The sequence below is a fragment of the Papaver somniferum genome, chromosome 4 (assembly GCF_003573695.1).
Source record: "Papaver somniferum cultivar HN1 chromosome 4, ASM357369v1, whole genome shotgun sequence".
In the NCBI taxonomy this organism is placed as follows: Eukaryota; Viridiplantae; Streptophyta; class Magnoliopsida; order Ranunculales; family Papaveraceae; genus Papaver; species Papaver somniferum.
In genome coordinates, this window is record NC_039361.1 from 97,128,260 (window position 1) to 97,200,348 (window position 72,089).

The following is a 72,089-nucleotide window of genomic DNA, read 5'->3' on the forward strand; positions in this document are numbered from 1 at the left end:
CGAAGAAAGCTTGGAACGACCATTTCTTGGTTTAGTCCATGGTTGTACAGATTGATCTCTCGAATCAAAAGTACTCCCGTGCAGTACATTTTTTAGAGTCTAGACTCGTTTCTCATGCACACACATGAATTTATTAAAACCAGCAAAAACTGTTTTCACCCTCAAACACATGGATATACCAATAAGAAACGCGTAACAAAAATGGTAACAATCCAACTCTTACCTATTTACAATTTCACTAGCTGTAATGATTATAACGTCAAAATTTCGAAAACTTGCTCGTTCCTTCAAACCTTCAAAGACGAGCAAAAATTCGTTATTCAAAATCATGACTTGATTTTCATAAAACCGTGAACAACCCAAGTGAATTTTAAGATCCACTGGTTTTTCAAAAATTGGACAGATGTCCATTCTACAATTGTGAAAACTCACATACAAACATTGTTTCACCATGTATAATTGTCTACTTTCAACAGTTGTTCAAAATAAAAACATTGGTTTTACAAAAATATATACATTTAACGTGAAACTCACGTAAGTTTGAAAAATAACATATATATATATATATATATATATTCTCCCTCGCACGAGCATCTGTCTTTGAAGCGAGAGTATATTTTCAAAGATTTCTGAAAGCTCGAAAATAAAAAATTTCATGAAAGCTCATAAATAAAATTTTATTACTAACAGACGCACGAAAATTCTCTCGTACGAGCATCCACCTTTGAAACGAGAGTTTATTCCACTTTGTGAAATTTCACGTATTTAAAAAATAAAATAAAAATTCGTGAAAGCTCATAGACAAAATTTTTATCATTAGACTCGGGTCTATTTTGTTTGTTTCTTAAACTAACGAACGAACGAACGTCCGCGCTAAAACGGATTCCTTTCTTGGGCCTGGATCCGTGAATCCTAAACTGACCAAGGTTCCATCACCAAATCACCGGTGCTACACCACTTTACGCTCGTTAAACAATGCTGATAGACGCATTTATGTGTCTAATATGTCTCTATTGTATGTATTGTTAGTGCTCAATTTTGTATTAATTGTGTTTTTTTATGTCTTTGTAGGAATTATTAGAGAAATAATCCCTTGCGGGGAAATGGGCTCAAAAATGTGGCATTTGGACCTCCGTTGATAGTATACCGGAAGCGCCCCAGAAGTACCCCAGAAATACCCCGGAGGAACCTCGAAAAAGTGCGGAAATCATCCCAGAAAAATTACTAAAGGCACCCATGTTTTGGTTATTTCCACCCCAAGAAGTCTATTTCAACCCCACTTGCTATTTGCACCCCTGAACTGGATAGGGGAAGGTCTTCAACAAAATTCAAATTCTTTTTTTTTGGCGGGAAATTTTTCTTCTTCCTTGGCAGAATTTCGTTCGAGATTTTGATGGATCTGTTGGGAGATTAAAGAGCTGAAACTTAATGGGTATATGTGATATGAGTATAAGAAGATATTATGGTGGTTGGTATCGATCAAATTTGGCCAGAAAATCAATTCCCGATCAAAACAGGAGAGAAGAATATCGGTTTCATTTTTGGAAAGAAAATCACGTAAAAGATGCTGCATGGTTGTGGAGTTAAGACCAGATACTTTCCTAGGTTGCGTATCAATCAGTTTCTGAAGATTTTCAAGGAAATTAACGTACACAGAGAAAGAAATAAGAAATTATTCTCAAAAATAATTTTCTTCACTGTGAAGATTTTTGAGGAGTTATGGCGAGATTAAATGAGGCTTAGGAGTATAAATAGGTTACTATTATCACAGAGAAGGGTGTCGAGAGTTGGTAGGAGATAAGGAACGCTGCATAATCGAGAACCATGATTTCTCTCTGCTGCTGCTGCCGCCATTGATGAAGATGAAGAACACGAAGAACGGACTCGCAGCAGCAGTCGTTTATCAACAGTGTCTAAGACGCACACACGTGGGTCGTAGTTAGTCGTACAACAACAGTTATCATTTATCGTTCTTCTTGTAACAGCTGAACAGCGCCTTTGTAACAGTTATTTCTGTTTCGATTTTTCTGTTCAATTGTTTTACACCTTTTCATCATTTGTAAACCACTTTTTGAGAAATAAATAATTATTTTGAGAGCATTTTTACTATGATGAGCTAAAACCCAACACTGGGACGACGGAGGAGGCCAAACTTCATACTTGGGGTAATTTCATTAATTCTTTTTAAGACTTTTGCATTAATTTAAAATTGAAATATGATTTGAATTAATTGGTTGTTATTTAATTTGATGATGTATGCTTGGCTTAGGTGTTTTGATACATCATGCTTAGGACTTACAATCAATGTTTTGAAAATCTACTTTGGCAAAATAAGAGTCCATATAATTTATGTTTTGAGCGATTATTGTTGAGAATAAATCATTGAGCCCTATGTTATGAAAATTGGCCGAATCATTAGTCCCAGTACCTCTCGCCCATTGTGACAAATATTGTGTATATATTTTTATTTTTAAATCTTTACAAGTCCGAGCAACGAACTTTTACTACCACTTTCAATATTATAACAAAATGGCGCCGCCGACGTGGACTTGTATATAGATTGATTTTTTTTTTTTAAGTTTATTATTTTTTTTAGAATTGTTTGTTCCTTTTTACGTTTCTTTTTGTCTTTATTTTGCAGGTTCAAAGTGAAAACTAAGGACTTGGAGAGGAAAAATCTTAAAGCGAAAAGCAAAAAGAGAAGAAAAAAAGGACAATTTTAGGATTTAATTTTTAATTTTTAATTTTTTTAGAGTGTGTGAGGAAAACTGTAATTTTTTATTTATTTATTTTGGACTTTGGACTTTAAACAATTGGACTTTATTTTTTTAACCCTACGGAAGGGTATTATTATTAAAAAAAAAAAAATTATTATATAAACTGTGTGCAGGGAAGGACGACGATTACTATATCGTCTCGGCCCCTCGGGTTCACACACGGCATAGGAGTCGTGGCCCGAGTCGACGACAACGGTTCATCACCCGTCTGGTACGGGAGGTAAGTCCAATCGAAACACCCGCGAATCTCCTGCAAGCGGGTTACTGTCTGCCTTAAGGTGATAATTGTTTGAGGACGAACCCGACTGTCTTTATTTTCCTAGTAAAGGGAAAGGCCTGGCCTAAACAAGATAAGGGTTCGGATTTCATCACCGCTCCCTTCTTGCCCGCCTTAGGAAAACGAAACCTAACGCGAACCCAAGCTTAAAATTTGGAATAGAACGAGACCGATAGGGTAACGAACTTAATAGGAAACTCGTTCGAAAAATATTGGTTGCTCTTTAAGCACACTCCAAAGTTCATGATGGTTTCTGTGAGTTGAATGCGTGACTGCGCCGCCTTGTGATAGCGGTGAGGCCTTGGGTATCAAAGCTCCACTGAGCTTCCCTCGCCTCAATTCAACTTACTTTGACTCAGATTGATTCCAGAGGGGTTTGCTCAAATTGCAACGAATTCCCTTTCGAAAGATAGAAGCTGGTCTAGAAACAATCTAAGTGAAGCCATCATGATTTTTGTTTGCTAGAAATCTTTAGGTTTGTTTTGGTGGAGTCGAGTCGGCCTTGTTTGTGGTTGTGTAGAATTCCCTTGCAATTAAGAATGTCGAACTGGTATGATAGAAGCCAATACAATGAGTATCGACCTGAATTTGAATATGGACATCATCAGTTTTATGACCATGGTGGGAATAATAGTTGGGAACGCCAACCTTTTCAAGGTTATGGTTCATACCATAGTGAACCCAATTACTATCCACACACGAATTGGTCTTACGAGCAAGAAAATCAGGAATATTATAGTACTAGTCATGCGTTTTTGGAAAATTACTTAAAAACTAGTCCTGATTATGACATTTCTAAACCTGTTCAATCTCTAGAAGAAACCTACCAACAAATTCGAAGGGAGTATGAACGTGCAGTTAGTTCAAGAGAAGAGAGTACACAACGGTCTAAGATATTCAATGAGACTTGTGAAAGTATAAGTGTTACGCTCAGTGAAATTCAAGCACGTTTAGAGGAAGAAAATGAACAGTTATCTAATGCTGCTCGAAATAATCTAATTTTCCAAAATAGTGTTTCCAATTCTACCCTTGATATCAATAGAATATTTTCCCAATCTAGAGGACGAGGTTAGAATAAAAGACACTACTTATTTAGATAAGGTTCAATCATCTTTGTACTATTATGATGATGAGGATAGTACTAATGAAGAATCTGAAATATGTAGGCATAGTGATCAAGAATCTATTAATCCAATTGAGCTTTATAATGATTATATTATTTCTAGTTCAAATCCAAATAATTTTTATGATTATTCACCTATTCAAAAGGACGAGGATTTGATTAGGGATACCACCGTTTTAGACGATGTAGTTTTTCCTTTTGATTACGAAGCCGATAGTGGTTTAGAGGAACGGGTTTATTCCGAAAATGTTGTTTTAGAGTCTAGCGACTTAGAAACAATAGTATTAGATGAAGAAGATATACCCGTAGAGATGAATAAAGATGCACTACCTGATAATAACTTAGAAGAATCTCTTGAATATTTTAAGGACTCCGAAGATACGGAAATTCAAGAAATAATTAGAGGTCTATCTAGAGACACTGAAAACTCTAAGTTTGGGGGTGATTATCACTTTCTTAGTGCCTTACCTTTAACTCTCAGAAAGTACCCACACTTAGGACTTGATATCTGTGCCTCGACCATTTTACAGGATTACCTTCATACTCGTTTTCCCGAGCCTAATGATGTCCATGAAGGAGTTCAGTCGTTAGAAACCCATCCTCTGGTTGATGTGGTTTGCCCAGGCTATGATCCCCAGATTGACTTTGTTTTCCCACCAAATAGTTTTCTTCCAACTGTGGGAACGTTTATATTCCAAATGTGTCGAATATTAAGTTGTGAGACTAGACCTAAATGCTTTAGGAAATTAGAATCGACACATTTGCTTAAGGATGACCACTACTCTCATTGTGGTCAATTATGTAAGTCATATCTGATTGACTTAGAGGATCCGCAATTATTTAGGTTATTACTTCGTGATTCTAAGTTCGTATTTGAGTTTTTCCAGACTCTAGGACCTAGTAATTTAGATCCAATCTATGAGGAAATGCATCCAAGAAAAATATTTTATTTAGACCCTTTCATAGAACCTGAACCTGAACCACAATTAGATATAAATATCTTAATCAGGAAACTAAGTAAGGGCATGCTAGTCTTGTTCATTTCGTTGGTTCAATGCAGTTTCCTTTTGTCAGCTCTTTTTGGTTTTAAAGACCCACAGTTATTCCGGTTACTGTTATATGGTTCGAGTTGACTAAACCTTTCCTACGTCTGGCTGAAGACTTTAAACTTAGCACTTCTTGGGAGGTAACCCAATATTCTTGTGACACGGTAATATCCTTCCTTATTTCTTTTGCTTCAAGTGGTAACAGTTTCTCCTTGTTCATGCTTTTAGTTTCATCTTTAGAACATTGAGGACAATGTTAGATTTAAGTTTGGGGGTATGGGAGAAACTTTTTAGTTGCAATAAATAAACTCCAGAGCCTAGAAATTTACGCCTATTAAGGATAGCACTAACCAATCTAAGTGGATGGAAACATTTTTGTTTTAGGAGCTGAGGAACCAATCTGACTAGATGGAAACATCTATATAGTCTATTCATAAAATCACAGAGTTCAGGTGTTAGAATTAACATGATAGTTTCGCCATATCTCGTCGAGTCCTTTTCACTTTCTATTTTTAGTTTTCTTTTATTTCAAGTGATTTGGTGGGGCACACGATTCAAGTTGTTACCTTTGCTAGGGTGAAATAGAGTGACTGAGTTACCTTTTCAAAAAAAAAAAAAAAAAAAAAATATTAGACCGGACCAGTTAGACCAATCGGAATAAGTATTAACACTTGGATAGCAATATGCGTGTGTTCTCCCTGTTTCCGTCGCCTAAGCAAGCGTGGAATGCAGGACCCGTGGGAACTATCGTGTAATCTGCTGACAAGAAGCATGCGCTTGGATCCAAAAGATCTATTCATGCCGTTAAGTTAAAAAAAAATGGTTATTGTTATGTGTAGTCAACTGCTGGTTCCCTTGTATTTGCAAGTTTGTTGATCTAGATTTAAGTTATTGACCACTGGTTCCCTTGTATATGCCAGTGTGTTAATATTAGTCAGACCGGTATCTCAGTCATTTAGGTTAGGTTCATCTTGGCAGAGGCCTTCAGACAGATATGGGAAACACCGTTCGCTTTTCAACCATCTACATTTTTCTTTTTCCATCTTCTTAATCTTTTCATGTGATTAGTCTGACTCCGAGTTTGATGTCCATCGTGAAACTATCTTAGTAGAGCTCTGTCACTTATATGAATTTTAGTATGCTTGAGTGCAAACTCGTATACAGCAATTGGAATTTCGCGTCAGGGTACTTCCTCCTGTAATTAATAAGTATGCCAACCAAGGAGGTTCTTTAGTGCTTTCCAAGGTTCTGCGTAGATAGCTAGGGTCTGGAGTATTGGTTTTTGTGGGTACACCTCTGATAAACCCACCCGAGATTAACTCGGTCACTTTTCAAGAATAAATTTTGCTCGAGGACTAGCAAATAATAAGTTTGGGGGTGTTGATAGACGCATTTATGTGTCTAATATGTCTCTATTGTATGTATTGTTAGTGCTCAATTTTGTATTAATTGTGTTCTTTTATGTCTTTGTAGGAATTATTAGAGAAATAATCCCTTGCGGCGAAATGGGCTCAAAAATGTGGCATTTGGACCTCCGTTGATAGTATACCGGAAGCGCCCCAGAAGTACCCCAGAAATACCCCAGAGGAACCTCGAAAAAGTGCAGAAAACATCCCAGAAAAATTACTAAAGGCACCCATGTTTTGGTTATTTCCACCCCAAGAAGTCTATTTCAACCCCACTTGCTATTTGCACCCCTGAACTGGATAGGGGAAGGTCTTCAACAAAATTCAAATTCTTTTTTTTTGGCGGGAAATTTTTCTTCTTCCCTAGCAGAATTTCGTTCGAGATTTTGATGGATCTGTTGGGAGATTAAAGAGCTGAAACTTAATGGGTATATGTGATATGAGTATAAGAAGATATTATGGTGGTTGGTATCGATCAAATTTGGCCAGAAAATCAATTCCCGATCAAAACAGGAGAGAAGAATATCGGTTTCATTTTTGGAAAGAAAATCACGTAAAAGATGTTGCATGGTTGTGGAGTTAAGACCAGATACTTTCCTAGGTTGCGTATCAATCAGTTTCTGAAGATTTTCAAGGAAATTAACGTACACAGAGAAAGAAATAAGAAATTATTCTCAAAAATAATTTTCTTCACTGTGAAGATTTTTGAGGAGATATGGCGAGATTAAATGAGGCTTAGGAGTATAAATAGGTTACTATTATCACAGAGAAGGGTGTCGAGAGTTGGGAGGAGAGAAGGAACGCTGCAGAATCGAGAACCATGATTTCTCTCTGCTGCTGCTGCCGCCATTGATGAAGATGAAGAACACGAAGAACGGACTCGCAGCAGCAGTCGTTTATCAACAGTGTCTAAGACGCACACACGTAGGTCGTAGTTAGTCGTGCAACAGCAGTTATCATTTATCGTTCTTCTTGTAACAGCTGAACAGCACCTTTGCAACAGTTATTTCTGTTGCGATTTTTCTGTTCAATTGTTTTACACCTTTTCATCATTTGTAAACCACTTTTTGAGCAATAAATAATTATTTTGAGAGCATTTTTACTATGATGAGCTAAAACCCAACACTGGGACGACGGAGGAGGCCAAACTTCATACTTGGGGTAATTTCATTAATTCTTTTTAAGACTTTTGCATTAATTTAAAATTGAAATATGATTTGAATTAATTGGTTGTTATTTAATTTGATGATGTATGCTTGGCTTAGGTGTTTTGATACATCATGCTTAGGACTTACAATCAATGTTTTGAAAATCTACTTTGGCAAAATAAGAGTCCATATAATTTATGTTTTGAGCGATTATTGTTGAGAATAAATCATTGAGCCCTATGTTATGAAAATTGGCCGAATCATTAGTCCCAGTACCTCTCGCCCATTGTGACAAATATTGTGTATATATTTTTATTTTTAAATATTTACAAGTCCGAGCAACGAACTTTTACTACCACTTTCAATATTATAACAAATGCAAACCATGGTTCGCTCGTACAATCGAAAATCCGGTAACATCTTATCTTACGACTAAGTTCAATTACTTATTTCGTTTATGACTAGAAAATCACCATCCAGTGTTGACTGAGGAACATGAATGTCCCTCACTAAGCAGGGGACTTAATGTAGATGGTGGATTTTCAACAAAGGCTAAAATCGTAAAATTATAATTGTACATACTCCTGATCCAGCAATCAGATGAGTATTGAGGCTCATGTCTCTCATTGAAGCATAAAAGTTCATGCCGCAAGAACCTCTGACTGAGAACACTGTCTCTCAGAGCATATGCAGATGTGCAGTCTCTCAACTGAGACAACGACATATCTCATGAATATTGAGCATTTTCAGTAATCACTTTTATATAGAATCGAACGATAGACAGCTTTCCTGCTAGTATAGAGCGATAACGTCTTCAGGATGTAACAATGTTTTCCCTGACTATATAAAAGACATGTGTATTGTATCATTATGATTGAACGGTTCCTAGACAACTTTCCTACTAGTATAGAGCGATGACGTCTTTAGGATGCAACAACGTGTTTTCCTTGACTATACTATACATAATAAATATGACGCTTCAACAAGCTCATGTCGCTCAATCTTGAATAATTAATGCTCCTAGACAGCATGCCTGCAAGTATAGATCTATCAAATAATTATCTCTAATCCTTAAATTCATTAACTGAATATTCAGAAATACTCTACATTCTTCATAATATTTCATTACTTCAATTTGTGGTTCTTCCCAGCAGAATTCCATGGGTTAGTGATAAATATTCAACGCGCGGGCATCTAAGCCGCTATCGAGTAAGCCCCAACCAAAATGGTGCAAGTGTACTCAGCAATAATGCACTAACGAGCACCTGAATGCACGAACGAGCATTCCAAAATACGAAGGAACGATGAACCTATGCAAAATAGGAAGAAAATAATAAATAATAAAATATTAGCTAGGGCGCTAGGGGACTGGACCCACCGGCCGGTCAGTCATGTCATGGCCAGTCCCATGCCCAATTCTATATTTTATCCTGTTTTTTATTATTTTCATTGATCTCATGAAATTCCCTTCATTTGAACAAATATCCTTCATTTTAAGGAAACTCCTCAGTTTCATGGTGTTTCCTTCAGATCAAGGAAATAATACAAAATTAGGAAAGGTATCGTGGGACGGTGTCTAATAGCCGTCCGGTTATTCCCTAGTTGTGGTCGGTCCCACACGTCATGATTTCTTATTATTTTATTATTATTTCCTTCATCTCATGAAAACTCCTTAATTTCATGATATTTCCTTCAAATCATTAGAATAATATAAAATTAGGGAAGACTCACTGGACCGGGCCCTAACCGGCCGACCATGCCCTAGTCGTGGCCGGTCCCACATGCCCTTTATTTTATTATTAGTAATTATGATTGTTTCCTTCATCTCATGGAAACTCCTTCACTTCAAGGAAACAACTTGGTTTCAACAAACTCCTTGATTTCATGATATTTCCCTAAAATCATGAAAACAATATAAAATTAGAAAAAGTGCCATGGTACCAGGCTCATTGGATGGGCGGCCATGCTTTGGCCATATCCGGTCCCACACTTCATGATTCCTTAATTTTATTATCATTATTTCATTCATCTTATGAAGTTTTCTCAGTTTCAGCAAAATCCTTGATTTCTTCATATTTTCTCAAAATGTTGCTCAAACGCATATCAGAAAATATCAAAATTCTCAGGACTGAGACACGAACACTTTGATGACATGAGCATGTTACCTTGATCGACCAAGGTTGGTTCTTTGGCTTGCAAGGAGTCGGTCCCATATATTTTCATAATTGACCTAATTTGTTCACATTAGGTTCAAACTCTTCCAAAACAACTTGGAATTTCATCAAATGATCATCAGTCGAACCCGTGACCAACCAGGGCCGGTTTCATGACTCCTTGATCGGTCCTTCATCTCTTCATAATTTATTAGTTTTTATCACCTAAGGTTCAGATGAACATTATTTTAATGAAGGATTGAACCAGCATTTAATCATCTTTTCACCAACTGGTCTTCAAGAGACTTTCGTATTTTGCTCACTTGAGCATCTGGGCGTTACATGGTAGACTCATAATCCCATGTAGTCGGTACCTCCTTCACTCCGTGGTTGATTTTCAATAAATCATCAATTGATCAGCAATTGATCAAAATTAGTGTTTCGGATCCAAAGCTCTGCAAAACATAATTCTGAGCATATTCAAACACTAATACTTTTACGTTGATCCCATGATCAACATTCTAATTAATTATACTCGGTTCAGTTACCAGTATTTTAAATTAATATTTTATTTTGGTCCTGCTACCAATAATTCATCAAACGAGCAACATTTGCTCAGATGAGCAATATTTGCTCAAACTAAGGAATATTGGTTCAACTATAAATATTCAACAATCCATCGAATGAGCAATATTTGCTCACCTTAACTATCAACATTTACTCGAGAATTGTACCTTTGTCTCCGCACACGATGAGAATGTGAGAAAGTCGTGCAATCAGTTGAAGGAGTTAGCAAAGTAGTGGTAGAAAATCAACCAAGTCTCCGCACGATGAGCAACTGGTTTTAACACGATTTCCACTTCCCCACTCTTTGACTCCAGCAACTGTCACACTCCATGGGATCAAGTTATTTACAATTCTAGCAATATAAATAAGTATCTGAATCATGATTGAAAAACAGGACAATCTCTCTTCAACAGACAACAAGATATTAAGAACTCATCGTCTGAGCAATTACTCTCAACAGATCAAATTCAATGAATCAGAACTTATCTTATTTCTTCACGCAAAATACACAGCACACCTACAATCTTTGATCACTATTGATATCACACATTTCTTAGCTTCCTTCCTACATATCGACCCATCCTCTCTTGTGAACGAATTGACTCTGGAACGGCCATTGTCTTGGTTTAGACCGGAGTCTTACAGATTGATCTCTCGAATTCAAAGCACTCCCTCTTTGCAGTGCATCTATGTGAGGTTAAGCAGTTTTCTCGGTTCAAGGAGTTTCCTTCGCACGGTCTTCTCCTCAATCCGTTAAAAACTAGCAAATCATTTTTCCCTATCTACATATACATATAATAAAAATTTAGAGATATCGTTACGATTGAAGAATCGCTCTGAAACCCTAGCTTTCGCTCCGTGTGTTGTTTCCTCTCTCCAAGACTTACAATTTCGTGATCCCTTGATATATCTATATTCATGACCTAATACCTCTTTATATAGGTTTACATTTCTTGGCCTTCAAGTATCTAAGTAGGCTAAGGAATCCGACCCAAAGTTACGAAAGGAAGACCCTAAAAATAGTTCGGGAATTTTGGCCTTCATGGTTTGCGAACCCTGTTTGCGAACCATACCTTAAATAAAATATAGGGACTCTCGTTTGCGAACCATACCTTAAATAAAATACAGGGACTCTCGTCTGCGAACCCTGTTTGCGAACTGAAATTTCAGTTACCCCCGTTTGCAAACTGGATTGTCTTCAGTATTCGATAAACTCGTTTTGCCCATAACTTCTTCGTCCGAATTCGGAATGACCTCGTTATTTTTTTCATTATTTTTGTAATTGAATTATATTCAAGATGGTGATGAGAAATATTCAATTTGAATGACTTAATCTCGGTCTTTGTCTTGTCTCTTGATTTTGAGCGTTTTGCTCCTTTTCGTCGCACTTCTTCCACTTCTCTTGGACTTGGGCACTTGGATACTTGGAATACTTCTCTTATTAGATCTTTTTAGCACTTTGTAGCCCCTTTTTGGATGATTCACCTAATATATACAAATAAGATAAAACAAGAGTAATAATACGAAAATATGCAAGAATAACAGCTAAAACAAGTATGGAATTAATACTAAAATTATATGAATTATGGAATTATCAAATAACATCCTTTGTAGAATCTCCATCAAACATTCCAGAGGAAAATTGGTCGCTGAGATCCTTAGAATCACTTTCAATGATGATATGAGTCAGCTTTTGCTCCATAGCTTTCTTCAAAACTACCTAAATAGCTTTGGCTTCAGCTTCTTCAGCAGACTTAACTTCGAAAACCATAGAGGCACAAAAGGAAGATGTTCTTGAAAAATCTCTTATCACATTGCATGCACCATTGTTCCTACATAAGTCATCAAAGTCTCCATCAACATTACATTTTATCCAACCAGTGGGTGGAGGGGGATTCCATCTATCACAGTGCACAATGGTAATGGTAGGAGAAATATTTAAATTAGGTTTCCTAGTTAAAAGCATGACTCTAGCTCTATGCGGGATAACAAGATGATTTTCCTTAATGTTTTGAAAGACCACATAATTCCTACTAGTCCAGAGAGACCAATAATAGAAATAAAAATGCATTGAGTTTCATAAGGAAGTCTGGAGACAGGGTCAACAAGCCAAAACATCATTCAATCCAGAAAAGACTTATTATTAAAAGCCTGAGTATTGACACATATAGAAGATAGGAACCATACTCTACTAGCAAAGGGACAAAGGACCAAAGCATGCATAACAGACTCATATGGATCATTACATCTAGAGCAATTAACAGTATGCATAGGCATTCTAGTGTGCAAAATAGTTCTAGTAAGTATAGCATTTCTAATAGCTTTCCAAGTAAAAAACTGAATCTTATAAGGAAGTTTGATTTTCCAAATGCGCTTCCAAAGATTACTACAAGGGGAAGACCTAAGTCCTCTGAGTCCCAAGTAAGCAGATTTATAAGTAAATATACCATTCTTTGGAAGTTCCCAAGCCCTCCTGTCAGGCTCCTGTCAGGGGTGCATAATTGTCTTAATGGAATGATAATGATCTTCTTAACAGAAGTATCATCAAAGTGAGTATTAAGTTTAACAACATCCCAGGATCTAGTTCTAGCATCAATAAAGTAAAAGACTTTAACATTAGGATCAGGGGGCACAAGGGGATTGGGGGTGGCAGAACCAATAGCGGGAATCCATTTATCACACCATAGGTCAATAAATCTTCCATCACCCACAATCCAAGAAATAAAAGGTTTAATCAAATCTTTAATAGCATGTAAACACTTCCAAGTCCAAGAGAAATCATTAGCACATTTAGCAGTTAAAAAATCAGTTTCAATAAAATATCTAGCTTTAAGAGTAGTGTTTAACAGACACTCAGGGTTTTCAATAATCCTTCAAGCATTCCTTGCTAACATAGCCAAATTATTTAACTCGGCTTTCCTAAATCCCAGGCCACTTCCGGACTTGGGAGAGCAAAGGATATCCCAGCCTAGAAGGTGCAACTTCCTGTCTTTTGGGTTCAAGGTCTCTCCCCACCAAAATTTGCAAAGATGGGAACCCACATTTCTGCAAAAATATTTAGGGATAAGGAAAGTCCCTATCGGGTAAAGAGGGATAGCATGACCAACATGTTTGATCAGAGAAGTTTTAGTAGCCTGGGACAGGAGTTTATGAAACCAAATAGAAATCCTAGAATCAAGTGCTTAGAGGATACCCATATGGGTTTGAATTTTAGAAGCTTTAAAAACAGTGGGAGTGCCCAAATACTTTTCCCCCAAGTCCTTATTCCTGATATAAAGGATATAAGAGAGTTGGTTTTTGAGAGAGGCAGGGATTTTTTTACTAAAAAGAATGACAGACTTCTCAAAATTAACTTCTTGACCAGAGGCCAAGCAATACTTTTGAAGGTACTCTTTGATAGTCTAAAAATCCTTGATAGTATCTTTAGAAAATAGTAAGGAATCATCAGCAAATAAAAGGTGTGTCATAACAGGGGCATTTTTACACACTCTTATGCCATCAACCAGACCTTTCTTAGTAAGAGTATCAATATAAGAGGACAAGGCCTCAGAGAAAATAATGTACATGTACGGATACAAAGGGTCTCCTTGTCTAAGACTCCTTTCAGGTTTAATCATGCCAGTAGGGATACCATTAAGAAAGACATAATAAGAAACATAATAAACACACTGGTTTATCAACTTAACCCACTGATCAGACATGCCCATTTTTTGTAAAAACTTTTCATGAAAAGATCATTCAAGCTTGTCATAAGCTTTGTACATATCAAGTTTAATAGAAGAAATGCCTTCAGATTTATTATGATGGTTAACAACAAATATAGCCTCATTAGCTAGAAGAATATTATCAATTACCCCTCTTAGGAATAACGGCACTTTGATTTGGGGAAATAATGTCATTAATAAAAGATTTTATTCTGTTAGCTAGATTTTTAGAAAGGATTTTGTAGATAAATTTACAAAGACCTATAGGTCTATATTGGGAGACTAATTCAACAAGAGGGACTTTGGGAATTAGAGCAATATTAGTGTTGTTAAAGACTTAAGCAATATGCCCAGTTCTGAAGCAAGTTTGGGTCATATCAATAATACCCACAATGTCCCAATGCTTTTGATAGAAAAGATCAGTGAAACCATCAGGGCCAGGGGCCTTGTTCCCTGCCATTTACAAAAAAATTTATTTCCTTGGCAGTAAGAAGAGAGTTAAGATGAATATTATCAGCCTCTGAAAATTTAACAGGGAGGTCTTGAATAATTTCATCTTGGAATTGTTGAGGATGAGAGTAATAAAGGGTTTTAAAGTAATCAATAAAAGAATTTCCAATACGATCTCTATCAGTTAGAATAACACCAGAAGGATCCTTAATCCAACTTATGGCATTTCTCTTTCTTCTGAAAAGAGTGACTCTATGAAAAGAGGGAGAATTACGATGAACCAAACCTCTCTTGATTTGTCCTTCCAATACAGTTACTCCAAATTATAGAGATATTCCAATTTGGCTCTAGGTATGGAGATAGAGTTAGAGTCAGTAGGACTAGAAGTTTGTATTTCAGCTAATTCCTCTCTAATAGTAAATATATTAGTTTGTATGTTTCCAAAACAAGATTTATTCAAATCACGGAGGCATTTCTTAGTATTTAATAATTTAGCTTTAAGCTTATAGGCTGGAGATCCCACAACATAAACAGACCAAGAATTAACTATAATATCCATACAAGTAGGGTCTTCAATCTACATGGCCATAAAATGAAAAAGGTCTAGGCATATAAATATCATCAAAGTTAAAGCCTATATGCATTGGGCAATGGTCAGAGGAATCTCTATGTAAATTGTTAACACACAATTTAGGAAAGAACAGTTTAGCAATATTATTAATGAGACATCTATCCAGTCTTTCCAGAATAGGATCGGGACCCTGTTGCATATTATATCAAGTAAATCTATGGCCAGAAAAACTAAAAAGCAAAAACATTGCAAAAATTCTTAAGATTCAAGAAATCGGACTCATCTACTTCTAGACCACCATTTTTGTCTTCAGTCCTTAGAAGGGCATTGAAGTCACCCACAAAAAAGACAGGTTCACTGGATGGTATTTGTGGCATTTGACATTGGCTATCCCAGAAGGCCCGTCTGACCACTATTAGGTTCCCCATATATGAAGTGAATGTGATAGAATTTTGAATGGATAATGTCATTGTTTGTAACATGGATGCCCCTTAAACTGGAGGATAAAATGTTGAGTTAAATCTCTTTTTTCCAGGACAAAACTAAACCACCACTTCTTCCCACACTTGGCAACATTCTCAATTTTCTAGCAACAATATCGTTTTTCATTTTAGTCTCAGATAAAAAAGACTATATCAGGGTTAATATTCTTGCAAAGAATGTTTAATTCTTTGTTAGAATATTTTTTCCCTAGTCCCCTAATATTTCAGCATAGGAGGTTAACATTAAAGACATGACAAGCAATAGCAGGATTTGGAGTAGAATAAATAGCATTTAAAGGAGGGAAAGTAGATGCATTTACCTGATTGGTGGATAGAGAACCACCAATTAGCTGGGAATTAGTAGTACCACTAATTTGATTAGTTCCTTGAGCCGAATAAAGATCCAGATTGGCGGAATTGTGAGGAGAATTATTGCAGACAACATTGTTCTCTGAAGAAGTATCAGAAGGCACATTGTAGATATCATAGGGATTCACCAGAGAATGGGTATTTAGGTTACAGTTAGAAAGGTTTATAGCTGGAACATATATCCTAACTTAGTAATAGGAGGACAAAGATTGTTGAAGTCATGTTCAGATGTTTCAGCCGATTTCGGGACAACCACAATGCTAGCAAGATTAAAGGTGGTGGCTCTGTACATTTTCGAAGATCAGCTTTAGGATTAATATTCCTTTTGAGGTTAGAAAGGGAATCATGTTTAGAAACTAGGAAGATAACTCCATATATTGAAACAGTAGTCTTTTGTGGAGGAACAACTGAAGATTTGAATATTCTAGTTGAGTTTTAGGTATGAATCGGACCTGATTTCCCAAACTCAGGAGTTAGCTAATCAGCAATGTCTTCCATCTGATTCCAAGATTGAGTCAGAATAACCGGAAGACTGTTATTCAGTTGAACTGAATTATGATGAATTTAATCAACATAGAAGATCTTGAGAGCAGTTAAAGGGGCATGTGTGAAACTTTACTTGATTAACTGTGGCATTTTGGTTGTATAAATTAGCAACTTTTATTTTATCATTATTTTGAGATAAAGACTCTATATTTTAAGTCTCTGGAATAGTACCAAAAGGATACATGGTAGCATCGCTTGGAGTAGCAGGGTCTTCAAGGATCAGAGTTGTAATAGGCACTTTGGGTGGCATCATTAGTTTAGACAATCTAGGGAGAGTATACTTTGGTAATGAAGTACTTGCTTCTTTGATGGGTTTATGCTTAGCTATCCAAGCTGGACGTACTGCATCTTTATGATCAATAACTCGACAAGAGTTGCAGAAATTCCTAGGAACTTGTAACCAATTCTTTATGATCTGCATTCGATCATAAATGGTTCAATTCTTCCTCTTGTAACCAAAGGGATATCAGCAAGAAGAGCACGTTGAACGGATATGCACACACAAGCTAATTTAATTCTTCTTCAAGGAACGATTTCCGAAGGGTTCTTTTGCATCAATAAGGGTGCCCAGCTTAAAAGTAAGTTTCTTTAAATCTTCAAATTATGTACACTCCTTTGGGACATTGCATAGAATGAGCCACATGAGTTCTTCAGCAAATGAAACTTGGTAATTTGTTAGCCAACTAGAAGGTGGAACAACTCTTAAAACTATTAAGTAACCACAAGAAAACCAAGGTCATTGATCGTGAACTCTGTTGAAATCAGCTTCAGCTAGAAATCTTATAATAAATTTATTCCTCAAACCACTAAAGGTAGTGACATTGGGAGTTTTGGCTAGAGTCCAGTGAGAGCAAATATAGTTTCTAATGGAAGATGTTGGAAAAATTGTCTCACTACAAATGTAACTCACCATACACCATTTCTAGTTGATATCAGTTTCAGCAAGACCAACCTCCTTGTCAATGAAAACTGGTTCAGTAAAAGTTGAAGGTAGAGTTAACTTTTCTGCAATTTGGGTTGATAGGTTTTGAATGTCAAGAGAGGATGGTTGAATGATTTCTGAAAGGTGAGATTGATCCATAAAATATTGAAATATAATGGAAAAACTCAGATCAAGTTTAATTTTGAAATAAGAGTTATATATTCGAAATTATCTGAGTGTGACAAAGCAAAGTGATAAGAGAGCCTGTGAATAGACACTGACTTATCACAAAGATAAATAATAATGAACTAAGGTATCAGTTTGAGACTGATCCTTAAAATAGGTATAGTAAGTGGGTTGAAACTGGTCTTTATTTTGAGAAAAGGGAAAGAGGATGAAAGAATGAAAGAAGTGTTGGCATTTTTTGGTATCAAAGTACCATATGGTGGAGACAAAACAACTTTCTCATGATTTATCTGATGGATTCTGGCTAGCTGAGTACCATTGTTAACGTGAGATTGATGACGTAAAGCTAATAAAACAAATTTTCCTTGGATATGGTTATTGGGTTGGTAATTTGTATGAATAAAATACTAAGCATAAGGTAAAGGGTGGTAGTTGAGAAATGAATGCAGTTGTCTTTTGTGTTGTGGTGATAGTTCCTCCAACATATACTGCCAATTATAATTATGGTGATGAAATTTGATTTTTTTTGTGAGCTGATGTAAGTGTAAGGAGGGAAAATGGGAAGCCTCACCAACGTTTTGAGTAGGGGTAAAGGTGGTGGTCTTTTTTTGGCTGTTTAATGGTTTTGAGAAACTGTTGGACCCCGTATTGCATGTAGCTACAACCTGCCTAGCCAATGTGCTCCAGAGTTCAATGTTGCCTCTCAACAGGTGTTGCCTCTTCTGGATATGCATAAAATCATAGACTTTAATTAGGGCATATAAAAACGATTCTAAATTAGGTGAACCACCAATGCAGCTCTTAATGGTGATTCTAAAAGGTTTATCGAGTAATGAAAAGTCTAGAGTTAGGGTTTGAAAATAAGCATGCAAGGTATAATAATGGTTTTGTGCATGGTCTTGAGATGGCGTGAATATCCAAGGGACGAGATGTTTAACCAAGCACCATAAATTGTCATTTATGGTTGAACTACTCCCCTTATTTAAGCAGAAGAAGGGAATTGGCGGATTGTTGATACATGAAAAATAGTTCCCCTTAACCAGGTTAGGGTTCCCCAAAGAGGGGAAAGGCCACGCATAGAACATGGGGAGTTGGGGACTAAGGACCAAGTCCACCAAAGAAGTACCCATGAGTTGGAAGGGACAATGAAGGAATTAACAAGGAAGAAGGAGGTTATATTAGAGAAGGGATGTCATTAGTAGTAATTAAGGAGGTTTAGGACACATGTCAAGATGTCATAAAAAGAATGGGCTTTTAGAAAGTCTATATAAGAAAGGACAAGGTACAATGGAAGGACAACTCTCTCTCATAATATTCTAAGAAAAGTGAGGTCATCTTGGTACACTAGGACGGGTATAACCCAACGAGAATTCCGGTATTAACATTTGGCAACCATACCCGGAGACTCGTGCCTAGTCTATCATGATGCAGCCGAGTGGTACTACCCAAAACGCGACTAACGGTAAGTTGAATAATCCGCCCCCTAATCTAGAAGGGGAGCGGATAGGTATAGTGACGGACCCAATCTTACAAGCGAGAAGACCTGAAGCGACGCAGGAAAGAGATAAGAAACTAGAGGCCGGAAGCACGTCACTCACGCAACCCACTTTAAAGGAAATGCAGAAAGAGTTGGAGGAACACATCCGCAGGGAAAGAGAGTTGAGAAGATTGCTGAGAGAAGCTAGCAACGATCAATGCGCTAAAGAATGCTTGGAAAGCGCCGAGGATAAAGAAGAAGATCACGGAATGATGACACAGGAGGTGATGGCCAAATTTTTCGAGACAAACTACAAAGTGGTAAAACAGAACAATTACGATTTCATGGCAAGCCCATACACCCCCGAGATCGTGGAATATCAATATTCAGAGGATTATACTTCACCGAAGTTCAAAGTGTCTGATGGACAAGGGAATGCGCGAGAACACCTTAGCAGATTCGTCGCCTCTATGAACGATCGAGCCTCTGATGGGAAGTTGTGCCTAAGGGAGTTCCCGAAGTCGTTGACTGATATGGCCTTCTCGTGGTATGACAACCTAAATCCCGGAAGACGGACCTGTCCACACACTTCCTCAGAAAATTTTATTCGGCAAAAAGGAAAGTCACGACCATCGACTTGAGTAAATGTAACCAACGGTTAGGGGAAGACATAGGGAAGTATATCACCCAGTTTCGTCATTTTGCGCTGGATTGCCATGAGAACGTTAAAGAAGATGCATTAGTGGAGATCTGCGTACGCGGAATGATACCGTTTTTCAAGAAAAGCCTGGTGAACTTCCGATTCCCAACCTTGGTCGAGCTGGATGAAGCGGCAGCAAGAATCGCCGATTATATCGAAGAAAGCAACTCGGATTATGTTTGGCACAATGCGGTCAACACCGTCTCAATAACACCAAGGAACAACCGCGCAAACAACAACCAAGAAGGCTGGGGAGCGCAAACAAATCAGTCATATAGAGATCAACCGCTTCCTCTCCCATTTCCCTGTGATAAAGAGCAGATCGTCGGGCTCCAAGAGCAGTGGATGGAGGATAAAGAAATTCAGTTGCCTCTAACGAAGGCGAATCCCACCGATACCCAGAAGAGCAACGCCAGGTACTGTCACTTTCATCGTAGAGTACAACACCCCACGGTCGACTGCTATAACTTAATAAGAATGTTTCAGAAGAAACTGGAAGGGGGCGAATTCGAAATGGGAGATCCCGATGGAGCAAAAGAAATCCAAAATCATGTAATGATACTTTCTCATGATCCCAACGGAGATGAATGGAAACCATGGGAAGAAAAGGATGAAGAAGCATGCGAGGTTACCATAGAAGGCCGCGTATTTACAAATACATATGGTGTCGCTAGAAAATTCGCGGGTACAGTATTGGCTCAGCAGTTTTTTGACTCGCTGGGTTTTAGCGAGGATCAGAGCAGGGAAGCGGCCAAATTTATCGCGGCAATTGCGGCAGGAAGGCCTTACGATTCCCTTCCCAGAGAAGCTATCGTATTCACAGACGAGGATATTTTATATCCGGGAGAGAACCTTAGACCCTTCTACCTGACTGCGTATATCAATAAGGTTCCTTTGAAGAGGTCTTTCGTAGACGGTGGCGCATCTTTAAATATAATCTCTACGCATATACTAGAATTCCTTGGGGTACAGCGGTCGGCAATTAAAATGCGAACCACGACTGTGAAAGTATTTGGAGGACATACTCAGGCGACAATCGGGATCGTCCATTTGGTTATGAAGATTGGTCCCATTCGTGGACTTACCCCTTTCTATGTACTAGAAGACGACACGACGTTCCATGTACTGCTAGGACGAGGGTGGTTACTCAACCATAAAATGGTAGCTTTAACGTACCATCAGTGTGTCAAGACTAACATATGAGGGAGGCAATTTCGGATACCAGCCACGAGCCACCCCTTTGACCCTGAAGAAGCTTACATGGCAGATACGGTTTTTTATGATTCGACTAAGGAGGCGAATGAAATCCCCGAGGTGAAACTTACCCCATTACCAAAATGGAGCGAGGAAGAGAAGACGGAGCCAACAAAGTCAGTCTTCAGCCCGTCCAGGACGACGTTCCCAGAGGAAAGAAAACGGAAACATGAAGATCAACCTAGGTTCCAGCGTTTTTCAAGACCAGGTGGGGGGCACGTGTACCGCTTATAGCAATTAACCGAGGGAGCATCTACAGGCACGTAAAACTTCGACACACCTGACGTAGAGGCCCCCTCAGACGATCAAAACCTAAACGAGCTACCATAAAATAAAATTGATGATGAAGAATTACGGGAACTACTTAATGAGAGTACACAGTCTGTAGAAGAACGGTCTCCTAAAGATCTCACCATGGATGACGTAGAAGAGGTTAACATCGGAACATAAGACGATAAGCGACCGATCATGATCAGTAAAAGTTTGGACGCGAAAGAAAGGGAAGCTCTGATCACCTTGCTCAGAGAATACAGAGATGTTTTCGCTTACGATTATGACGAAATGTCGGGTCTAGATAGCATCCTCGTAGCTCATAACCTTAGAGTGTCTCCTGAATTCTAGCCGATAAAACAAAGAAGTGGAGAGTTCCCGAGTGCGACCGCTCTCGCAATAAAGAAAGAATGGAACATTTGTTGAAAGCAAAATTCATCAAACCTATCCAGCACCCGACCTGGTTAGCCAAATTCGTCCCAGTGGTGAAGAAGAATGGAAAGATCCGATGCTGCATAGACTATAGGGATCTCAATCGGGCCTGTCCCAAAGATGATTCCCCACTACCCAACATTGATTTAACGCTGGACGCGACTGAAGGCAAGACAGGCTTCTCTTTCATGGATGGGTCTAATGGATATAACCAATTAAAGATGGCCGAGGAAGATGCAAAGAAGACTGCTTTCCAAACTCCATATGGGAATTTCTACTATGTTATGATGCCCTTCGAACTAAAGAACGCCGGTGCCACGTACCAACGTGCCATGACATCCATATTCCACGATCTACTGCATCAGACGGTAGAGGTATATGTGGACAACATCGTGGTTAAGACTTCAGTGACTCAGAGCCACAAATCTCACCTAAAGACGGTCTTCGAAAGATGTAGGAAATACCAACTTAAGATGAACCCGCTCAAGTGCGCCTTTGGGGTTACATATGGAAAGTTATTGGGATTCGTTGTAACCAATGAATGGATTCAAGTAGATCCAAGTAAGGTCGAGGCGATTATGACTATGGTACAACCAACTAATACCAAAGAGCTCCAGACATTTATAGGACGTATATCTTATATACGGCGCTTCGTTCCTGGTTTGACTCAGATAATGTCGGCATTCTTGCCCCTACTAAGGAAAGGGACTATCTTCAAATGGGAAGAGACTCAACAAGTCGCGTTTGAAAAACTAAAGAAATGCCTCGTCATCCCCCAAGTTCTCAAAGCACCAATGAAAGGGGTGCCTCTTTACTTATACACAGCGTTCACGATCTCATCCATAGGGGCAGTCCTGACACAAGATATGGGAGGAAATGAATAATCACCCATCTACTATGTGAGTCGGGTTTTAAGAGACGCGGAATTGAGATACCCACGAGTAGAACAAGCATGCCTAGCCCTCATCTACGCAACACAGAAACTAAGGTCGTATCTTCTGACGCATAAGACGGTCGTGGTAGCCGCGACAAACCCCATAGCGTATCTCGCCTCTAAGCCTGTCCGGACTGGGAGAACGACCTGATGTCTGTTACAATTATCAGAGTTTGAACTCGATTACCAGCTACCTAAAGAAGTGCGAGGACAAGCGATCGCTGATCTAATGGCCATGTTCCTTGGGGAAGGAGATGACGAAATTCACGACCAGGAACCGGGAGAGGTAGCTACCGCCGATTTTAGCAAGTCTTGGACCATGTTTTTCGACGGATCGTCATATGATACCGTTGGAGGAGCGGGAGTAGTGTTCGAAGCACCGCAAGGAGAATTGTTCTCATATTCGTTCAAGTTGGACTTCCCCTGCAGTAATAATATCATCAAATATGAAGCTTTGATCCTAGGGCTCAGGATGTCAAAGGAGCTTGGCCTAGGAGGTGTCGAGATAAAGGGCGACTCGAGGTTGGTGACCAATCAAGTCAACGGGGACTTCCACGTCAACGAACCACACTTAACCCCATATCGAGTGGAGGATCAAAACCTGAGAAGTCAAACAGGGTCGACCCTAAATCATACAGGTAGAGGAAAGAACAAACACGCAGATGCCCTGGCAACATTAGCTAGCAAGATACAGCTAAATGATAAGGAAGAGGGTACATGAACAGTCAGAAGGAAGGAGTTGCCAAGCACCTGGAAAGAAGACATGGCCTTTGAAGAAGCAGACGATTGGAGGCGGACTTACATTGACGACTTGACTAAAACAGAGGAGGATCGTGTAATACCTACCCAAACTCTGAAACAGTTCGTATTGATCCAAGGAGCGCTTTACTATCGAGCGGCAGGGGGATATCTTTCCAGATGTGTGGGTAAGAGATAAGCGGAAAAGATACTCTAGGAGCTACATGCGACAACATGTGGTCAAACCGCAGCGGTTCACCTCTACAGAAAGCTTCATATGAGAGGGGTATATTGGCCCAGCATGTCGGCACAAGCAGCGGCCCTCCAAGACAGTTGCGCTGATTTCCAAGCCCCACCACAACCCGCAGAGTTCTGCACAGTCGACAGGGTGGATTGGAGACAACCATACATGGATTTCATCCAAAATGGCAAATTACCCAGCGACAGGAAAACGGCTCTAAGAATTCAAAAGAAAGCGGCGCGTTTCTTCATGCATGAGAGGATCATGTACCGCAGAAGCTACAGTAACGCGGTACTAAGGTGCTTATCAGCCAAGAAGGCTGCTGAAGTAATGAATCGTTCACACAATACAGAACATCAAGCAATGCGGAAGTTGTTCCTGCAACTCTATGATGGCGGGTTTTACTGGCCCACCATGGAAAGTGATATCAACTGCCAAACACATGGGAACATAATCAGAAATCCCCACACCCTACTGCATAGCATGGTAACGCCATGGCCATTCCACGGTTGGGATTTAGACATTATAGGAAAGATCAACCCGATGTCCTCGAAACGCCATAAGTAAATAATAACCGCCACTTAATATACCACGAAATGGGTCGAAGCGATACCTCTCAAAGACTATGTCGGGGAGACCATCGCAGCATTCATCAAAGAGTACATCATCCGCAGATTTGGAGCGCCCATGATTATCAGGGCAGATAATGCAAAATCGTTCGTAAACAAAGATGTGATGGATTTGCTACAGCAATATAATGTGAGGATTCATACATCATCCCCCTACTATTCTAAAGGGAACAGGAAAGCCGAGGCGAGCAATAAGACACTGATCCGGGTCTTGAGCAGGACAGTGGAAGACCATCCAGAGAGTGGCATGAGCATCTCCCGCTCGCGGTATGAGCATACAGAATCTCGAAATGAAGTTCCACGGAGGCATCACCGTATTCTCTGGTATATGGGGAGGACGCGATATTACCGGCAGAGATTGCAATTCCATCCGCGAGGGTAGCAATGGCTAGTCATACAACTCCGGATGAAGTAAGTCGCTTTTCCCATTTAGACACAATAGAAGAGAGGAGAGCCCGGGCTGAACGGTTTGCTGAGGCATACAGGAAGCGAACAACAGATTATCATAATCAGAATGTAAAGGATAGGTGATTCGAAGTAGACGATTTGGTCCTTAAGATTTCTCCTCATGTGCAAAGGAATGCTAGCGCATGAAAATTCGCCGCAAACTGGGTATTACAATCTCAGACGCATGAACGACACGAAGATCAAGTCACCGATCAATGGTAAATGGCTAAAGAAGTTATACGCATGGATAAATCAATGTAAAACCATCGTTTCGAATAAATACCAACTTTTGATATATGATTCGTAACATCCACCAAGATCGCGGGAATGCCAGTTGCGCCCGAAACGACTAGCAAAAGGCTGCGGGAGTGCTAATGGCGCCCGATCAGCTGAAAAATTTACTAAAGGTTGCAGGAGTGACAATGGCGCCTGATCGACTGACAAAAGGTTGTGGGAATGCTAATGGCGCCCGATCGACTGACAAAAGGCTGCGGGAGTGCCAATGGCGCCCGATCGGCTGAAAAATTTACTAAAGGTTGTGGGAAGGCCAATGGCGCCCGATCGACTGACAAAAGGATGCGGGAGTGCCAATGGCGCCCGATCGACTGACAAATTTACTAAAGGTTGCAGGAATGCCAATGGCTCCTGATCGACTGACAAAAGGTTATGGGAATGCCAATGGCGCCCGATCAACTGACAAAAGGTTGTAGGAATGCTAATGGCACCCGATCAGCTGAAAAAAGATTACATGAATGCCAATGGCTCCTAACCAATTGAACACACATACCGCCCTCCCAATCCCCTGATTGAACAAATGAAGGGGGGGTAGGCGTGTTTAACATACATCTCGCCCTCCCAAACCCCGTTGAGAAAAATGAAAGAGGGACTAGGCGCGTTTAACATACATCTCGCCCTCTCAAACCCTGTTGAGAAAAATGAAGAGGGAGTAGGCGCGTTTTACATACATTCCGCCCTCCCAATCCCTGTTGCGAAAAATGAAGGGGGGAGTAGGCGCATTTACCATACATCTCGCCCTCCCAATCCCTGTTGAGAAAAATGAAGGGGGAGTAGGCGCGTTTAACACACATCCCGCTAACAAAAACACACACAAAAAAAGAGGGGATGGAATAGGAATAAGCATATCTTTAGTTAAACCTACATTACATAGAATGAACACCTGAATATTGAAAAAAAAAAAAAAAAAAAAGTCGTCTGACACTCGTGCGATAGTAACATATGATAATGAGAAACATCTGCATATACTGACTGCACCATTAAGAGAGCTTCCTCACGCTGATCAATAGCAGTATCCAACGCATAATCGGCTTCATTAGCCAATTCAGCGAGCTCCTTTATTTCGCTAGGAACCTTTGATTTACGAGAAGCGGCTAGCGTTTCCTCTCGACCATGATAAATCGCACGCATCTTGTCCATGCGCACCACCCGAGAATCCAACAACATATCTGTCCCCTCCCTCAAAAGGAACAAACGCCTCAATTCACCAGGGATATCGAAGGAGCGAACAAGTGTGGAGACTGCTGTAAGGGTTAAAGTATACACGTGCAAGTGAGGGGAAGCCCGCTCAGAGATATATAGACGGCAGTCAGCTATGGCTTGATCTATACTGGACATCATCACAACGGACTCTTCAAAGAGATGATCGGAAGCTTGACGGATCTTAACCGTCTCGTCTAACGCACAGCGGATTTGGACGTATACGCGCCCCCTCGTTCGAACCCTTTCATCCATCTGGAATGTGTCGTATTGATCAGAAAATTGGGCATGTTTTCCATCCCTGTCAATCTCCCTCCGCATCTTGAGCGCTTCAATCTCCGCTTTTACTAGCAAAAGCCTTGCAAGTTCCTCCTCTTTATAACGAGGGTCAACCAGCGATGGTATCGGTGTCAGCGAAAGTAAGTAACCATGAAGAACATATGCCATTTAGAACAAAATAAAGAAGCAGACAAGTTGGAGCTCAAAGAAGCTTAAATTGCATATTTATAGAGAATCAGGAAAACATGAACAATTACAACGACCGCAAAACAACGACTGACACGTGGACAGCATCGAAAGGGGGCCATACTTCGAGAAATATTAAAATATATATATATATATATATAATAAATATATACTAAAAGAAAAAAATTTAGTCTGCCAATACCAAACGGCAGCAAGCAATGTCTACGTCTAGAGACTCCATTATCAGGCGACTATCGCTGACTTGTACGTCAGCCAAGCGCAAATATTGATCATCCTCGTGAACTCGTTTAGTAATAGCCTGAATGATCTTGTCCTCGTCCCCAGCCCCTTGGGAAAGTGAAAGGGTGTCCTCGTGTTCATCATATTCTCTAAGCGTTTTGTCTCGGTGGAATGAACGAAGAGTCCACGACATTCCCGCTTCCTCTCTTAGAAAAAGCAGACGTGCTAGTTCATCTTCAGTATAAGGATGAGTTACAAGTGAAGTGGTCGCTGTTAAGACCAGAGTGTGAACAAGGAGTGACCGCATCACTAGGTTGGAAATCCAGAGGCGACAATCTGAAATAGCCCAGTCTATTGTAGCCACCATTACCAAGGAATCTGCATACAACCGATTATCCGTGCCATGTGCCATAGAGGCATCATTCAGAGCGCGTTTAGTCTCTGACGATACCCGACCCGCTGGCTCCGTGTCTAACTCGGTTTGATAATCTTCAGACACCTCCCCAAACTTAGTATTCGCGTCATGCCTGTTAGAAATTCTCCGCTCCCGTAGCACTTCGACTTCAGCCTTCACAAGAAGCATATGCTTCGGTTCGTCATGCTTGAACATCACAGAGGTTAATGCAGGAATATGTGCTAAGACTAGCACGTACCCATGGAGAGAGTCAGCCATGCAAGTCGAGTAGCCCACAAAAGGAGGAAAGAATAAGAGATTAAGGAATACGATGAGAAGGTACCGGTTGTATATATATATATATATATATATATGAGAGAGAGACACCATTCATGAGTCAGTAACCGACGACCTTCCCCATACACAAAGACATGCGTATTCTGACTCGATCATATAAGTGTGACTATAAGGTGCCGTAGACCGCAAGACTTGCTCACATTCTCATCGTGTGTATGAACACACGTGCCGTAGACCGCAATACCAAAACCCTAGTTATTATCCCCCATGTTACATGATTGACATCTCGTGATTATGGAGTCAGTTGCTGACTTTATGGGACAATGAGTCCTTGTGTTGTTGAGTCGAACATGATTTGCAAATGTTCTGAGACTCATGAATTGAACATGCCTGCTGAGACAAAAGTATATTGTCGAATAAATGTTGATAACTTAAGGTGAGCAAATGTTGCTGAATTGTTGAATATTGATAGTTAAACCAATATTCCTTAGTCTGAGCAAATATTGCTCGTATGAGCAAGTGCTGCTCATCTGATGAACTGTTGGTGTCAGGACAAGATAAAATATTAATTTAAGATACTAGCAGCTAGGTCGAGCATAATAAATAAAAGTGTTGATCACAGGATCATCATAAAATTATTAGTATTTGAATCTGCTCAGAATTACATTTTTACAGAGCTCTGGATTTGAAACCCTAATTTTTTATCAATCGATGATTTATTGAAAATCAACCACATAGTGAAGGAGGGGCCGGCTACATGGGATGACGAGTCGACCATGTAACACCCAGATCCTCAAATGAGCAACATACCAAAGTCTCCTGAAAACCAGTTGGTGAAAGGATGATTAAATGATGGTTTAATCATTTATTGAAATAATGCTCGTGTGAGCGTTAGGTAGTAAAACCTGATTATGGAGAGATGAGCGACCGAACAAGGGTTCATGGGGCCGGCTCTTGGTGGTCATGGGACCAGCTGATGGTCGTTTGAGCAAATTCTAAGTTGTTTGAGAAGAGTTTGGACCCAATATGAGCAATTGAACAAATTAAGTCAAAATTATTAAAACATGCGGGACTGGCTATTTTCAAGCCTTAGTTCTAGCCTTGGTCGGTCAAGGAGACATGCCCGTGTCACCATAATGTCTGTATCTCAGTCCTGAAAGTTTCGGTATTTTCGGATGCGCGTTTGAGCAACATTTTGAGAAAATATAAAGGATTCAGGGTTTTGCTGAGACTGAGGAATATTCATGAGATGATCAAAAATAATTAATAAAATAGGGGATTTTAAGGTGTGGGACCGGCCACGGCTAGGACATGGCCGGCCGGCTAGCAAGCTCGGTCCCGCACACCTTTCCCAATTTTATGTAGTTTTAAGTATTTTCTCTGATGTGAAGGAAATACCATGAAACTGAGGAATTTCATGAGGTTAGGGAATTTCCATGAGATTATGAAAATAATAATAATAAAATAGGGAGCCATGAAGTGTGGGACCGGATATGTCCAAGGCATGTCCGGCCGGCCATTGAACACGGTCCCATGGCACTTTCCCTAATTTTATACTATTTTCATGATTTTAGGGAAATATCATGAAATCAAGGAGTTTGTTGAAACTAGGGAATTTCCTTGAAGTGAAGGAGTTTCCATGAGATGATGGAAACAAATAATAAAACAAGGCGTGTGGGACCGGCCAAGGCTAGGGCATGGCCGGTAGGCCAATGAGCCCGGTCCCATGAGTTTTTCCCTAATTTTATATAATTTTCATGAGTTGAGGGAAATATCATGAAATCAGGGAATTTTCATGGGATGAGGAAAATAATAAAATAATAAGGAACCATGAGGTGTGGGACCGGCCACGGCTAGGGCATGGCCGGCCGGTTAGTGAGCTCGGTCCCACGACACCTTTCCTTATTTTTATTATTTCTTTGACATGAGGAAACACCATGAGACTAGAGAGTTTCCTTGAGACGAATGAGATTTTCTCAAATGAAAGGACTTTCATGAGATCAGGGAAAAATAATAAAACATGATAAAATATGAAATTAGGCGTGGGAATGGCCACAGCGTCACTGGCCGGCCGGTGAGCTCAGTCCCCTAGCGCCTTTGCCAATATTTTATTATTATTATTTTTCATCCCATTTTGCATAGGTTCATTGTTCCTTCGTGTTTTGGAATGCTCGTTTGTGCATTATTGCTGAGTACACTTGCACCATTTTAGTCGGAGCTTACTCGATAGCTGCTCATATTCCCGTACATTGAATATTTATTACTAACCCATGGAATTCTGCTGGTAAGAACCACGAAGTAATGAAATATTATGAAGAACGTAAAATATTTCTGAATATCCAGTTAATGAATTTAAGGATTAGAGATAATTAATTGATGGCTCTATACTAGTAGGCATGCTGTCTAGGAGCATTAATTATCTGAGAGTTGAGTAACATGAGCTTGTTGAAGCGTCATATGTCCTTTATATAGTCGGGGAAAACCTTGTTGCATCCTAAAGATGGTATTGCTCTATACTAGCAGGCAAGCTGTCTAGGAGCCGTCCAATATTTCGATTCTATACAGAAGTAGTTACTGAAATTTCTAAGTATTCATGAGATGTGTCGTTTCCTGACACTACACATCTACATATACTCTGAGAGACAGTATTCTCAGTCAGAGATTTCATGGCATGAGCTTTCATGCTTCAATGAGAGACATGAGCCTCAATACTCATCTGATTGCTGGATCAGGAGCATGTATAATTATGGTTTTACGATTTTAACCCTTGTCGAAAATCCACCATCTACATTAAGTCCACTGGTTAGTGAGGGATTGTTATGTTCCTCAGTCAGCACTAAATGGTGATTTTCAAGTTATGAACGAAATAACTAATTGAATTTAGTCGTAAGATAAGATGTTACCGGATTTTTTATTGTGTGAGCTAACCACGGCTTGAACGAAGATCCCAGCGGCATGATAGAGTATCGTCTAATGAACATAAATTGGTGTAGAACCGCTGACTCGATGGTGGGATCTTGGTCGACTTAGGATTTCCGGGTCCGATCCCAAGAAAAGAAATCCTTGTTTTAGGAATAGATGCTCGTTCGTTTGTTAGTTTAAGGAACAAACAAAATAGACCTCAGTCTGATGATATAAAATTTTGTCTATGAGCTTTCATGAAAACCAAAATTTATTTTATTATTTTAAATATGTAAGATTTCACAAAATGGAATAAACTCTCGTTTCAAAGGTGGATGCTCGTACGAGAGAAAAGTTTTTTTTTTTTAATAGACGTGCGTCTGTTAGTAATAAAATTTTGTTTATGAGCTTTCATGAAAAAAATTTATATCCGAGCTTTCAGAAATCTTTGAAAATATACTCTCGCTTTAAAGACAGATGCTCGTGCGAGGGAGCAAAAATATATAGATATATTTTTCAAATTTACGTGAGTTTCACGTTAAATATTTATATATTTTGTAAAATCATGTTTTGATTTTGAACAACTGTTGAAAGTAGACCATTATACATGGTGAAAATAATGTATGTATGTGAGTTTTCACAATTGTAGGATGTCTGTCTAGTTTTTGAAAAACCAGTGGATGTTAAAATTCACATGGGTTGTTCACGGTTTTATGAAAATCAAGTCATGATTTTGAATAATGAATTTTGCTCGTCTTTGCGGTATGAGGGAACGAGCAAGTTTTCGAAATTCTGACGTTATAATCACTACAACTAGTGAAAATGTAAATAGGTAACAGTTGGATTGTTATCATTTTGTTACGCGTTTTTTATTGGTATATCCATGACTCCATGTCTTTCGCCTTAGATAGTGGTAACTTATGGTTACAACCACTCTTCTGGCGCTTCCGGGGAACGCTCTAGAAATATCAAGTCAAAGATGAAGACTTCTGCAGATGTTCATGCTGAGGTGAATCAACCTTTCAGAGACGCTGCAAAGATGAAGCATTGTATGTCTGTAGATCATATGGAAGTTGTCCGTGGTGGAATCAACGCTTTCTTAGCCTTGGCGTATGCAGAAGAGATGCACGGACGAGATGAGTCATTACTGAAAAGGAAAGCTGAAGATAAAAGGTTTGCAGCTTATCAGCAAAACACCGTTGGCTTCAGCAAATAAGACTAGCGGTTGAATATGAAGTCTGATCTCGCGCGGAAGGCATAGCTTCTGATTCAGATGTAGATGAATGAAGAATTTTGTCATAATTCGTCATCAGAAAATTCAGAAGGCAGGTCTTCATTGAAAATGATGTAGAATCTTCGTCCGATGCCGGATTTTCGTGATTCCCCCATGTTTCTTCATCCTCAGAAAATTTCCAAGCTTTAACAGAGAATATTTTCGGCTTTTGAGCACGTTTAAGGGTCGAAATTGATGAAACAGTCAACTTCCAGGAGACTTCCAGAAATTTTTCATCTGGTATGTAGTCCAATGTTTTGGCCACATATTTTTGCTCGTTTCTACAATTGCTATGAATTTTGGATATATTGTGGAGGACATCCATACGAAGAGAATGGTATATGACCCATACCTAGATTCTTCACCAATTTCTCCCAGCTTGCTACTTTGTGCGTGGCAGTGTAAACTCAGGCGATCTTGTTGTAAAACACTCATGTTGTGTCTTTAGACCATTCACTTGTGTCTTGAACGGTTGGTGAAGAATTTTAATGTTATTGAGTTATTTGAGATCAGGAACCCTTGATTGATACATGAGAATGGTGCTTGCAGTACCGTCTTGCTTCTGTCAGTCGTAGAAACATTACTTCTGAAACCCTGGTCACGGGACCATAACTGAAGTCACTCTCAAGAGGGGATGATGTAATGACCGTGGTTGCATTTCCCGATGGTAACATTTATTTTATGATGAATGATCAGAACATAAGAGTCTGGTGCCACGGGTCTTGGACTGTGAAACTAATCGCCATGATCAATGGACCGTCAGTCCCCAATATTTTGTTAAATCTCTCCTTTTCGTTTTCTCTTCTTCTGGAAAGATTTGGATAGAGGACCCAGGTAGAAAAATTGATGTAAAGACCTAGGTGGTCAAAGTTGAAGGTACCTTGATGAAGGACTTAGTGGAAAGACTTGGTGGACACCGATCGACTGTGGAAGTTATGAATCCCGTCCAAGAATTGTTGCTTGCATGTTGTACGCTCTGGAAGCTGTAGGAAGCTCATACGACGTTGGAATTCGGTGCTTGACCCTAAAGTTTGAAGCTAAGAAACTGAGTCATCATATGAGAAACAAATAACTCAATTTGGAGTTGCATAGGTCATCCAACGGAACGTGCACATTTTTAATTTGTAATCCCGCACAAGACTTTCAGATTTCATAGGCCTGACGGTAAAGGCCATATCTTTCAGTTCATATGTCCGATTGATGCGCCCTTGTGATATGTTGTAGAAGAGACATAGAAGAACATATTTAGTTGAGGAAGTATTGTCACATTCCTCACTCATTGTTACGTTTTTGTAAACCCATGGGCTGAAGTATGTTGTATCTCATTTGTAGAGGTGATGAGAACATCTTGTAGAAGACTTGGGATTGTGCCTGCCTGTTGTGCAAGCTTCGGAAAGACTTTCATGTGAACATATTTCATGTCTACACACCTTGATATGAATCATTAGTGATTGGATAAGTCCGATCCATCGAGTAACATTTCAGAGAACGGATAGTTGATGAAGCTGGTCATGAGGATGTTGCCCCTGAGACCGTCGTTGATGCTAGATCACGATTAAAATTTCTCCAGAAATTATTGTTGATAATGAGACCATGAACGGAGATCCTCCACATATCCTTGCTGATGCCGATATTATGTTTGGAGTTGCTCCAAAGACCGAAAAAGGCTAGAACCATGATTATTGATATAGGCTTTGCTCCTTCGTGAGCCTTTCACGAACTAGTTGGTGAGTTGGGAATTCCTAATATGAAGATGTTCTAGGACTTCAACCCAAATTCTCCTGAATATGACTTTACTATAAAGTGGCTTCGTCAGGGAATCGATGTTGTTGTGGCAGATAACAGCGACAGTCTCCATTATGGATGTGAGGAGAAAAAGTTCCTTGGTCGTGCAAGGCTTGTGATGTAGAGAGGTTCCGTTGATGAAGTTTCATGGAATCACATCAAATTGCAAATTCCAATAAGATCAAGTCCCCAGTGTATGTTGAAGGAGTTTGTGTCATCCATGGATAAATGATATTACATCTGCTTTAAAAGTCTTATCATGGGATAATGAAGAATTAGCGATTGTAATTTAGTTACACTTTGATTGCGCTGGTGTTGAATCAGTGTGTCATTATCGATATATTTGTGTCGAAGCTAGATGTGTCGTTATAGGAGGTGTACCCTTTGATTGGGAGTACAACTTGAAGGCTTCTTAGATGCTTGAGCGTTGAAGCGTCATATCCCTTGAGAATGTCTTAGGTTTGATCGTTTGGGTCCCAACTATCTTCTGTTGATTCAGCATTCCTTTAGTCGCGGTAGTGGGATTTAACATTGTGCAAACATCAAAGCTTTCTGGTTTTGTGGCACACATGAACACACCTGCAAGGCTATGAAGAAATGCTCAAATTTTTCTTTGTCGTGCTTGAACATCATCTAGGCAGTGAATGTCTCAGTGAGATGCTCGATTCAGAGAAATGTCAGATTCAACCACTTGGTAAAATATTGCTGAAGTGAGATTACCCACTTATAGCGTCTTGCAATAGCAGAGATGCTAGCAAAATTGAGTCCCATGCTAGAATAGCATGTGAGGAAATAAATGACATAGACATGGGAGGAATGAGACTTGCCTGAGTATAGTACCTTTTGATGAATGTCTATGCATATTTTGCAGGTTCTTGTTTTAACCTCGTCAAAGATTCCTCCAAGTGCTCTGACGATGGAACACCCGCTAAATCTTCTGGATCAGAACTTTCTTCGTTGGAAAGATGTGTAACCAAAGGCGCTTTGTAAGTACCCATATTTTCAGCGTGGATCCACGCTCGTCTGGAGGACATGTCATATCCTGGATCTTCCTGATTATGTGAAACTTGGTTTCTATCCAGGTTGAACTTATTTTCACTTTGAGAGTGATGTAGCCATAAGTATTTCCGAGCGTTCCTTCAAGGTCTCTGATTCAGATAGGAGCATGAGTATCTTCTTGTCGAGTGTCTGTGGATCCGATGGTTTTCAGTGGGATGTTGTTGATGGTTGTGCCTGCATCGATCAACATTCTTCCAAATTTGTTTCTTCTGAGATTGACTGTGGTAAGCAGTCCCCAGTCGTACATTTCTTGGTCTGTGGTTGGAGGCTCAAGAAGTACTTCCGGAATGGACTTCTTGATACAACGTGGTTCAGTGTTGTAAACATGTCTCTCCTCTGTGCCTTCGACAGATAGAGCAAATCACTTTTTGACCAAGGATTAAACTGCTTCTTTGACTGGTTGTTTAGAGAGCATAAAGGTTCTGAATGGAGAGGATTCATGTGAACTCCTGGGATTCCCATTTATTCTTTATGTGACTCTCTCCTGATGAACGACAATTTGATCGCACCATCTTGAACCCATACTTCCAGTAACTCGATCACTCCTTCATGGAAAGAGAGAAGTTTGAGTCTGTCTGATCATTTCTTGTTCGTTGATGCCGGGTCAAAGTTTGTGCATTTCATGATTGGTTATCTTTTCTTTGCGCCTTCAGAGGATCCTGAGATGTTGGAGAAGCGCTTCGATGTTGTGTCTCGGCTTTCCTTTCATTCCTTTCAGCAACAACGTTTGTTGAAGGCTGGAGATTGTACTGATTGTTAACTAGGCGTCGGCTGCTTCAAGGTTCCTCGATCTTGAAGACTTTGATCTTTCCAGTAAATCAGGTGCAGTAGTCTCTGATCGTTTGGATGCTTCATGATACTCTGAAAAAGTCTGGAACTGGAGATTCCAGCAAGGCTCTGTAGACCGGGATCATCCCATTTATGCACATGTTTACAAGTTGTTGCTCTATGACGTTTGGATCATGGCAGTCCAAAGCTTGAACTCTGAACCTTTTCACATAGTCATTGGGATGTTCGTTGCTCCTTTGAAACATCCTTCCAAGATCGGAGAGAGCGACATGTTCTGAAACAAAGAAGTACTTTTTGTAAAAAGCATTAATCATCTCTCCTCAGCTGGCAATGCTTCCTGGAGCGATGTTGTTGTACCAGATATATGCTCTGCCTGTCAGAGACTTTGAAAATTCCTTCAGACGAACGACATGATTGTGTTCATGCTCGCCTAATGATTCTAAGAATCGAGAGACATGTTCTCGAGAATTTCCTGTTTCGTTGTAAAGTGTGAACGTTAAGTGTAGCCTTTGAAAAAAATCCTTTCCGTAGCAGCAGGGTACGTAGGTTGGTAACGATGTACATGTGATATATTGTCTTTTCCACGGTTCTCTAAGAGGCGTTCCAAATTTTCCCGAGTAATGAAATTCGATGATTCCTTTGCTGATGGATCGTCTGCAGCTTTGCGGACTTCGCTGTCATCCATTGTATGAATTGGAACTACTTCGGGATTAGCATATGAGGATGTTTATTTTTCTTTTCCCTTTTCTTGAGTCTTCTCTGACATCTTGTCAGTGAGAGTTTTGAGATAATTGCACAGCTCCTTCTGTGTTGCAGCCATGTCAGTCTGATTCTTGGAAAGAGTCTCTTGCACCTTCATGAGATCGGCTATGGTAGGTGGGGTTTCTCTGATTTCCTCAGGGAAACGACCAAACAAGGGATGTGCTCCAGTATCGGTCTGATGAGGAGTGACGCCACCGCCATTGTTGGAAGCAGGAATGGTTTCTGGAATATCATCATTAGTGTCGTTGCTAGTGTTAGCATCATTTGTGTTAGGATTTGCGATCGTTCATGACCTAATATCAACCATCTTGTGAAAGCTTGAGATTGCAACCTAGAGATTAATCTCCCACTGTGGTCCCCAATCTGTAGATGGGTAAAAACGATTCCCTGGTTTTTACGGAATTGGGGAAACGACCGTGCGGAGGAGACTCCTTGAACCGAGCGGAATGCTTAACCTCACACAGATGCACTGCAAGAAGGGAGTGCTTTAAGTTCGAGAGATAAATCTGTAGGACTCCGGCCTAAACCAAGACAATGGCCGTTGCAGAGTCAATTCGGTCACAAGAGAGGATGGGTCGATCTGTAGGAGGAAAGCTGAGAAATGTGTGAGATCAATGGTGATCGAAGATTGTAGGTGTGTTGTGTATTCTGCGTGAAGAAATAAGATAAGCTCTGATTGATTGAATTTTTTTCTGTTGAGAGTAACTGCTCAGACGTTGAGTTCTTAATCTCTTGTTGTCTGTTTACGAGAGATTGTCTTGTCCTTTCAATCATGATTCAGGGACTTATTTATATTGCAAGAATTGTATACACCTTGATCCCATGAAGTGTGACAGTTGTTGTAGTAAAAGAGTGGGGAAGTGGGAAATCGTGTCAAAACCAGTTGCTCATCATGCGGAGACTTGGTTAATTTTCCACCCATTACTTTGCTAACTCCTCCAACTGACTGCACGACTTGCTCATGTTCTCATCGTGTGTATGAACACACGTGCCGTAGATCACAAGACCAAAACCTTAGTTAATATCCCCCATGTGACATGATTGACATCTCGTGATTATGGAGTCAGTTGCTGACTTTATGGGACAATGAGTTCTTGTGTTGTTGAGTCGAACATGATTTGCAAATGTTCTGAGACTCATGAATTGAACATGCCTGCTGAGACAAAAGTATATTGTCGAATAAATGTTGATAACTTAAGGTGAGCAAATGTTGATGAATTGTTGAATATTGATAGTTAAACCAATATTCCTTAGTCTGAGCAAATATTGCTCGTATGAGCAAGTGCTTCTCATCTTATGAATTGTTGGTGTCAGGACCAGATAAAATATTAATTTAAGATACTAGCAGCTAGGCCGAGCATAATAAATAAAAGTGTTGATCACAGGATCATCATAAAATTATTAGTATTTGAATCTGCTCAGAATTACATTTTTGCAGAGCTCTGGATTCGAAACCCTAATTTTTGATCAATCGATGATTTATTGAAAATCAACCACAGAGTGAAGGAGGGGCCGGATACATGGGATGACGAGTCGACCATGTAACGCCCAGATGCTCAAATGAGCAACATACCAAAGTCTCCTGAAAACCAGTTGGTGAAAGGATGATTAAATGCTAGTTTAATCATTTATTGAAATAATGCTCGTGTGAACGTTAGGTAGTAAAACCTGATTATGGAGAGATGAGCGACCGACAAGGGTTCATGGGGCCGGCTCTTGGTGGTCATGGGACCAGCTGATGGTCGTTTGAGCAAATTCTAAGTTGTTTGAGAACAGTTTGGACCCAACATGAGCAATTGAACAAATTAAGTCAAAATTATTAAAACATGCGGGACCGGCTATTTGCAAGCCTTAGGTCTATACTTGGTCGGTCAAGGAGACATGCCCGCGTCACCATAATGTCTGTATCTCAGTCCTGAGAGTTTCGGTATTTTCGGATTCGCGTTTGAGCAACATTTTGAGAAAATATGAAGGATTCAGGGTTTTGGTGAGACTGAGGAATCTTCATGAGATGATCAAAAATAATTAATAAAATAGGGGATTGTAAGGTGTGGGACCGGCCACGGCTAGGACATAGCCGGCCGGCTAGCAAGCTCGGTCCCGCACACCTTTCCCAATTTTATGTAATTTTAAGTATTTTCTCTGATGTGAAGGAAATACCATGAAACTGAGGAATTTCATGAGGTTAGGGAATTTCCATGAGATTATGAAAATAATAATAATAAAATAGGGAGCCATGAAGTGTGGGGCCGGATATGGCCAAGGCATGTCCGGCCGGCCAATGAACACGGTCCCATGGCACTTTCCCTAATTTTACACTATTTTCATGATTTTAGGGAAATATCATGAAATCAAGGAGTTTGTTGAAACTAGGGAATTTCCTTGAAGTGAAGTAGTTTCCATGAGATGATGGAAACAAATAATAAAACAAGGGCGTGTGGGACCGGCCACGGCTAGGGCATGGCCGGCCGGCCAACGAGCCCGGCCCCGTGAGTTTTTTCCTAATTTTATGTAATTTTCATGAATTGAGGGAAATATCATGAAATTAGGGAATTTTCATGGGATGAGGAAAATCATAAAATAATAAGGAACCATGAGGTGTGGGACTGGCCACGGCTAGGGCATGGACGGACGGCTAGTGATCTCGGTCCCACGACACCTTTCCTTATTTGTATTATTTCTTTGACATGAGGAAACACCACGAGACTAGGGAGTTTCCTTGAGATGAAGGAGATTTTTTCAAATGGAAGGACTTTCATAAGATCAGGGAACAATAATAAAACATGATAAAATATGAAATTAGACGTGGGACTGGCCACGGGGTGAATGGCCGGCCGGCCGGTGAGCCCAGTCCCCTAGCGCCTTTGCCAATATTTTATTATTATTATTTTTCATCCCATTTTGCATAGGTTCATTGTTCCTTTGTGTTTTGGAGTGCTCGTTTGTGCGTTCAGGTGCTCGTTTGTGCATTATTGCTGAGTACACTTGCACCATTTTAGTCGGGGTTTACTCGATAGCTGCTCAGATGCCCGTACGTTGAATATTTATTACTAACCCATGGAATTCTGCTAGGAAGAACCACGAATTTAAGTAATGAAATATTATGAAGAACGTAAAATATTTCTGAATATTCAGTTAATGAATTTAAGGACTAGAGATAATCAATTGATGGCTCTATACTAGCAGGCATGCTGTCTAGGAGCATTAATTATCTGAGAGTTGAGTAACATGAGCTTGTTTAAGCGTCATATCTCCTTTATATAATCAGGGAAAACCTTGTTGCATCCTGAAGACGTTATTGCTCTATACTAGAAGGCAAGCTGTCTAGGAGACGTCCAATCTTTCGATTCTATATAGAAGTAATTACTGAAATTGCTCAATATTCATGAGATGTGCCGTTGTCTGAGACTACAATCTACATATACTATAAGAGACAGTATTCTCAATCAGAGATTTCATGGCATGAGCTTTCATGCTTCAATGAGAGACATGAGACTCAATACTCATCTGATTGCTGGATCAGGAGCATGTATAATTATGGTTTTACGATTTTAACCCTTATTGAAAATCCACCATCTACAGATGTACATGTGCTATCTTGCTGAGAGGAAGAATCTGAGGAAGTTTGCTCAAACCATGTCAGAGACGTTGAATATGGATTCTGACGAGAGAAAATCCAGGGGCTAGATGCTGATGGAGAACCTATGATGGAGGGAGAAACTGAACCTGGAAGTGAAAGGGAAGAGGAAGATTCAGATGATGATGTTGGTGTTGGGTCATTTTCTTCATCAAGAAGTAATGATGGTCGTGACTTCTACTATGAGGAGGATGAATTTGGCAGCGCTAGTGATGATAGTTCTTGGTAACTGTCGTGTAAGTATTATCAAACCTTCTGGTAAGAGAATCTTGTAGATTGTTCATTGCAAGTTCTCTATTACATCTTCGTGAAAATCTATGAGGGTAGTTGTGATACTTAGTTGTGACGCCCCAAATACTAAACTTGCTTAGATGTAGGATTACAACCTAATTGAAGCATCAAAACTAGATTATCGGTTTTAAGAATCATAATTACATAAAGTTCTAATAACCAAAACCCAAAATCTCTGATATTATAGAAATATAAGTATTTCGAGTACTAAGAATATATTAATGTGTTGTTTACAGAATAAAGAAAGAATACATATAGTAAAAGATACACAACAACACTAGATTCGATAAAGCTCTAAGCTACGAAACAGATACCTTCACGTGCACCATTTTTGAACTGAAGTGGGAACAAGTGAGCACATCATCCCAAAGGGTGCTCAATGGAAACATATAACTCTCAAGTAATCACTGACATGCTTTTTTTTTTGATCAATCATCTAGGGAATCACTGACATGCTTCATAGTTCTAAAAGAATATAAATCGAAAGAAACAAGAAGAAACTAATCATTCAGTTATTTATGCATCATGAAGCAAGTGCCACTCTAACCTCGCCAAACTCATTCGATAAGACGACGCGAAGGCAACCCTAATCAATAATAATAACATCGTCCACATAGTGCCCATACAAACCATGATTCGGAATATTACCATCAAGATCAGAAAATTAAACAAACAAGTATAATATGCACACGAGTGATTTCCCCAAAATAAAATAGTACATATAATAATGAAACGGGGAAGAAGCCTCCCTACTAGGTAATATTAAAACAGGGAAGAAGCCGCCCTACTATTAACATCAATTATATACTCTCGAAACGGGGAAGAATCCGCCCTACAAGTTATATATTCAAACGAGGAAGAAGCCGTCATACTTAACTTAGCAAAGAGCCGTGGGGAATCACAGACACTCTTTGCGGGAAACCATACAACGCATATGACACGTACATCAAGACACATACAAACATTTACATAGATAGTAAAACACATAAACATGCCAAAGGTAACAAAGACTCATCATGCTCTCAGATATAAAGAAAGCTCAATAATTATAAGAAGGTTACAGAGTCCCCACCTGATTTGTAGGAAAACCATGTCTACCTCGAATCCACAATCCACTGTTTCATCCTTGTATCGATCGTTGTTAATAAAGACCAATTGTTAATCACACAAGCATTCTAAGAGCTTAGCTAAAAAGGCTCACACAATAATCATACAAGTTCTAGTTAAAGGTTAAGTAAATTATGTAATGGTTCTAATCCCAATTATGGTTCTATACCTTTTCATTTTCTACCTTTAGCATATCCAAGAGTTTACTAGTCCAGTTGGGTTGGTTCTATAGTCCATTTGATAAGTCTTAAAAATATATACAACTTGTGGAAGGAATCAAAGGTCGAATCGGACCATAAATGGTCCAATTCATCAAGATAGGAAAATTGACTCTAAGCCCAAGTTCATGGGACTGATCCGACATGACTCACTGAACCGGCCGATTACACAAGGTCTGGCCCAGCTAGGTCAAATAAATATTAACTAACGGACGGGGTCAATTACGGTCAACGTCCAATTAAGGTCAAGGTCCTGGTCAAATGGTCAACTGAGTTCAATCGGATGATTCAATGGGTCAACTGGTTGACTCAGTCAGCTAAATAAATAGTCAGACATTTGACTGGGGTGACTGATTCAAGCTAAGCAAGCCAAGGACCTTGCACTGGACACTACTCAATAATGCACAATCATGATGCAACACAACTCTATAATCTATCTAGCTGCAATTCCATATACCACTCTCTACTATAACTCAACTTATATAACTAAACACATCAAATTATCCGTTAAGCACGTTCTTTAACAATTCCACATCTCAACTAAGAGAGTGATACTTATTCTAACTTCAACTGCAATGTCCTAGCTGCAACCAGCCAACACAATTCATTTTACTGCCCTATCTGTATGTAGTGATCTACACTACAAATTAGCTCAGAGACAACTCAAATCTCTAAGGACAAAGATTTATAATGGGTAGAGAAGAAGTTTGAGAGATAAAAGCAATTTTAGATTAATAATTCTGCATAACCAGAAGAGAATCCAAAGTACGAACTTATACCTTCACATACAAACAGCGTACACAGTACGTGTGAAAGTCATAGACACAGCTAACGGTTAAAAGATTTAAACTACATTATTTTGGGTTATTACCAGGGGTTCCATAAAATTCAGGGAGGTTTATGACAAACCCCATTACTTCTCCAGATTCTTTTCCTCCATAATCAATTTTGGAAACTGTGTTTCCATGAAACATTTGTCCTCCCAAGTATCCTCAGCAGCAGTTACTCCCTCACATTGCACTAGTACTTGAGTAACATTTTGGTTATTCTTTCTGATTTCTCTTGTACTCAACACCTGTAGTGGTCTCACCTTCATTTCACCATTTTTGGTCATGGTTGGTAGTGCTGTCTGAGGGAGTACTCCAGTTCCTAGCTTTGGTTTGAGCTGAGAAACATGGAAAGTAGGATGAATTCTGGACTCTACTGGAAGCTTCAGTTTATAAGCGACTTGTACAATCTTCTCTTCAACTTGATAAGGACCAAAAAATTTGGCTGAGAGTTTCAGGTTCCTTCTTAGCTGAACTGATGATTGCCTGTAGGGTTGCATCCTTAGGTACACCCAGTCTCCTACTTCAAAAGACCTCTCAGACCTCTTCTTGTCTGCTTGGATCTCCATCCTATGTTGAGATGCTTCAAGAGATTCCTTGAGTAAAAGCTTCATGGCCTATCTCTGCTCAATATAATCATCCACTGCAGTGATGACACCTTGAGCACAAGAAGAGACACCAAACTGTGGAGGTGCATAGCCAAACAGTGGGGTAAGCTTTAGACTTGTGTGGTAACTGGTGTTATACCATCATTGTGTCATTGGCAACCAAGTCACCCACTTGCTAGGCTTGAAACTAGTCATACACCTTAGATATGCTTCTAAACAAGCATTCACTCTCTCAGTCTGGACATCTGTCATAGGGTGATATGCAGAACTCAAATGCAGAGATGTTCCTAGCCTACTAAACAAGGCTTGCCATAAATTGCTCACAAAAACAACATATCTATCTGAAACTATGGATTAGGTAGCCTATGGAGTTTGAACACAATGTCAATAAATACCTTTGCAACTGATGTTGCAGTGTAAGGATGGATCAGAGCTATGAAGTGACTGAACTTAGTGAGTCTGTCCACTACTACCAAGATAACCTCCCTTCTTTCTGACTTTGGTAGTTCTGAGAGGAAATCCATGCTTATGTGCTCACATGCCTGCTCAGGGATTGGTAGTGGCTACAATATACCTGCTGGAGAAGTGTTGAAGCTCTTGTGCTGCTGAAAAATGTCACGGGTTCTGACAGCTTCTTGGATATCCCCCTTCATTCCAACCCAAAAGAAGTACAACTTAGCTCTTTGGTAGGTAGACTGAGCTCCAGAATGTCCATCAACAGAGGAAGAATAAGTGGATATTATAATTTCCTGTCTCAAGTTATCATTATGTCCAATGTAGATCCTCCCTTTATACCTCAGTACCCCTTGCTGGTAGTTATAATTCTCTACAGTTCCTTCTTGAATAATAAGTTGGGGAATTATTGACTCAGCATGTGAGTCATTCTTGTAGCTTTCCTGCACTTCTAGGTACCATCCAGGTTGTAATTGAGTTAAACTGAGACAAGAATCTGGCACTTATACTTGAACACTTGATAATGCATCAGCTACTTGATTTTCAGTTCATTTCTTGTACTTTAGCACATAATCATACCCCAATATCTTAGCTAGCCACTTTTGATGTAATAAGGAATGGATCCTCTGCTCCATAAAGTACTTGATGCTTTGGCGGTCAGTATAGATGGTGAATTTGTTTCCTAACAGGTAAGACCTCCATTTGGTTACTGCCATCACCACTCCCATTAATTCCTTCTCATACGTAGACATGGCTACGAACCTTGGCCCCATACCCTTGCTGAAAAAAGTTATAGCTCTTCTTTCCTGCATTAGCACTGCTCCTACTCCAGTATCACATGCATCAGTAGACAACTCAAAGGGCTTACTGAAATATGGTAGCATCAAGACAAGTGTAGTTGTGACTGCACTCTTTAAGTTCTCAAAGGCCTCTTGTGTTGTAGTGCTCCACTGAAAGCTATTTTTCTTCAACAACTCTGTAAATGGCTTTGCCATAAGTCCATAATTCCTTAAAAAATTTCTATAGTACCCAGTCAGCCCTAAGAACCCTCTCAAGTATTTAATATTTGCAGGCACAGGCCATCTTGTCATGAACTCTATTTTAGATGGGCCTGCAGCAACTCCTTCACCTGATATGATGTGTCCTAGATACTCCAGTTTACCTTGTCCAAATGAGCACTTACTGAGATTTGCAAATAGCTGATTCTCTTTGAGGGTCTTCAAGGTTAACTGTAAGCGTTCTTGGTGGAATTCCATGCCTGGGTTGTACAATAAGATATCATCAAAGTACACCAATATAAATTTCCCCAAGTAAGGCATGAACACATCATTCATCAAGGCTTGAAAGCTGGCTCATTAATCGGGCCAAATGGAATAACCATGAACTCATAATGCCATTGGTGAGTCTTGAATGCAGTCTTTTTAGTGTCCCCTGGAAACACTCTGATTTGGTGGTACCCTGCCTTCAATTCAATCTTGGAGAAGATAAAGGATCCCTTGAGCTTATCTAATAATTCCTCAATCACTGGAATGGGGTACTTGTCCTTCACTGTTATCTCATTAACCTTCCTATAGTCAACACATAATCTCCAACTCCAATCCTTCTTCTTGACTAGCAGTATGGGTGAGGAAAAGGGGCTATGACTAGGTTTAATCACTCCAGATTTGAGAATTTCTTCTACCAATTTCTCCATTACTTCCTTTTGTACATATGGAATCATGTAGGGTCTTTGGTTAGGTGGTACTGCATTAGGCTTGAGGGGAATATGGTGATCATGAGTTCTTAAGGGTGGTAAGGAAGTGGGCTCTTGGAAAATGGAAGAGTATTGTATGAGAAGTGGTTCAAGAACTTTTGGAGTCTCAGGTTTGGGCTCCACTGCTGTAATGGAAAATAAGTGGCCTGCAAGCCCATGTTTGTTCTTCTTATGTATTTCTGACAAGCTCCCACTGACATATATGACACTCTCACTTGTTCATTAATGCCCTTCAGTTCCACTTCCTTACCTTCCTGAGTGAAGGATATTGTCATCTCCTTGAAGTCAAACTTCACAGGGCTGATGTTTTTCATCCAGTCCACTCTCAAAACCATGTCACACCCTCCCAATTCTAAGATCCTGACATCATAAACAAAGGGGTGCCCTTGCATCTTCCAGCTAAATTGTGGGCACTTAGCATCACTGAGTACCTTGTTACCATCAGCTACAGCTACTTGTAAAACTGTAGTGGGTTTTATCAATGCCCCACTAAGACCAGCCATTTCTGGATCTATGAAGCTATGGGTGCTGCCACTATCAATCAAAACAGTGAAGATCCTCTTATTCTTAGTAGTCCCCTGAATTTTAATAGTGTTGTGGGATACATTACCAGATAGAGCATGTAGTGATACTTCCACCTCTTCTTCCATTTCTTGTATGACTGGTGAGCTTCCAGGGGAATCTTCTTCAGTTGAAGTTGCTTCCTCCTCATCACCAACAACATATAAAGTTGTTACTTAGTACACTTGTGGCCATATTTGTACTCCTCATCACAGTTATAGCACAATCCCTTCTCTCTCCTTTTCCTCATCTCAGCATAAGTTAATTTCTTGATGGGAGGTAACTTTGAGGTGCCTCCACCTTTGGGAGATGGTGAATTAGACTTTGGAGTATTTACAAAGCTACTAGAGCTGTTGTTGGCCGTTAAGATTGGGGGAGCCTTGAGACAAACTTGGTCTTCCTAGCTATCTTCTCCAACACAGCTTCTCGCATCCTAACCAAATACATGGCATGGTTGAGTGTAGATGGTGAGTGCATTTGAACGGCCAATCTGATTTATTCCTTAAGCCCACTGACAAAGATGGATGTAAAGTAAGCTTCATTCAAGTAGCGATTCTTAGAAATCATTAGAGCCTTGGGCTCTTCAAAGAGCTCCTGATACTCTAGAACCGTACCTTCCTGGCTGAGTTTGTTAAATTCACCCACCACATCATCATGACCTAACTCTTGAAATTTGAAATTGATATCATCACAGAATTCTTCCCATAATATCACATCTTTTCCTACTTGATAATCCTGATACCACACATCAGCTCTACCCTCTAGATGTAAGGACGCAATCATAACTTTCTGTTCCTCGTCCATCAGATGCAACTGAAAGAACTTATTGCACTTACGAATCCAAGATCTAGGTTTATTTCCATCAAATTTAGGGAAATCTATCTTAGGTTTATGAGTATTCGTGAACTAATTAGTTAGAATTTGATAGTTACCTTTCCCAGTATCATTATCCCTTGTATGGTTATGAGATTTTTTGGGGGTTTCCAGTACTCCATCTCCGTCGTTCGGTTTATTCAGCATCTTTGCTTCAAGGGTTTCCATATGAGTCTCGAATAATTTTCCCAGTCCTGCTAAGAGTGCCGGTGATAGATTGTTCTGAGCATCATCAAATTTTTTGCTCAAATCCTTGAAACCTTCATTCGGTTCTTTAGATAACTCATTCACACGCTTTTGGAGAGCGTCGAATTCCTTTTGGTTTTGGGTCACCATTTTTAACACAGGAACACTCGGATCGAGTGATCTGATACCAATTGTAGGGACACTACAAATTAGCTCAGAGACAACTCAAATCTCTAAGGATAGAGATTTAGAATGGGTAGAGAAGAAGTTTGAGAGAGAAAAGCAATTTTAGATTAATAATTCTGCATAACCAGAAGCGAATCCAAAATACAGATTTATACCTTCACACACAAACAGCGTGCACAACACGTGTGGAAGCCACAGACACAATAACGGTTAAAATATTTAAACTACATTAATTTCGGTTATTACCAGGGGTGCTATGAAATTCAGGGGGGGTGCCCTTAATCAGGGTATACAAATTTGAGGTTTATGACACTGTATTCCATTCTAAGTTTTGTAGGCTAATCCAAACACCACCTGCAACTGCAAACACCAGTTCCATTTCTGCAGTTGCAATCTCACTCACCATAGGTCAACATAACCATTTCAGGTCCACCATCTTCGCATATGTATCTTCAATTCAACCACAGCATCACAAGCCTCTTTTCCTAACTCTAATTCTTCTACACAACCCAACACACGACACTTCAGCTTCATCAGTTATCCATCAGTTCAGTTCAACACCATATTTCATCCACACCACTACCAGATCCAAACTCTAAGATCACCAACACAATCTTCATCACTACTACAATTCCACTTCAATCACCACCAATTATACTCTTCTGAAACCCTTCCTTGTACTAGACAGTTCATCACAATATCATCCAAAATCCACCATCAACAAAACAGTTCAATCTTTCTATGAATTTCTTTATTTTCAATTAACCTTCATCAGTGCAGTTTAACATTCATTCCTCTTCTTTCTTTATTCCTTGTATCTCAATCAACAGTAAACTCTAATTACACACAATTCCTTTACCTGATTTAAATCATCTACCACCAGACCCATCTCTTCTCGGTCTAACTCTTCTTATTCAAACCCCTCTTCCAATTCCTACAGATAACTTAATTATAACCACGAATCCTAATTTCTATTTATAAGAAACCCTAATTACTGGTGAAATCAAAATTAAACTCCATACCAACATATCCACATCAAATAAGAACAAACCTATTCCTAATTCAATCAAAGCATACTCAATCTTAAGTAAACATACTTAAATAAAAAAAACCCTAAATTACCTTTTTTTCAACCTCTGAATTCGAATTAACACTTGAATTAACAGCATCAACATGAATTATCAGGGTTATCATTTGAATCATCAACTGTTCTTGATTTCTTTATCTCAAAAACAAAGAACCCTAACCCCGTTTTCCATCAGCAACTCTGTCATCCTCTTCAGAAGCTCAAATAATCTCAGCATCAACACACACACTCTAGATTCATCATGTAACTAAGCTTATTACCGATCCACATAAAAATCAAACTCAATTTTGCTTAATTGAGATCGTCAGGAGGGGAGAAGAATAAACGAGAAGAACAGAAGAAAAATATGAATTCTCTTTCGATGGTTTCGAGTTTATCCCAAGGGATTTACTTGGACACCCAAAAGAAAGGACAAGGGCAGCGGAGACGGTTTGAAACAAAAAGACTATTTTTTCCCTTTCATACAAATCTGATGATAACTTCTTCGTCCGGTAGCCGAATGACACACTCGAGTAGTCCATTTCTCGTAACTTTTCGAGATCTATCCGATGGTACTAGTTTCATAACTAAATTATTGATAGATTAATCCCTATTAATTAAAATATATATTAACTAATCGATTAATTAGCGGTTAAACTGTCTCTTGATCATCTCTAGACCGATCAAATAGCATTGACGAGCTTGAGGTTCCTTACATTAGTGTTGCTGAAGAAATATATGGAGAAATGGGTTTCTGTATCTGACATGCTATGCAAATTTCTTTTGTTGTTTTTGGGTTTTTGAAGAAAGGATGTAGGAGAAATGTGGGTTTTCAGGTTATTTTGGGATTGGCTTTGTAGAGGAGAAAATGTTGGAATGTCAGCCAGAGAATTCTCAGAAGTTATGTTGATGGTGGTCTTAGTTTCATAAGGCCTACTAGTGCTGCAACTTTGATTTTAGTGGTGTACTGAACAAGGTCGCAGTAGAAATGATTAATAATCGGAGAAGTAAAGCTAGTAGTTTGTTTTGTTTTAGTTTTTGTGTCTGTAATCAAACTGGTTTGTCTTTTTTTTCTTCTTTTAAACTCTAATGATGTTAAGGAATGAATATCTTTATGTAAAGGCTTGAACTAAATGAACAGTCTGATGAAAATTTCAGGATAATGAGGTGAGTGATTATCCAAATGAGTAGGTGAACTTGGTTAAGTTTCATGATCTTGAGAGCAAAAATCAGAGGCTTTGAGGAAGGCTTACGTCATGCTGATTAATCAGAGCTTGTTAGGTTATAGAGTCACTCCTTTCCACAATCTTACCATCTTTTTGTTGCTTCTCATGAAAGACTAGCTAGTGGGAAGACATTGTGTTACTCTTGTTATATTTATTACTTATATTTTATTATCTAAACTTTAAAATTGATTTATATTACTCATGCTCAACATTTATCCTTCATTTATAATTTTTTTAAATCCACAAATCCATCCGCTCACCCACCAGTGTCACATCCGACAAGTAATAGATTAGAGATGGGTGAAAATCTCAAATCCGCCATTAAGATAATTTGGACGCGGGCGATACCAAATCCGCATGCACTAATCCATTGCTCACCCCTACTTGGTGATGCAAATTATACTACTAAATCCAAGCCCAACGAAAGGATTGGTGACTTGTCTAGTCAATGGGCGCCACTGCCCCAGTGAGTATTTTGGACTAACCATGAGTGGGTCACATTCGAACTGCATGAAAACCAGTTTTACAGCCCTACAAGCGAGAATAACTAGAAGAGGGAAAGTTTAACGACATAGTTTTTCAATGTAAAAATTTGGAGGGAAAGCGAGACGTTAGACACCAACGAAGTGATCTTGGCGCCAAAAAAAAAACAAACTCAATTGTTTTCACAATTTTTTTAATAGGGTTTCTACCCGCGGTCAGCCAATATAACGGGCAGCTTCATCTTAATTATGAGACAGAGAGAGTGCGTGAAAAAAAAGACATCTTTCTTAGGAACCTCAAACATAATTAGATCCTCCTAGAGATCTGTAGAAACCGTGTATAAAACCAATCCAACGGTTTTCAAAATCATAAACACCGAATTTATCTAGATGATGAACCTTAGCATCGTTACCAAAGCTAGTTGATCTCTCTGTTTTTGCTTAGGTCACGGGTTTCCTTGGTGTTTTTTCTTTCTCTTCTGTGCCCACCAAAATATTCTTTGTTTCTCTCTCTCTATCTATGTGTTGAGTCGAGTGTTGTTGTTAAAACCTACTACTACTAGTTCACTCAAGTCTTTGTTTTCTTCACAAACTCATTTAAAGCTTTTCACTCTCTTCTCATGTCCCGCCTCTATCTCCTCTTTTCTTTCTTCTCGTTTCATTGATTAAAAGAGTCACCGAGGTAAATAAGTTGAGTCTCTTTTTCCTTACCCAAACATATTATTAGTCTTTTTCTTCATTTATTCAGGATTGGTATATGCTTCTTTATAAGCAATAAGAAAACCCAACTCTTTCATTTCTGATTCTTGTTGTCTATTGATCAGCAGCTAGTTCTGTTTCTGAGCAGTGGGGTTGAAGATTTTTAACACAAGGGTTCATTTTATAGTGGAAGTGTAGTGATTATTGAGATGGGCATTTCAGAGAAACATCATGGTATTGAAGGAGGAGGAGGAGGAGCAGGAGCAGTTATAGAAATGGAAGGGAATAAGAAGAAGAGATATGTAATAGTAGGTGTACCAATAATCAGAACGCCACCACCTTTGAGAAAAATAAGAACAAAAAGGGTTGAAACCAAAATTCAAAGTGAAGTTGAAGTTGAAGACGAAGAAGAGGAATGCCCAACAACACCAACAAGTAAAGAAGCAAGATTACCAAAGAGAACCGAATGTCCACCGGCACCAAGAAAGAAAAGGCCTTCTTTTTCTTCAAGATCATGTAGTTTTAATGTTAAAGATTTTTTCAATCCACCTGATTTAGATTCCGTTTTTATACGCCATCTTGAAAGTGCTTCTGCTAAGTGAGAAAAAAAAATCAATCCTAATTAGAACTAATTCAAAAAGGCGCATTTTTTTCTTTCTTTCTTTCTAGACTTTTTTGTTTTCAACTGTAATGGAGGGAATTAGTAGTTAATGTACAGAGCTATAATATAACTTTAGCTTCTATTAGCTCTTAATAATCAATTTAATGAGTTCATTTCTTCATATCAATAGTCTCTGAAGAGTAATAACTTTTTATTCGGACAGACTACTAATTAAGCTAGTTCATTTTTGAAGGGATTAACTTGGTTTCATTGAATCACCAAGCAATAGCTACTTATATGGGTTTCATGCACCAATAGTTACTCAATCTTTCACCTGATTGATAAATTCAATTTCAACCCCTAGCTCTAGCTTAGCTTGTTTTCCAGACTTTTGATTTCCCAAGTGTGTGTTTGAAATGTTTACTCGAGTGTTTCTGAGGAATTAATATCCATTTGTGAAGTCATATGTTTCAATGTAGTCTTGTTCATTCAAAGAGATCATGAAGGTTTTAATTGAATCATTGATCACCAACTTGTCGTGGGGTTTCATTGATCGTAGCTAGTCATGGTATTTACATCCATCAGGTTCAGTAGTCCCATCTATCTATCGATTTCTCTCTTGAATCATGAGTCATGAAAAGATTCTGGCTAGCTGATTCTTTCTCAAGTATTCAAAAGAAGTTTGAAATACACATGCACATGTGAGCGTGAAATGATTTTTCTCTTCCACGTTACATCATCCTATATTAGCTGAAATGGTTACTCAATCAATCCTTCTTCTCTGATTGATATTTACACACAAAGACAGCAGTCTTTTTACTTTAGCACTCTAGGCCTCTAGCTCTATCTTAGCTTGATTTTTCACCCCACTTTTTTTTTTTAAGAAAACTTAGGCAATAGCCTAAGAAATGTGATACATAATAATATTAGTAGTGGCATCATTGTTCAGACTGACTACCGACCCACCATTTAAGTTCTTACATGCCAGAGCTATATCTAAAGCTTGCAAACTCTGAAGTCTATGAATAATTTTGAGATTAGTTAATACAAAGGAGACAGGCTGAATTCTTAAGGAGTCTTCTTCATTCATGAGTTGTCGTTCCCTGTAATAGTTTCGGTTGAATCTTCCTTTGATTGCATTGATGTATAGAGTGTTGAAGTGTTCTAGGATTTCATTGGTTTCAGCTTGTATTTCAATATTCATGTGCTGCTTTTCTTCCGCCCAGCTGAATACTAGTTCTTCCCCTCCTGTGGCTCCCCTAGTTCCCAAGTGGCCTGAGTGTCCTCTGCTATCATAGTAGTTTCCTGCAAAATCGGTAATAGTTAGTGCAGAAAAGAATTGTAGGTTGTCAGTGTCCTGTATGGTGCAGATCTTGATTATGTAACCATAACCCTGATTTTGCTGAGAATTCCCAACATTTAATCTGGGTACTTCCCTTGGTATTTCAGTGTCAGAGCTTTGGCCATATTCATTAACAATATGAGAAGGTAAGTTCTGAACTCTGTTATAATCACATAGGTGTTGTTGAATACTAAGGGTAGTTCTCTTAGCGTTTGGTGTTATGTTTTGGAAGACTAGATCACATCTAGTCTTCCAAATGAACCAACAAGTAGTAGCAGAGATATTATTGTTATCACTGTTGTTGTTCGACTGAAACCAAGTATTGAATGTGTAGTATGATCAAACATTCCCTGGTTTTCTCCAAACATTTGATGCCAGACTTCAGTAGCTGCAGGGCAATTTAGAAACATATGTGTCATGGATTCCTCCCCACTGTTGCAGATTTTGCAGATGGGATCAATATAGTGAAGTATGCTTTCTGTCTTGGCATTTGTTGGCAGTATTTCATGAGCACATTTCCAGAGAAAGATTTGAATGGAAGGTGCAACTTCCAGTTTCCATATTGTTGTCCAGTCTCTTGTTGCAGTCTCATTTCTGTAGAGATTCTCTATCTTAGCCTTGTATAAAGCCTTTACTGAGAATTTTCATGTGTTATTTAGCTTCCACTGCATACTGTCATCTTCCCCAGGGTGTATTTCCAGATCAGAAATGGTTTGAGAAATATTTGTGATGAAGATCTGCTGAATAAGCTGATTGTTCCATTCCTCTTGAGCTGTCATTAATTGAGCTAGAAACTGAATATCTTGTGGACAGTTTGCAGGTTTTGAAATCTTGGCAGTTGAATTGGGTATCCGTAAGTCTTCCCAGACCCTTATCTTGTTGCCATTTCCAATTTTCCAGGAGAAGCGTTGCTGGATATTCTGAATGCCTTCCAGATTCCTTTCCATAACCAAGAATCACCATTCTTGCTTTTGTGCTCATGTTCAGAACATTTCTTCCAAGCAGGTACTTAGCATCCATCAGTTGAAACCATAGAGAGTCCTTATCATGTTCCAATCTCCATCCTATTTTTGTTATCATGAAGCTGTTAAATAATTCCATGCTCATAAAACCTAATCCACCCAACTCATTTGGCTTGCAGATAGCTGTCCATGCCTTAGGATAGAACCCTGTGGGGATTTCTATATTTTTTCCCCAAAAGAAGTCTCTTTGTAGCTTGTTTAAATCTTGACAAGTTTGTTTGGGTATCCTGAAGCAGTTCATTTGGTGGATACTGGACGTGGAGGTAACAGATTTGATTAGAACTTCTCTTCCAGCAGGATTGAGAGGAATATTTTTCCAGCTTGAGAGTCTAAGTTTCATCTTATCAACTCCAGGTCTGAAGGATTGAATCTTGCTTCTATGAGTGAAAGGAGGGGATCCTAAATACTTATCATTCAAAGGAAGATCTTGTACTCCCAGTATGTTGCAAATGATAGTTACTAGAACTGGATCAGTATCCTTGCTGAAAAAAGCTCCAGATTTGTTGAAATTGATTAGCTGTCCAGAAGTATCTCCAAAAATGTTTAGAATGTCCTTCAGGTTATGTGCTTCAGCTTCATTGGCTTTGCAGAAGACCATGCAATCATCAGCAAAAAGAAGGTGATTTATAGATGGAGCATTCTTGCAGATTTTGATTCCAGAGATAATACCTAAGTCTTGAGCATGAATAAGAGTTCTAGAGAGGGATTCCATACAAAAGAGAAATAAGTAAGGAGAAAGGGGATCCCCTTGTCTGAGACCTCTGGAGGGGTTGAAGAAAGTATCAGGAGATCTATTAATAAGAACTGTTGTGGAGGTGGTGGAGATGCATTGCATAATCTTGTTGCACCAATCTGAGTTGAAGCCTATCTTTGTAAGGATGTTGTGCAGGAAGTTCCAATCCACTCTGTCAAAGGCTTTAGCTATATCAATCTTGATTCCCATACTGCCTTTATTGCCTTTTTTTCCCCTTTTAGTTCTCATGGAATGTATTAGTTCATAGGCAATGGTTATGTTATCAGATATTTGTCTACCAGGAATAAAGGTAGATTGGTAGGGAGAGATGATCTTTTGTAGGTATGGTTTCACTCTTTGAGCTAAAAGTTTGGATATAATTTTATAGGTGGTATTACAAAGGCTTATGGGTCTGAAGTGACTAGGACAAGTTGGGTTATCTATTTTGGGGATCAGAGATATAGGTGGTGTTCATTTCTTTTAGAATGTGATCAGATAAGAAAAAGTGATGAACCATTTTTACTATTTCTTATCCAACCAGATACCAATTGGCTTGAAAGAAATTTGGGGGAAAACCATCAGGGCCTGGAGCTTTATCTTTGGCCATGCTGAATAGGATTGCCTTGACTTCATTATGGTCAGGGATTCTGTTGAGGGTATCATTTTCTAAATTGGTTATAGAAGTGGGTATGAGGTTGATAATTTCAGGGTTTATTATAGGTGTCTCAGCAGTGTCCATCTTGGTGAAATGATTGGTGAAACATTTCCTAACTTCTTGATAGTCCTCAATCCAGTTTCCTGCAGCATCTTGTATAGAATCAATTCTATTTCTCCTGGTTCTGCATTTGGTAGCTCTATGGAAATACCTGGTGTTCTTGTCTCCCAACTTGATGAACTGGTATCTACTCTTAGTTTTCCATAATTGTTCTTCATTGTCTTGCCATTCCTTGAGGAGTTGCATATAAGTCTTGACAGCAGCACTTCTGTCAGGTCTGAAATAATTGCCTTGTAACCAGTGAAGATGTTGTTTACTTTCTTCAATATTAGTTTTGATGTTTCCGTAGACCTCCTTAATCAAGATTTTGAGTTTCATCTTGATGTTTTTGAGTTTTCTGGCAATAAGAAAGGCATTGGAACCAGACAATTGTTTCTGCCAACAATCAGCAATGATATCCCTACAATCCTTGTGATCCAGCCAAGGACCAAAGAACTTAAAGGGAATTTTACCAGTGTGCCAATGGAGATTAGAATTAAGGATAATATGATGATGATCTGACCCAATGGCTAAGAGATTGGTGATGGTAGAGTTTGGATATAGAATAAGCCAAGAATCAGTGGATAAACCTTTATCCAATCTTTGTTCAGTAAGAGTTGGGCCACTTCTCTTGTTTGACCAAGTAAAAGGACAACCCACATTACCCAAATCATTTAAATCCAGCTCAAGAATTTTATTACTGAAAAGATTAGCTTCCACACTATCCAATGGTTGAGTATTGTACTTCTCATTATCATGAAGAATGAAATTGAAGTCACCAATAATTAACCAGGGAAGAGAGTAATTGGAAGCAGTATGATCCAAATTTGTCCAAGACTCAATCTTGCTCTTAGTTTCGTAAGGACTACCATAGTAACCAGTAAAAAGCCAAGAAGGGCCACTAGTAGGCTTGATTAATGCATTGATATGATTGAGGGAGTAATCAAGGATCTCCACATCCAGGTTAGATTTCCATATCAATACAAGGCCTCCAGCAGTACCACTAGCCCCTCCAGGGTTAACATGCCAATAATTCTGAATATTAAGCTGTTGCATGGTTTTTCAGAGTTTTGCATGCTTTTGTTTTGTTTCAGAGATGAAACAAATAGCAGGATTAAACTTGTTTAACATGTCATTAAGATAGTTTTTGGAATGTTTTTTTTCTAGACCTTGAAAATTCCAAGCAATGGAGGAAAATAACTGCCAGAAGTAAGAAACAGAAGGGTATTTTGAGGAAGGCCTTCAAATTAAAGGATCATAGTAGGTCAATACATGATTAAAGCAAAACATATTATCATGGATATGGTTCTTATAGTGAGAGTAGTTAGTGATGTGTACCTCAGAATTGGATGAGGAGTTTCCAGGATCATCATTAGTCATTTGTGGGATGCTTGAGTCCAGTGGCTCTGCACAGCAGTCAGCATGGTCCTTGAATCTTTTGATGTTGTCTGTTGCAGTTGTTTCCATGGTGACCTCTGTAGTGTCAGTTTGTTTTCTCTTTGGGATGTTATTGGAGATGGTAGAATCTGTAGGATATCAGAATCAGTGATGTTGTTGGTTTCAACAAAAACATGATTTTTCCTTTTAGCATACCAAGCCTTCTTCTTGTTGATTTCACAATCAGCATCATTCTTTCTTTGATTTGAGAGAGGTTTGGTAAGGTGTTGAACTGAAAGGGTTTAAGAGGGTGTAATGGTGGAAAAATACCAGATGGATCCATATCTTGTGAAAGGTTGGTATTAGAATCATTGGAATTTTTGGCTCTAGCAATTGCCTTTAGTTTTGGTTGATTTTTCTTGTAATTATTTGTGATCTTCTTGGAGAGCTCCAGCTTTCTGTTTCTTATTTGGCAGGCTAACACATCAAGATGAGGTGAATCTGGTTCAGCCACAGATGAGGCTCCAAAGATAATATGCTTGGATGAATAGGGGGATATATTAGCAACAGTTTTTTCCAACTCTTTCTGCTTGGCATTTCTCATTTTGATTTCAAAAACTGCAGCAGCATCCGCATCTGTGTAAGATCTATGAATGACCTTTTTTCCTTCTTGAACAGCTTTTTGGTGAGCAGTATGGGGTGGTGGTAGGGGTTGTGGTGTTGGTAGAATAGGGTAATGAGATTGTGAAGGAGTTGGAGGATAAGGACAAAGGGGGGATGGGTGATCCAAGATTATGCAAACCTTGCAGAATCTTATACTATTGAGGGCAAAAGCAAACTCCAACCAGTGAGAGGTAGATGGTGTCTTATAAGCTTCAATACCAAATTTTAGTGGTCTGGTGACATCAATGGTAATCTTGACTTCTATATTTTTTCCAAATCTATCTCTCCCATAAGCTTTCTTAGTAGTTTGGAAAACTCCAACAGGTTTGCGGATGTTTTGGATGTCAGGTATAATATGAGTTGGAATTCTTTTGATGAGTAGCCAAACCATAACTTGAGTGAATTGCTCTTCATGAATTAAATCAGGACCACCCACTGGTACTCCGACTAAGACCATTAGTTTATCAAAGACTCCTCTGGTTCCACCATTCCTGAGAGTTGAGTAGTCATCTTCATGCGTGAGTCTCAGAACATAGTAATTTCTTCTTCTATTCCAGATATCCAGTTCAACTCTGCCATTGAATTCCCAATTTTTATTGATGAAGTTACTGACTTTGGATGTTTGGAAACAAATATTGCTACAAAGCTTCCCAATAAAACACCATTTCCAATCTAGAGGTTGTTTGGTTTTGATATTTTCAGGGTTAATGAAAACTTTAGGAAATAGATCCTCAGGCATGTTGAGAGTTTTGTTCATCTGAGCAACCATATTTTCTATGGAAGGAGGGTTAGAGTTAGAAGATGAAACCATTTTTGTTGAACAAACAGAGTAGTAGAGAGATGTTTTCAAGTGGATATAATGACCACTTTGGTTTTTGGTGTGACAGAGCCAGTAAGTAAGAGAAGAGGAATCTAAACAGGCTTTAATTTGAAAATTGCTTCACAGGTAAGTTGTAACATGAGAGGTTACTTTCCCTACAGTGTATTTTTCTGGGTGTTTTGTAAGTTTGTGGAAGGCTAACTATGTACGGTTGCAGAGACTAACTTCATATGGTTGTGAAGTGTTTTGGACTAGTCTTTGAAAAGGACATGTGAATAAGTCGCAATCTTCCTGTGCTGGAGTATGACTCTGCATTCTGCGCTTGAGACTATCTATGTTGTGTCTGAACTTGGTACTGATGGATAATGGGATCCGGATAGAGTTCCTGCACAGCCAAGAAATGTTAAATTTGACTAACCAGTTAGGCATTATACCTTGTCTCGAGAGATGAGGATTGCTAATCAAACTTCTTGGCTCAACGTGCCAAGATGAGTGTAAGTTGGTCTGTTTTAAAATATCGGTGGGTCGCTGCCAACAGTTGGGCTTTGCAAACGTATCCCATAGAAGATCGGCCCCTCCCATACTAGAGTTAGCTTGTTTCTGAATGGATTAAACATGAGTCAGCCTCTGAGACAGAAATTTTCTAGAGATTTGTATAATGTTGCATGTCCAACAAATGTAGGTTGGAAGATATCTGATTCCATAGCAAATGGTTCCACTTGTTGGAGCCATCATCATACAACATAAGATGGTTAAACGTGTGAGAGAGTATAAACTGCCGGTTAGGCTATGATAACCTAGCAGAGTAAAAGAAAGAGAAGTAGGGATAGAATAGTGAGGAGGAGGTTGAGTGTTCTGTGAACGGTATTGGGAATTGACACAATTTATTGGCGAAACCGTCGAAGTTGATTGAGATACCCAATATAAAATGGCAATTTATCTTTGCAGAAAAAGAACCAATTATTCATTCTCACCAAGAGATCCATCAGAGAAAAAACAAAGAAGATCATTCTCATGTCTAACGAACCCAAACCCGTTGTTCGAAAAGGCAAACGAAAGTTGTCTGAAGTGGAGCCGGAGCCATGCATACACTGGTATGCCTATGAGTATTTGGTTCACTGTTTGCCTCCCTCAAGGTTGCGAATCTCCCAATTTCAGAGTAGGGTTTGACTGGTATTTGCAAGATATGCAACATAACATAGATGTGAAAATAGAGACTGGGAGATTGTTGCACTGCTGTCCTCCCGGAGATGTGCATGAATTGTTGCTTGATTCCACAGTGGATAGGTTGAAAGAATTCTTCAAGACTAATCAATCTTCTCCGGTGATTCAGAGTACCAGTAATCCTTTTATCAGGCCTGAATTGAATATCGATCAAGGTGGTTGTAGAATGCCTGGTGCTACCCACCATGGTGAAGAAAGCAGTGCAGCAGAAACTACTGAGCCCGAGAGGAAGCCAAAGCGACACGGATCTGATGATGATGATTGGGACCTTTATGCATACCATCCACGCTATGGCCCATTTGAGGTGCATGAAGGAGTTGTTGTTGTTGCTGATCGATTCCTCGTGTCTGGACTGAGCAGGATTGGGTTTCAATCCATCACTTTGCCAAATGTTGCTCAAAACGTAGTTCGCCAATTGGCTGCTAAGCCATGGGGTGAAGGAGAACCAATGCATTTCCCTGTTGTTGATGCGCTCTGCCCTGCAACTGGCCAAATTGGACGTGTCATCTTTGCCAGTACAAGTCAAACATCAACCAATCCAAATACAAAGGAGGGGCCTCCTCAGGATCCTGTTGTTGAAAATGCTAATCAGACAGAGGGGGATGACACTCCGGTACGAAATGAAATTTTCAGGCCAACTCAGCGAATGACTTGAAGTCAGACTCGCTGTGATAGCAAGGGAACTTGAAGCCGGACACGGCAGCAGCAGCAGTATGTGGTGAGTGACTTGAATTCCTGAGATCTTTTGTTCTAGGACTCTGTGATGGATATCTTGGTTTTGATTGTGGATGTTCAATCCCATAATCATAGAGAAGAACTGGTTTTTTTTTGGGTGTGGAAGATACTATTTTCTTTCTGTTTTTGCTTTGGTTTATGGTATTTGAATGTTTGTTTGGTTTGAAAGGGAGTATATGAATTTCTTCTTAGGGGTATGTGTTGTTGTGGGGATTGTGGTTGACAATTTCATTGATATTATGTTGTTTGTTGATAATTAGCAAATGCATAGGACTGGTAGATAAATCAGGCCTAGACTCTGACTGAGAGTAGCTATAATACCTTAGAGCATAGATTTCCCCGGAGGGTAGAATTTCAGTGAGTGTTGTCTGAGCGCTTTTAGAAAAATGAAATTGAGTATATAGATTTGAGTTGCATAGTTTGATGTTTGAAAAAGGCTGATCCGTTATATCCGGATTATAGTATAACTCCTCAACATCCAGAAATTGTGATTGAGGTAGACTAGTTTGAGATGATATCCCAGAGAAATTCCCTATACCTGGTGGGTGAGAGATGACAGGATTTCTTGAAGCAATATAATTTTGAGTATTATCAGTGATAAGAGAGTTGAGAATGTAATTTCCAATAGTAAGATTTGGCATTTCAGATGATTCTTTAGTGGTTTGATTATTTCTGTCGGAGCAAGTGATTTGTGTGATTTGTGTGAATTTTGTGATGTGTGTAATACAATTACAACTGCAAGTGTGATTACTGTGAGGAGCATTCATGATTGGGTATTTAGAGATATAGATATGAGCATTAGAATTTCATAGAGAAAGAAAACCGGTGAGAAACCAGGAAATCGGCGACAAGAAATGGCCGTTAAAAGAGACGTTGAAGAGAAGAGACAAAAGAAAAACGATCAGAAATAACCGTTAAGGGAAAGAGGAGAGAGGAGAGAGGGGAAAGCATTTTAGAGAGATTCGAGGTTAGAGCCATTGTATCCTTTGTAGACAGACACTGGATAGATATTTCACCCCACTTTCCTTTTGAACCTTTTATCCCCCTCTCTCTCACTCACATCTCTTACTACAGCACAGTTTTAGTGCTACACAGATACATAGATGCCACATCATGATCCGTCATCAGTTATCACCACCGACTGCTCTATAATTGCATGGTAATTGAGAAGGTTCAATTTCACTGTTATACGAGTAACATTTTGATAAGGTTTTAGTGCTGAAACGACACAAGACAAACACTTAAAGTATGTAACGTATCTGCTTGAGAAGATAACAATACTTTATAATCCTATGTGTGGGGCACTGAGGAGGGTTCATTAATGAGGAGAAGGTACTCATAAAGTCCCGATTATATGAACCTTCAATATGACAATTTCAGAGTACTTGATAACAATGACACTTTGTTTTGTACTCCATTGATTTATAGTAATATTAGTGGGTTTCATATATTAAGAATTGGATAAAAATATTCTAGGGAATCATAATAATCATACATCGCATTGTAGAAAGTAGCAATAACAAATACTAATCAAATGTTCCCTTTTCTTTTACATAACCGAGTAGAATTCATAAGTGTAAATGATGCTAATGGATATTCAGCAGCTCTCTCTAGCCTCTCCATAGGATAAATTTTGTTTGAATATGATAAGGAACTTCACCTAATTTGTTTTCTATAAGTTACAAACAGCATTTCTGGGAATTGGAGTGCTGGATTAACAAGTGCTCCATCGGTGGGTTGGATTAGGTAGCCTAATCAACAGATGTTTATTCTTAGTTTAATCTTTCTACATATTATTGGACATGCATATGCATATCCACATATGTACAAGGCTTGTTGGGTTTTTCCCATCTAATCTTCTTTATAGGGAGCAGTATATTCTGGCATATATCTGCATCCTTCTTTTATTCAAATCTTGGTAAATCATAGGAGACTTCGAAATTATATTCCATCCGTCCCCTTATTAGATGACCTACTTGATTTCAAATTTTGTCTCACTATTAGAGCTAGCACTATGGAGAGACGTTTCCTTTCCCTATCCCTCAAATGTGGGGAAGGGATGGCACAAGAAAGGCAAGCTTGCTATGGTGTCCTCTCATCCCTTCCCTACACTAAACGGGTACTCAGTACGCGTATGAACAGTGCCAAACGGGTACTCAGTACGCGTATAAGTCAACTCGTTGACTTGACCAAAAACGGGTACTCATTACGCGTTTCGTAGGCTTAAGTTTACAGAACCTCGTTGCAGTCGACCATTTCTTCTTTTTCCTCCTTCTTCTTCTTCTCTATTTCTCTCCTCTTCTAAACCCTTTCGATTTGAAGACCTTCCCGTGCGATTTTGGAGTCCAAATTCAATAGGTTTGTTCATTAGCATCTAGTGAAGCTTTTCCCTTTTTCAATTTCGTGGTTCATCAACAAAATCTTCCAAGGTGATTGATTCAAATTTTAGGGTTCAAATTTAATTTGAGTTTGGTTATGATAAAATTTGAGATGTTAGGTTGATTACACTGCGTCATTGTATGTTGTTTGATAGTTTGGGACATTATTGATTGAATTTATGATATTTTGTTGATTGATTCAAAGAAGGTGTTGTGTATGAAGATTTTTGATATGGACTTGGTATTGTTATTGATAATTTAGGATTCATGAATGATTAAATGAATATGTATTATGTCTAGGACAGATTGCTGGCAGAGAGATTGTATTTGGATGGATAAATTTTGATTCATTGATTATCTTGTTGTAGTTTGATAGATAATGTGTCTATTTTTTGTTGTTGGTCTTGTACAATACATCCATTGTAGATTTTTTGAACAACATGGATTGTTTTGTGATTAATTTTGTGTACATCTGTGACGTAGATGGACCCCGATGATTTTCAACGAATTATGGAAGATACAATCCCGGTTTCTTCCAAAGAACATAGTGATCATAAATTAAAAATCCCAGAAACATCAGATAGTAGGCAGAATTCTCTGAGGCATCGAAGTAGTGTAAGTCAAATTCATGAAATGTATACCTCAATTTCTAGGTTTCCACATGCTAAACAAATTATAGACAACTGTGGGTTCGGTTCACTTTTCAAATACAATATCCAAAACTACAAGACAACTGCCTAACTACCGGTATATTTGAAAGGTGGTGGCATACCACCAATACACTTCACTTCCCTAGTTTTGAAATAGGGTTTACCCCATTAGACTTCACTCAAATTACCGGAATTCCTATTGGCTGAGTAAATCGCATATCATTGGAACCAATTAGTATTAAGCAAATGCATGAACTTTCTCTTGATACCATAGACTGTTTGCTCCCATATCTTCAGGCGAAATCTGCTACAAGAAGAAAGAAAAACCAACAATTTATGGTCATTGAGTAGAAGAAGTTAGGCAAGAAGACATTGTCGCCTCGAGAGTTCAAGTTGTGGATAGATGCAACGGGATCAAGAAGAGTGTAATTAAAATGTTTCTTGAACATAGACTCGGCCTAGAAAATGATGTATTTTTCCAGGAGCAAATTGCATGATGGTTTTTGATTTGTTTTTCTGGGAATGTCCTTTTCCCAAACAAGAACAGTGTTGTTGAGGTTAAATGACTTCGCATAATGAAGGATTTAAGTTTGTTGAGGCATTATCGTTGGGGTTCGGCGTTGTACGCTAGTATGTTAAGGGGCTTGAGTACCGGAGTAACGGGCAATACGCCTGAATTGCAGTTCTTCTCGTTTCCATTGATGGTAAAAATTCATACCCACTTGTAATCTTACTTTCGTTACTTGTTTTTTTGTTGGTTACCGTATATTGTTTTTAGTTGCTAATAATAACTAATAATGTTGCAGCCTTTGTTTTGGGCATATTTCCGATGTCTATTTCCCTATATAAGGGGGGGTAATGAAAATATGGATCCGTGGCCAGCTGGTAGGTTATATGATGGACACCAAAGAGACTCCAGAAGAGGCGTCCAGAGAGATACGGGTGCACATTCAGTAATTACTGTGCGTAACCAGATTGATAACTTCGCATTAGATTCTGTATGCTGGTTACCATGGGAGGATAGTGAATGGAGAACTAACCCCGAGGTGATAGAGGCTAAACAAATCTCTTTAACATGGAGGGTCTTTTACGATCCGTTTGGTCACAACGTCTTGTACCTGGGCGAACGGTATCTCAGACAAGTTGATGGGTTGACAGCAATACCGTGCAACCCTCCTGATTCAATAGTAGACATCAACAATGTATATTTGTACGAGAATCAGAATCTTAATCCTTTGCATTATGTTGAAGTATCCGATCAACAATATAAGTTGTGGTGGAAGGAGAAGTCAGTTGGGAAGTATTCGGGTACAATTGTACATGAAGGAAACATGGATTTGTATGGTACCCAAGATAACAATGCTTATGTACGCAAACTAACACCGCAGCGACGAAGCACATACACACAACCGTTTGTGCCCGTCGAATGTCATCTCTTCCCATACCCACCAAGCGATACGACAACTAAAATATGCGGGGCCGACTTTAAGGCGACTCATGTACCTGTTGGAATGGAGTATTTGGGAATGTTTCCTAAACCCAATTATAATGTCAACCCGGGGACACCTATGAGTATCATATGGCCTTTTATTCTAATATATTTTACTTGTGAAAGAACTAAAAACTCATGTCATTCATCGGATATGTTTTATTTCACTGTATAACGGCTACTTAGACTATCTTAGCGACATATCTATCTTTCAATGGTAATATTTACTGTATAACGACTTTTTTTTTTTGAATTCTAATTCCTCTCATCATATCTCTATATATAGCAAATCAGTTTCCAAAGTGAATCTATCCCAACATTCTATCATACCTCTGTTTTATAAAAATGGTAAGATTCAGCAAAGAAGAAGATGTTGCTCTTACGCAAGCATGGATTGAAGCAAAAAACAATATTCTTAACGTAGTTCAGGCGTCAGGCAACCAATTCTGGAAGAATGTTTTTGAATTTTTTGATAACATATCCGGAAATCCAAATGTCAGAGACAAAGGAGGTCTTAGATCTAGGTGGAGCAAGATGAACAAGGCGATCATCACTTATGTCACTATTCAGGATGATGTTAACATACGCAATCCTGGAATGTCATATGAACAAAGGGTAAGAAAGTTTTACAGATTTCTTTTATTTTGTGAAATTATAACTATATTAATCTAAGCTTTTTTTTTATAAATTTCAGAAAAGTGTTGCTCGTTTAAGCTATCTTAACCAGACAGGCGACAATTTTCCGCATGATGAATGTTATCAGCTATTGAAAGCAACTTACGATACCTACAATCCAGACGAAATGTAGCTAATCAAGTATTCGGAACAACAATCCTGAAGAATGATTATATTTGAATGTTTTATCTTATATTTCTGTAATTTTCTTTTTTTGTGTGTGTGTGTTTCAGCATCATATGTTAATCAAGTCTTCGGAACAACAATCCTGAAGAATAATTATATTTGAATGTTTTATCTTATATTTATGTAATCTTTTATCTTTAAGTTTTCTTGCAATCCATATATGATCTGATGTTCTAGCTTTAAATTAAGATAAGTTTAACATAAATAAAGCTAAAATTCCACAAAATAAACAATAATTTCGATTGCACTTAGCAAGTGCAACAAGCATTTAAACCCCTAGGTGACTCTAGTGGACGAGTTATAGTCTCGTGAGGGTTTACACAGAGATTTACCCACAAAATCTACACAAACATTTATTAAACTTTCATTCTTCACTGGATGAAGCAGAAGAATTGTCCGGCAATTTATACTCTGGGATTTCGGATACCATGAAATTATAGATTTCATCAAATGTGAAGGCTTCATCATTTTCCTCAAAATAACGCGCTTTAACGACTTCGCGCTACAATAACACAAGGAAATATACTTATTGTTGCAATTTCAAATCAATCAATTTAGCTTTGGACGAAAGCAATTCTAAAATACTTACAAATTGTCGAGGGGAAAGGCTAATATAGTTGGCATTCATGATCCGTTGTTTAATAGCTATAAAATCGCAAACGAATTTTTTAATAATATGATACTTATCATGAATTTGTTGAAGACTTCTTCTCTTTGAAGTTTCCGTTACAAAGTACCCGTTAAGATATAGTCGTTTGAAAATAGGTGTTATAAAGTAGCCGTTATAAACTAGCCGTTGCGATTGCCGTTATAAAAGTACATTACAATTATTGAATAAAAACCTAGGTTACTTGTCGTAGTACTAGTGGAAGAGTTATAGTCTCTTGAGGGTTTACACAAGATGTACCCACAAAATCTTAAAAAACAGACGCATATACTATTCGTCGGGTCCGTCTTCTGGAGGACCGCCGACATTCATTTATGGATTGTAATAATCCCTGTCATCCAGCTTAGCTTTAAAGATTAAGTAGCACTCAAAACATGTAAATTCTGTACGAGTATCTATTTGGTACACAAATTTGGCCATTTCCTCTTACGCAAAACAAACATAAAGCAATAGGTTAGTGTGTATAAGTAAACAACATTTCAAATATCATAAGCATTGTAGATTAGCGTACGTTAATCGCAACTGTCATGTGCTGTGGGGCGTAACGATGAATCCTTTTTTGAATTTGGATGTACTTGCGAACCATTATATCAATTCAAGAAAGCCGTTTTTGAACTTGTTGTCTTGTTCGGTTATTAACGTTTCCAAACGCCTGTACAAAGTCGTCGAACACTAGTGTCCATTGTTCATGGGAAGAGAGGGATTGAATATCTTCAATAGGAAGATTAGCAGCATTTACAAACGCTGTGGTGATTGCAACATCTTCTTCTACGGTATACCCAACCATTACCATGTATCTTCAAAACCAAAAAAAATAAAAAAAATAGAGACACTGAGGATACTAAGACAACTATTTCGGATTGTTTTTGTTGAGGAAGATTATGAAAATTTATAATAGGCATTGAAAGTAGTCGTTGGAATTTATCCATTACTAAAGATACGTTGGTATAACAAAATATAATTCAAATTTTCATAATTAGAAATATATAAATTAATGTTACTGAGAAAAAGAAAACTACATTACCGGAACTGAAATACGGCCTTACTTAGAAAAAAAACAACAACTATCAAACTAAGCTATTACAAATTGAACGGATTACCAGAACTGAAATACGACCTTACTTGAAAAAAAAAAACAATCAAACTAAGCTATTACAAATTGAACGGATTATTTTCTTGGCTCTGCATCTGCCTGGCCAACATGGCATTCTGTTGATATTCAAAGTACTTTCTTGCATTTGGAAGCATCTTTTCGAGATTCAATTGCATTATTTCTCTTTCTTCTTTCAATTGAGAAGCCAGAATTTGTTGTTGTGTTGTTGTTTCTAGCAACTTTTCCATAATTTGGTTTTGTTGTAGCTGACGAGGTGGGACTATCGTTCGGGATTCTTTTAGATAGTCAACAAGTTTACTGTCCGCGTCACTCATTGGGGAGTCTTGCGAAGATGGTGTGGCGGGTTTACTTGTCCCAGCCAATTTTTTATTAATTTGGGCTTTTTTCGCTGCTCTCGAAATGCGTTTATCTTATGTAAATCCACCAGGACGGGGATCCAGGTATTGTGGTTGGGTTCGTACTAGGGGTATATCATGTAAATAAAATACGCGTAAATTAAACTATCTACAAGCAACATATACAACAACTATAATAAACATATTTAAATAACATACCCGGTTAATAGAGTCAATGCCCGGATTAGCTATTAAGGCTCTAGCAACACAAGCTTAAAAGTTACCCACTTCATTCTTGATTTTGCTAAACCGATTACGAACGCTTTTTAAAGTATGGTCATTTCTATTCCCACCATAAGCTTCCACAATTTTTTTTAAAAACACATACCAAAACTCTTCCTTATCTTCATAATTGCTATAACCAACAGCAAGATACTGAGTAATAATATGATGATCTTCCAAAGTACTAAATCCGGCTCTGTGTTTCCTTTTTTGCTTTTGAGTCTCCTATATAGATGAGCAAAACAAAATTTAAAACTATTACTTAAACAAGAATAAAATTTGAAAGATTTTAGTGAAGAAATCAATTGATGTAGGAAGAAGAAATTGATTTGGTGTGATTTGAGTAGAGAATTAGAGTGGTATTTATAGAGGATTTTGAAAAAATGGTCGTTGGGATCCGACGGTCTGGAAAATAGAGTCGTTATTAGTGATGGATGGTTAGGATCGGGTGTGAGAGAGATGTAAACCAAAAAAGGTCAAACAAATATAATTTCCGAAACGGGTACTCAGTAGCCGTGTAAAAATCTACGGCTACTCAATAGCCGTATCAACGGTAATACGAGTACTCAGTACGCGTAAAGCGTAAAAATATAGGGTACTGAGTACCCGTGTGATTTCCCTTCCCTACAACTGGTATCAGATGTGATCCTCCTTGTAGGGAAAGACTGTGATTTCCCTACCCATGTAGGGATTTGGGAGACCATAGTAGATGTTTTTTTTTTGGGTTTTGAGGGATAGAGAGGGATAGGGAAGGGAAAACTAGCACCATAGTGCTAGCTCTTAGTTGACCTATCTCATTAATCAAGGGAGATTTCTAAAATTATCCTTTTGATTGATTATCGGTAATATAAGAATATGCATAATTTGATATCCATGGTTGTATTCGTTACGTAGGTGTTTTAAAATGGTTTTCAATGATACAAAGTTTACGAAAATCCATGGCATAGTTTGAGAGATAAATCATTTCTAAATTTTAGAAGTTATTATCCATAAGGGTATAATTTTAAAAAAATACTTAAAAGTACCCCTTATATTTTTTACCTAAAAAATTGTGCAAACTTGAACTAGGTCATCTAATAGTGAGACGGAGGGAGTATTAAGATACCCTCAAAAAAGTCATGTAAAAGGGAACTTTAGCATGTCAAGATCCGCGGTCGGCTTATAGGTTCATGACATTCTTTAGCTTATGCACATGTTAAAGAAAAAAAGAGGAATGCATCTGTTTTCTAAATTGAGTACCCTCTTCAATAGACTGATTGTACTCTCCGAATTGGGGTATACCAAATAAAACAATAGGCTTATTAGGAAATAAAATCCAAAACTCCTTAGCCATATATTTTTAAAAGTGACTAAACTGTCCTTGTTAATTAGCACTAACCAACCCGTTGAGTGTGTCTATGTGCACCCCCACTAAACCAGGGTGCACATTGTTCCCTTGTTTATTGGTTAGATCTTAACCCTTTTCAGGAAAAAAAAAACGATCCAAATTACAGTCAAGTGATTATAAATTTCCGATCAGATTAAAAAAAAAAGTCTAACGTCATTGTGAGAGGAATGACTTACAGACTACAAGAGACTACAACAACTAATTTGGTTTTGAAAATTAATCATTAACCAGTTCTTTCCCTTTTTTTTCTTCTTACCATTTCATTGTTCTGTTTTACTATATCATGTATGGTAATAAATTGTTCAACCGATGGGTGTCTATAATATTCGCTATGAATGTCTATAATTTTTTAGGGTGTTAGTCCTCGAGGGAGTTGGGGGAGTTCTGGAGAGTTGGGTTTTTTCCTGTTAGTCCTGGGGGAGTTCTGGAGAGTCTCTCAAAATACCCGTTAGTCGTGGGAGAGTTCAGAAGAATTTCCCAAACTCCCTAGAAAACACCCGTTAGTCGTGGGAGAGTTTGAAAAAAACTCTTGAAATCCCCGTTAGTGGTAAAACCCTAAAAAGCTAGGGAGTTTGTTGATTTGGGGAGTTCTAGAGAGTTGATAGTGTATTTTTGCCTGTACAAAAATCTCTCAAAAGAGTAGAGATTTGGGAGGGAGTTTGTTCGGAGAAAAAGAGGAGAAAGACGTTTCTTTCAGGTATGCTTTTTCTTTTCTTTGATCTCCATTTGTTTGTTTTGATTGTTTGTTTTTTGTACTATTTGATTGTTTTTCATGTTTCAGTTTTTGGGTTTTTTTTCTTCTTTGATTTTTTGTTTTGATTGTTTATCGTTTGCTCTCTGTCAAAACCCTTTCTCTGTCAAGCTCAATAGCAGCTCTTGCAGCTTCTGCTGCAGGGGAAACAACAGATCGATCTTGACAAACAAGATAACCAGTTCTTTGTTGTGTTGTTGCTTCAACTTCAATATAATTTTTGCTCTCCCATTTTTACCAAGAACAATATCATAGGGTAATCCAGTCTCTACTTCATACGCATGTTAAATGGTTAGGATCTGTTTCATTATTTCTGAGAACTTGTGAATGATTGCTACTGGGATGTATCTGAATGATGAAAACATGTATTCAGGAGTGTAGATAGTTAAATTTGACAACATTAATCTTCCTTGACTGAGCTCTGATTTTGTTGACAATCTGCATCAATCTCCATGGGATATGAAACTTCTCGTCAGTTAGCATCTTGACAACTTTCTCTGCATCACTCTCAATTATCACATTGTGCATACCATTCACAACTGCGAACTCAGAAGCTAGCAGAACTGCTCTAGTTTCAGCCTCCAAAGGATTTAAAACATCATGAGAAATTGTACCGCAACCTTTGAACTTAACCTCTGAATCTCTAGCCACAAAAACCATCCCAGCTTTGTAGTTTTCAAAAGCAGCATCGACATTTAGCTTAGTTCAGTGAACTGCATCTTTAATAATGCAGTGGATAGAGTTGTTCTTGTTATTAAACACTTTGGTGGCGCTTTACTTTATTCCGAAAGTGAGGAGTCATTTGCATGGATAATGAAGACATGGATGAGGGCAATGCACGGAAAAACACCAAAAGTTATACTAACGGATCAAGAATGAGCTATTCGAGGAGCAATTGCACGTGTTCTACCAGGTACTCGTCATAGATATTACTTATGGCATATTAGCAGAAATGCAATGAAAAATTTATCTAATGTAATCAAAGAATTTGTTTCGGACTCTGCCAATTGCTTGTATGGATATGAGAAAGTTGACCAATTTGAGTATGCTTGGGCAACAATGCTGGAAAAAATGAACGGTAGAATAATAAGTGGTTATCAAAATTGTATAAAAAACGTGAATATTGGGCATCAGTATACACACGTGATATATTTTGTGCAGACATGTATACAACAACGGAGTGAGAGTATAAATTCTTTTTTTGATAGATTCCTGAAAAGAGATCTGCCTTTGTGTGAGTTTGTCCGACAATATGATAGAGTTGTGGTTACAAGGAGAGAAGCTGAAAATAGTATGGATTACAAAACAAATTATTCAAGACCAGTTTTAAGGTTCGGAATGGGTATCGAAGAAAATGCAGCTCTACTATACACTGACAATTTTTAAAAAGTTCCAAGAGAAGTTAACTGAATGCTTTCGTTATTCTCATGAGAAGGTTGAAATGAGCGGAACAAAGTCCACTTACCACTTATCTAGAGTTGGATACAATCATAAAAAATTCGGACAGCGGTATTTAACTCTTTTGATAAGAGCGCTCAATGCAGCTGTTTGCTATATGAATTCGCAGGGTATTTGTGTAGACATATATTGTAGGTTTTTGTAGTTGAGAATATTCAGAATCTTCCAACTCAGTATGTACTAAAGCGGTGGACAAGAGATGCCAAATCTGGAGCAGCAGTGTTCGACCAAGGTGAGGACATTGTACCTGATAGTAGGGATGCTGTTACAATTAGATATAGCAAACTTTGTCAAAATGCCATAAATATTGCAGCTAAAGGCTCTATATCTGTCCCAATATACAATGCCGCAGTTCAACTGTTACGGAAAGCTTTAGAAGATATTGAAAAAAATGATAAAAGACTCTCAAGTTAATGCTGAAAGTCTGTCCGATACAACACATAATGCAAACATTACAAGCCATGGAAAAACAGTGGAAAGCCTTCCAAAGATTCAGGATTTATTGGTTGATCCTCCTATTGTGAAACGTAAAGGCAAAAATGGAGCTATGAAATCATGGATTGACAAGCTTAACAACAAACGGAAGAGTACCGAAATGAAAGCAAGAAAAAAATCAAAGGAGTCAACAAGGTATGTCGGCAATTATACACACGGAAGTATTCCAATTGTAATTTATGTATACTTTCGATTCTATGTTGATCCAATTTTACTTATTTACACTGTGTAGGTTGGACGCACCGGTAGTACTAGATGATGACCACACTCAAGAACAACTACCAAAGAAAAAGTTCAGGAAACAGGGTACTTAGTGACGTGATTTAATTTCTCTTAGCACATGTTTAGTATTTGCTTTATTTTCTTTATTACCCATTCATTGAAGCCTGTTGTATATTCACCCTATGGCAGGCAAGAACAAAGTAGCTTTCAGAGAGATAACCAACCAGCCTGAATCATTCCTAGGTATG

The 72,089-nt window shown here is 38.7% G+C and overlaps 3 protein-coding genes and 1 long non-coding RNA gene across 4 annotated transcripts in view; all 4 read left to right on the forward strand.

Annotated features, from left to right (window-relative positions):
- The first annotated feature begins 19,149 nt into the window (after positions 1 to 19,149).
- LOC113272858 lies at positions 19,150 to 21,107 on the forward strand. Its single transcript, XM_026522651.1, has 2 exons — positions 19,150 to 19,751; positions 19,823 to 21,107. The coding sequence occupies exons 1-2, from the start codon at positions 19,150 to 19,152 to the stop codon at positions 21,105 to 21,107; spliced, it is 1,887 nt and encodes a 628-aa protein (XP_026378436.1).
- A 2,726-nt stretch (positions 21,108 to 23,833) lies between these two features.
- On the forward strand, positions 23,834 to 24,340 carry LOC113272859. Its single transcript, XM_026522653.1, has one exon. It carries the CDS (start codon positions 23,834 to 23,836, stop codon positions 24,338 to 24,340), a length of 507 nt encoding a protein of 168 aa, XP_026378438.1.
- A 25,949-nt stretch (positions 24,341 to 50,289) lies between these two features.
- Positions 50,290 to 51,263, forward strand: LOC113274097 (cyclin-dependent protein kinase inhibitor SMR6-like). Its single transcript, XM_026523597.1, has one exon. It carries the CDS (start codon positions 50,691 to 50,693, stop codon positions 51,081 to 51,083), a length of 393 nt encoding a protein of 130 aa, XP_026379382.1. The 5' UTR covers positions 50,290 to 50,690; the 3' UTR covers positions 51,084 to 51,263.
- A 20,330-nt stretch (positions 51,264 to 71,593) lies between these two features.
- The window catches only part of LOC113274509, a 725-nt gene continuing 229 nt past the window's right edge, over positions 71,594 to 72,089 (forward strand). Inside the window, exons 1-3 of the long non-coding RNA XR_003323033.1 lie at positions 71,594 to 71,754; positions 71,852 to 71,925; positions 72,031 to 72,084. This is a non-coding gene — a long non-coding RNA (uncharacterized LOC113274509). The remainder of the gene's footprint in view (positions 71,755 to 71,851; positions 71,926 to 72,030; positions 72,085 to 72,089) is intronic.

Coding starts and splice junctions, on each gene's coding strand:
- LOC113272859 (XM_026522653.1), top strand. CDS start 23,834: ATGTCGGCACAAGCAGCGGCCCTCCAAGACAGTTGCGCTGATTTCCAA.
- LOC113272858 (XM_026522651.1), top strand. CDS start 19,150: ATGATGCAGCCGAGTGGTACTACCCAAAACGCGACTAACGGTAAGTTG. Junction 19,752..19,822: donor ACTGATATGGCCTTCTCGTG/GTATGACAACCT, acceptor TTCGGCAAAAAG/GAAAGTCACGACCATCGACT.
- LOC113274097 (XM_026523597.1), top strand. CDS start 50,691: ATGGGCATTTCAGAGAAACATCATGGTATTGAAGGAGGAGGAGGAGGA.